General features: G+C 32.3%; 4 protein-coding genes and 1 long non-coding RNA gene across 5 annotated transcripts; 1 reads left to right on the top strand and 4 right to left on the bottom strand.

Annotated features, from left to right (window-relative positions):
- Nucleotides 1–11388: 11388 nt before the first annotated feature.
- On the bottom strand, nt 11389–18417 carry LOC123654027 (protein singles bar). Its single transcript, XM_045589989.1, has 4 exons — nt 18181–18417; nt 16654–16836; nt 14320–14460; nt 11389–11531 (listed from the first exon to the last, which is right to left on the bottom strand). The coding sequence occupies exons 1-4, from the start codon at nt 18328–18330 to the stop codon at nt 11454–11456; spliced, it is 552 nt and encodes a 183-aa protein (XP_045445945.1). The 5' UTR covers nt 18331–18417; the 3' UTR covers nt 11389–11453.
- An 8718-nt stretch (nt 18418–27135) lies between these two features.
- On the bottom strand, nt 27136–34974 carry LOC123653564. Its single transcript, XM_045589557.1, has 4 exons — nt 34742–34974; nt 28676–28864; nt 28148–28270; nt 27136–27395 (listed from the first exon to the last, which is right to left on the bottom strand). The coding sequence occupies exons 1-4, from the start codon at nt 34853–34855 to the stop codon at nt 27321–27323; spliced, it is 501 nt and encodes a 166-aa protein (XP_045445513.1). The 5' UTR covers nt 34856–34974; the 3' UTR covers nt 27136–27320.
- On the top strand, nt 30735–55278 carry LOC123653565. The gene is made up of 3 exons (XR_006743121.1): nt 30735–30847; nt 37973–37992; nt 55253–55278. It is a non-coding gene; the product is annotated as an uncharacterized LOC123653565 (long non-coding RNA).
- On the bottom strand, nt 39250–57989 carry LOC123653562 (CKLF-like MARVEL transmembrane domain-containing protein 4). Its single transcript, XM_045589556.1, has 4 exons — nt 57629–57989; nt 42202–42360; nt 40812–40913; nt 39250–40303 (listed from the first exon to the last, which is right to left on the bottom strand). The coding sequence occupies exons 1-4, from the start codon at nt 57785–57787 to the stop codon at nt 40211–40213; spliced, it is 513 nt and encodes a 170-aa protein (XP_045445512.1). The 5' UTR covers nt 57788–57989; the 3' UTR covers nt 39250–40210.
- Nucleotides 57990–62463: 4474 nt separating this feature from the next.
- Nucleotides 62464–65525, bottom strand: LOC123653561 (40S ribosomal protein S15Aa). Its single transcript, XM_045589555.1, has 3 exons — nt 65414–65525; nt 64905–65202; nt 62464–62583 (listed from the first exon to the last, which is right to left on the bottom strand). The coding sequence occupies exons 2-3, from the start codon at nt 65198–65200 to the stop codon at nt 62490–62492; spliced, it is 390 nt and encodes a 129-aa protein (XP_045445511.1). The 5' UTR covers nt 65201–65202; nt 65414–65525; the 3' UTR covers nt 62464–62489.
- Nucleotides 65526–69080: the final 3555 nt, after the last annotated feature.

Here is a 69080-nt window from a genome sequence, read left to right as displayed (position 1 = left end):
TTTATTATGAGAGGTACTTTATATATTATCGCAAACAGAAACAATTGCTTATGAACAGAACAAACACATTAAAATATGATAACATCGGTGTTTGCTAAAAGAATGTCAGCGTAGTGAATACTCCAGAACACAGAAACGAATAAACATATTTACTGTGAGAATTATTACAAATCAAAAACACTTCCAATAAACCAATGTAAAGAAAATATTTTTGCAAAATAAATGGTAACGAACCGTCAGTGTGAGAATGAAAGTAGTAATGAAATAATAAATTATGTTGATTAAGAATAATAAATAAAAATCCCCTATTCAAATAAAAATTAGAACTCATTATTTACTGACATAGGCCCCACCGCGTTGGTATGTCTGTCTGTTCGCGACACTAAAAACTAATGAACGGATTTTACAAATAGACACAGTGATTCCTGAGGAATGTGTAGGTATATCTAATATATAAAATTCTCGCGTCGCGGTGTTTGTAGTTAAACTTCTCCGTAACGGCTTGACCGATTCTCATGAAATTTTGTATGCATATTAGGTAGGTCTAAGAATCGAACAACATCTATTTTTCATCCCCTAAATGTTAAGGGTAGTCCACCCCTAAATTTTTTATTTAATTTTTAGGTAAATTATTTATTTTTTATTTTATTATGATTTAGCGTTGAAAAATACATACAACCCTAAATTTTCACACTTCTACCACCAACCCCTATTTTTAAATAACGTTTAGCGGCAAGACAACGTTTGCCGAGTCAGCTGGTATTTATTATATAATGTAGGATGTGTACAATTTGTTAGGGTTTGGTGTCAACTTAAAACGCTGTCTATACTCTTTGAGATGTAACTAAACAATTTATCGTCGAGTTATTCCTTTTTTATAGGTCTACAAAAAATCTGTACTGGAATATATCTATCTTTTAAGGCTAGATATTCCGTATACGGACTACAGTTACACTACTATAAACATTTCAACTTCTAAAAACATGATCACATACAATGCGGTTATTGGTATGCTATTTAAGCGAATACAGCATAAATCCTTACTATGGTAACCTTAAATGTTTCATGCTCGCTTCAGCCTTGTAAGATCCCACTACAGGGCATAGGCCTCTTTCCCCATGTAGGAGAAGGATCAGAGCGGAATCCACCACGCTGCTCTAATGCGGGTTGGCGGATATATTCCCTACTATGAGTAACGATTGCTATCAGGTGTACTTAATAACAAACGGGACCGACGGCTTAACGTGCTCTCCGAGACACGGTGGGCAGACTCACAAGAATTACACAAACACCCAGACCACGGCAAACACATGTATGACCAATACAAATGTTAATCATATGCGGGGATCGAACCCGCAGCCACCAGAAGAACAGGCACAATCCATAGCTGTGACCGTTGCGCCAACGCGGCGTCTCGTTGCGCCAATTTTCATGCACATTATGAAAAATCCTTTACGCTACGAGTATAAAATCTAAATAAATTTATTTAATGAAACAACTTTTTTCGGATTTTATCGCGGTTTATTATTAACTTTTGATTCCCGACGTTTCGGATACTTTACAGCAACCATGGTCAAGGGAGGACTAGAGGAGGAGGAGGAAATAAATGATGATTCGCTTGATGTGTTAATGTGACCATCCCGACATCATCATATATCATCGACGGGACTTTTACTGGCAGATAGATTACTTATTATTCAAAATAACTAGTATAATTTATGAATACAAATTGAAAAAGTCTCTATCGGTTATGGTAAAACCATTACTTTCACGTGGCACAGCAGATGTTGAGAGCTGTATCGAAAGATATCTCGTTGCAACTTGCTAGCCAAGTTTCTGGTACAAAGTAAGCTAGCCTCACTCCAATGGTTGATAATAAAAATAACTGTGTTAGCTCATAAACGAAAAAAAACCGACTTCAATTACATCGATAAGTAATACAACGTAAGTAGACGAAAAATATTCAAGTAAATACATAATATCAAAGATTATTCAAAAAGTAGTCATCAGATCTCGATCAAATTTAAATGGAACTTCAAGACAAGCATCAGCTTTCGACTAAAACAAGAATTATCATAATCAATATACCCAGTGAAAGTTATGCGGTATATAATACAACGTAGGTAAACGAAAAAATGTCAAGTAAATACGCATTATTAGATATATCTCGAAAATTACTTGTTAAATTTCAATTAAATTTAAATGGAACCACATGACACGCACCAACTTTCAATAAAAAAAACCATCAAAATCGGTCCACCCAAGTCAAAAGCTCTGAGGTAATAACATACATAAAAAATACAGCCGTATTAAGAACCTCCTCCATTTTGGAGTAAAACATACTTAGATACATACTTGTGTATGTACGATGATGATGTATGTATGTAAGACGAACACGCTCTAAATAGTCTAGATAAGATAGTAGCGTCTAAAAGAGAACTTTATCTATCAAGCAATATAATGCATGATTATGCTCTACGTGAGTGTATGATGCACTTGAAATGAAATTATATGAAAATATTGATTTAGAGAATATCAACAAAAAATGACATCATTCTCAAAAAAAAAATCCTAACAAAAAAAAAGTTAAAGTAGCAAAAGCATCTATCAATTATTTATTTATTTATTTACAGACACACCAACAGCATTACAAACATTACATTACAATAAGCTATATTCTACAATATTAAGATAGTATGCATGCCAATTACAAGTATGTACATCACTCTTAATTAATTAAATTTAATCTTTATACAATCAAAAATGGAAAAAATACAATACAATTAATGTGAGTTCACGTTACATACTCTCGCATAGTATGTGAAAAGCAAATAAAAAATTTCTACATTTAAACATAAGTTACATTGGATACATTACAAAACTAGGTAATGTGCCTAGTATTATCTAGCAACCTTAACATAGTCACAATATTTAAGGAGTATTAAAACAACTAGTATCTCGGTAGATGTTACTTTCCTATTATGTCCTCGGCTTTATTAAATATTACAATAAATAAATTAAAATAATGTTAGGGACATTATTTTAATACCTGCTAATAAAGAAAAATTTTATTTCATAGAAAAAAATAACACGGTAAGTGCACGTAATTTTTATAGGAGAGTGCGAGGTGACTATGTGCAAAACATGAGTTCACCCCATTTTTGGCGCGTGCTTGTGGAGGCCTATGTCCAGCAGTGGACTGTAATAGGCTAAAATGATGATGATGATACAATTTTTAGCTCATTTATGATTTGTTTACTATATGAAAAATTTAATGGTGTGTGTATTAATTGTATAAGTTTTTTAATTTGTTGTACAGTTTGTTTCCTAAATAAATTGAATAATTGTGTTTGCTCGCAAACGAAAAAAAACCGACTTCAATTACATCGACAAGTAATACAACGTAGATCGACGAAAAAATAGTCAAGCAACTACGCGTTATCATCGCGTTATCGCGATACACCCAGTAAAAAGTTATTGCGGATTTTCGAGAGTTTCCCTCGATTTCTCTGGGATCCCATCATCAGATCCTGGTTTCCTTATCATGGTACCAAACTAGGGATATCCCCTTTCCAACAAAAAAAGAATTATCAAAATCGGTACATCCAGTAGAAAGTTATGCAGTATAATACAACGTAGGTCGACGAAAAAAGCGTCAAGTAAAAACGCATTATTAGATATAACTCGAAAAGTAGTTGTTAGATCTCAAATAAATTTAAATGGGACCAATTGGCATACACCACCTTTCGATTCAAACAAAATTTGTCGAAATTGGTCTACCCGGTCAAAAGTTCTGATGTAACATACATAAAAAAAAAGAAAAAAAATACAGTCGAATTGAGAACCTCCTCCTTTTTTGGAAGTCGGTTAAAAAATAAATAAAATAAAACGTGTATTTCCTAGAAGAAATTTGTTGATTTTAAAGAAAGTTGTGTAAAACACACACATTTGAAAGTAATTAATGTTCTATTAAAGAATAATAAACCGCAGCGTAATGATTGTGCTGTTTCAACTTACTTCCGTTCCAATTCTCCTCATAATTTCAGCCTATCGCAGTCCACTGCTGGCCTCCACAAGTTCGCGCCAAAAATGGCGTGAACTCATGTGTTTTGACCATAGTCACCACGCTGGGCAGGCGGGTTAGTGACAGCAGAGCTGGCTTTGTCGCACCGAAAACGCAACAATTCAAGCACTAGTAAAATCAACAATTAGGTAAAGAAATATAAATAAAAAAAATTCATCCAATTATCAATTGGAAATATTGGGAAATAAGAATTATGTTGTGTAGGACACCAGGTAGGAACGAAGTTCCTTCGGATAGTATAGAAACAACACAATTTGAAGAAGAAAAAAAATGGTGAATTTTATAATATATATTCTAGTTCTTGATTGAGATAAAAACTAACCTGCCTCCCAAGTTGGACCAAATTATAGATGCTTACAAAACTTTATAAAAATAGTTATTTCGGAGTTTCATACCGATAATTCCTGAATTATGTAAATAATTGTTAATAATTTATAAATTTATAGCATTTCGTAATTCCCGCCATAAAGATTGCACTGTACAAGTAACAAATAAATTCAATCATATTTGATCTTAGTTTTAGGTATATAATATAGAGACTGACTAAGTGTCTTTATTTTTGGACACCTAAATAATAATTGCTTAGAAGATAGAGAAATCGACAAAATTACCAAGTAACATAAATAAAAATATTTGATATCTTTCTAATCGACGATATTCTAAAGAAGGAACATACGGAATATATTGAAGATGCCGCATAGATTTGTAAATTAATAATTTTAAAATTTATGTTAAATTTTTTCCAATTGAGCAATATGACATTTGAAGACGCCAATCAATTCCAGACACGACTTCATTGACTTCATTATAATTTGCTAATTACTAGCTGACCCAGCAAACGTTGTTTTGCCATATATATTATAAAAATTCAGGGTTTTATGTATTTTTTGATGCTTAATCATAATAAAATAAAAATAAAATAAATTATTAAAATATTTAAAAAAAATTAGAGGTGGACTACCCTTAACATTAAGGGGGATGAAAAATAGATGTTGTTTGATTCTCAGACCTATCCAATATGTACACAAAATTTCATGAGAATCGGTCGAGCCGTTTCGGAGGAGTTTACAAACACAAGTATTTTATAAATTAGATTATTCCAAATAACCATACTTTACGAGGAATGGAATAATTAGATCTATCATAAGCAATACATCATTTCACATTAGATAAGTGTAGGATGATGGACATATTCCTTTGTTAGAGGAGAATCATTACGACTCACAACACAGAGAAAGTTGCTAGTTACTAAATCTAAGTAACGCCTATTTTCATTTGGGACAGTATGACAGTATTACATTGCTTTAGGTCTGTAATGTTTAAGAAACTAAACCAAGTTTCAACGCTCCTAGACCACTGTTTCTGATTCTGTTTCTGATTTCTGTTCTGTTGTTGGCACTGCGTTGGTGCAACAGTCACAGCTATGGATTGTGCCTGTTGCGCTGGCAGTTGCGGGTTCGATCCCCGCACATGACAAACATTTGTATTGGCTATACAGGTGTTTGCCGTGGTCTGGGTGTTTGTGCAGTCCTTGTGGGTCTCCCCACCGTGCCTCGGAGAGCACGTTAAGCTGTCGGTCCCGGTTGTTATCATGTACACCTGATAGCCATCGTTACTCATAATAGGGAATATATCCACCAACCCACATTGGAGCAGCGTGGTGGATTAAGTTCTGATCCTTCTCCTACAAAGGGAAAGAGGCCTATGCCCAGTAGTGGGATATTACAGGCTGAAGCGAGACCACTGCTTCAACTTACCGTGTTAGTAGGAGAGTTGAAATAATGTCACCAGTTGCCTTACTCAACTCAGACTTTGCCGTGTACAAAAGAAAAAGTAGCACTGTTTGTCGTACCTATATGTTAGTTAATTAAACATGCTTTCCTTTAGTATACAAAACGTTACATACTATCAGTTATTTTTAAAGTTATAGGTCTTAACGTCAAAACTGTTTCAACTCTCCTCGATCTCGCTACAAAGTGCGAAAGCAAAATAAAGAAAACAAACTCAAAAATAAAAAAAGTAATTTATTTAGCCGATAGATATACATTTTAATTTTGTAGTGTGAAAGTATATTTAAAATTAAATAAATTTCCCATTATCTGCCTTAGAATGCACTAATGTAAAGCATATTAATGTACGAGTATGTACTGCTACGTACTTCGCTTTAAATAACATTACAACACACCACAACAGAACATATTACAAAGAAATCTTAATTATTGGATACTATCTTAATTACTAGACGTTACAAATATTTTTAATTGCCGGAAAAGTTACTTGACTTCTTATCTTGTCTTATGTGAGTTATTATAATAACTTCTACATAATAGTAAATAAATCTTGTACAAGTAAGTCGGTATTTGAAATATACATAAACAATTTATCGCAAACTTTTATCATCTAAAAACAAAGAAAAAAAGAGTAGATAACGCATTCTTACGTAACGTTAAATACATGATCTTGATACGTCAGCTTCAGCTTTCTAATTTTATATTATACATATCTGTAATACTAACCAGTAAGATAAACGTGGTTATTCTAGTTTATTTTATAAGCTGACATACACTCTCAACCAATGGAGTAAATCCGTACCAGGTACGACACAGGTACATACGCCGCACGCAAGAACAATAGAGTGCTGAAATCACTTGTAACTATTGTTGTACATTAAATTTATAAAATATAAACATTTTAATGTAATTTAAATTTATCATGTACAATAATTAATATGTTGAAATACGATATACAAGTTATTTACATTTAAAGAAAAACTTAATAAAATTCGCCCATATCTGAATGAGAATGATACGTTAATGGTCTTATTATCTTCCAAAGGTATTTTGGTGATAGGACTATTGCACAGATCACATGTTTGCGATAGTAAAATAATTTTTAATTATTAACAAATAACATTAATACATGTCTCTATTAATTAGGCAAATTACCTTTTAGTCTGATGTGCAGGTATAGTTATCGGCACCGATCTTGGTCGCTGATCTTCAATCCGCACAGAAACAAACTTTTGATCTCTTTACTGTAAGTGATCACGTCGGTCGGAATCACCTGGTCCAAGCGAGATGCTAGAGTCCCTGCTTGGAGAAGGAAACGGTAGCGGAGGAGCGGTAGAGCATAAGCACCAGATGCGTAGCCCTCTTCATGGACAACGAAGCGGAGAGATTGGTAGTAAGTTTCTGTCGCTTCGAGGGGCGGAATCGACTGGTGGTTTCACACAGCAAAAACGAACGTAAAAAAATCAAAGGTCGATACGGTTGCGCAAAAATACGGGGACGACTCGACCTACCGTCTGGTGCAACTGCACAACAAAGCGATACTGCTGTTCGAGTGGGGAGAGAAGTCAAACTTTGCGCAAGCAAGCTCGTGGCTGCAACAGCTGGGTGAAGCCTCCACGGGTACCCCTGGAAGAGTCAGCGTGGACTCTATGAGAGTCGGTTACGATAAGGGTGGCGTATCGGACAGATACGGCTGCTTATTAGCATCAAGACACCACCATATCATTGCCTATGAGGATAAGGGGAGGATCTAGGGTACTTAAAGCCCAGATCACAGCCACTTTCACCCCCTGTATGGCCGAATCTTGAAGAGACTGCTCTCAGTGGCTCGGAGCGACTGCAACAAAAGGCCGAGGCAAAAAGGAACATGCAAGGGCGGCGCGACCCCGAAGACAATACTCAAAAGACGAAACCCAGTCAGGGTTGGGCGATAGCAAAGTTCTTCCAGGTTACCATCTCCCCCAAAAGTGGTAAACGATTGTTCCACCTTTTCCCAAAATTGGCGGAACCGAGTGAGCTGCAAATGAAAGCAATAAGCAGATTTACTAAGGATAAAAGTCCGAGGTACTCTCAAGCACCATCAGTCACTCGGACGAGGGCCGACATGGGGCAAGTAACACCACCCAGATTTCGACCGTCGATTTCGAGCGTCCACACCACCACAGCATGCAGAAAACGCGCAGTTCGAGTTCCTGGCCATAACAAAGGCTAAACGCAAGGTAAGCCTGGCCATATGCAAGAAAATCATGCAGACCTACTAGTACAACCATAAAAAGTTGCTGGAGGTGGAATTCGAAGAAGCCGAAGCAGCCATTTATAATAAAGACACCCGGCAAGTCCTCAAGGGCAACATGTCAGGAAGGTATATGGCTGAATACAACATCACGTCTGGCTTCGTGGACTCAGTCGAGGATGAGGGCCAGAACGACGAGACTCAGACCTTTCACACACAAAGTAGTAATGGCCAACTGCACAAGAATAATGAGAGTGGGTGGTGGGGTACTCGGGATGATTAAAACTATCATGAGTGCCCCGGACGCCGAAGGTGCTTTCGGGGCTTGGAGGCTACCGACACTGAGATGGACAAACGGGGTATCAAGATGCGGCAAGACAACTCACATAGTCAGGAATTTCGATGAGGACGGTGAAGTCATAGCCACAACCACGATCGAGGCAGCGAAAGACCTTAAGGAGAAACTGGCGCACCGCTATGGCAATAAGGCCAAAACGAAGGTGCGCACTATGGCGTCCATACTGGCAAATAGTTTTCGTGAGGGCGTTAAGATAAGCCAACTAACGGTGGACGAAGCCCTCGTGAACCATTTCGGACCCATAGTTATGGCTGCCCGTCTTTCGGCAGCGGAGGAGGTGGGTAATCTGAGACGTAAACCAGCTGCCGTACATCGACAGAGAAAACCTGTTCGAAATGCGGTACAGCAGACCTTACCTGTCAGTAGGTATCTCGTGTGAGCTGTCTTACACGCATCGAAACCCAAATTCATTGCTTTCGCCATCAGTGACCTCACTGATATATACTGATACGAAAGGATCTACAGCTCGAGTCCGATCATCCACTCCCTGCGCATGGAAGGATTCACTGGCTCACGAATACCAGCAGAACAGGACCGGACCCTGTACCTGACTTTCACGCAAGAGAAGAAGAAGGCATTAATAAGTCAGGGATACGGAGCCGGGGAGGGGTCGAAAATCATGACCGTTCATGAGGCACAGGGACAGATGAGTGAAAAAGTCATTGTTCTCCAGACGAGGGCGGAGAGGCTCCGAATCCATGATAGTGTCTCGCATGTGGTCGCGGTGATTAGACACACTAACACCTATGTCTATTACACCGACGACAAGGACAACGGGATCGGTAACTTCGTCAGAAGAAAGAAGGTGGAGGCAAACCGTAGGCAAATTCTCGAGCACAGCCTCAAAATGGCGATCCATAATAGGAATGCTGACGTTATTGAGGATGTGCTCGCGAAGCTGGCAGTGGGCTCTGATTTAGAAAAATGAGTGTGGCTTTCGACAATGCGATGAATTAACACTATAGAGCATATGTGATTAATATTAATGTAATATATAAAACATGTAGTGTGTTATAAATAGTAATGTATAGAGCATGTAGCATTAAAAAAGACCATAGTCGTACTATATCTATAGGTATATATATCTCTCACGGTCAGTTTGGACTCACCATCGAATTAGAGACAATAAGCTTTAATTCGTAATTTGAAGCATGCAGTGTTGAAAATAATACGCCTCAACGTTTTGACAATAAAAATGCAAATAAAAAAGGCATGGGCACTTAGAGCCCATGGATGTTTACAAAAAAAAAAGTACATAAATCTAGTCAAAAACTTTTATATATCATAAATTGTTGATATTAAAAATTTTAAAAGAAAAGGATATTTTACTATTTTTTAACGCATTCAAATAAAAGCTTGTTCTATTAATTATTTTTTACTTTTCATTTATTTTATGGATATAAGATATTGGCATTAAATAAACTAGTAGGTACACATTAATATGTTCATACGTATTTTTTTAGATTTTATTTTGCTTTTTTTACATATAAAAACACAATATTTTTGGTATTTTGTTAAACCTTGACCTGAACATCACCTGAGTACTTTCAGGATTTAAGTCATAATAAAATTGTATCAGATCATTAAAATTAATAAAAACTTTTAAATGGACCTTGGCATGATTTGTTTATATTTCAAGGTAGGTTACTAAGTACTTTTGTAAATTAATACATAATGGTAAAGGTATGAATGCAAACCAGGCAACGGTGAAGGGTGAGAGGTAGAAACGTGACGTTGGTACCATATCAAAGATTTCTTTAGAATACTTGCCATATTATACAGACGTAAAAGACATACAAAGAGCTAACGTCTGACCTTATACTTAAAGGTTCCAACGTAGGGACCCTGCACGTAACGTTCAGGCCTAAAGAAATTTGCTTAAACCCAAACCAATACTTTTATTGATGTTCGAGTAAGCGTTCTAAAATACCGCGTCATGTTAACACTAAACGCGTAACTTGTGTCTTCGAGGGAAACTCGATTAAAAATTCGACGAGGCTACGTTAGGTCTATGGCATAATTATGTCGACGTAGCAGATTTGGGAACCTGCTCCAAGGAGGAACCCAGGGGCTAGTATTAGCTCTACTAAATTAAAAAGCGTCACCTTTAAAAAAATCCACTTACCAACATGTTATCTGACATTTTTGCTGTTAATTCTATTAATAGATAATTTCTGATTATCTAATAAGTACAGTTTCGGCGAAGAAAATAATAATATTGTTGCAAACAAATTAAAATTATTTATTGTTATTTTATTCATTACACGAATTTCAATATCTTGGCTTTTATTGTAACAATAATTGTGTTTGCTCGCAAACGAAAAAAAAACCGACTTCAATTACAACGACAAGTAATACAACGTAGATCGACGAAAAAATAGCCAAGCAACTACGCGTTATCAAAGATTACTCAAAAAGTAGTTATCAGATCTCGATAAAATTTATATGTGACCACATGATAAACATCAGCTTTCGATTAAATTAAAAATTATCAAAATCGGTACACCCAGTAAAAAGTTATTACAGATTTTCGAGAGTTTCCGTCGATTTCTCTGGGATCACATCATCAGATCCTGGTTTCCTTATCACGGTACCAAACTAGGGATATCCCCTTTCCAACAAAAAAAGAATTATCAAAATCGGTACATCCAGTAAAAAGTTATGCGGTATAATACAACGTAGATCGACGAAAAAAGCGTCAAGTAAAAACGCATTATTAGATATAACTCGAAAAGTAGTTGTTAGATCTCAAATAAATTTAAATGGGACCAATTGGCACACTCCACTTTTCGATTAAAACAAAATTTGTCGAAATCGGTCTACCCGGTCAAAAGTTCTGATGTAACATACATAAAAAAAAAAAAAAAAAAAAAAATACAGTCGAATTGAGAACCTCCTCCTTTTTTGGAAGTCGGTTAAAAATAAAACTTAGAATAATACATAAAAATATTACTTGTTGTTGCAGGTATAGTAGGTAGAAGTGTTATTTTATCGTAGTCCTTTATAATATCTGTATGATACATAAGCATCCACTCCATGGAGTATTCCAACGACAACGCCGATGTACTGAAAAGAAACAAACGTGTTATTAATACAAATCTTTAATTAAATAAAAGATGACACATGGAGGAGCCCTACACTCTAGAAACAGGGAGGAAAAGGGCTGAAAAGAAAGAGAAACCAGAAGAAATGATGCAAATCCATTATAAGAATGGAAGTGACATACATGTGACATATCATTAATTATATATCCTACGTTTCCATATTTGTATATCCTACGGTAATATATGTGCCTATCAATAATACAATCTTAATCAAAATATGTTATTCTCAATTTATCAATAATCATTGTAACATATATTGATTTTATTGATAATTTGTGTGTCGTAGAAAATATTATTTTAGACAGACATTTTATAATATTATTACCTAAAATTTAGTTGTTTTTTTTTTAACTTAAATTTTTACATGTATTTCCATGCTGGAGAAAAGAGAACATGCCAAATTTGTTTAAGCCTAAGTTTTATTCCGTGGTCGGTACTAAATAACCTCCCAACTAACGTCCTAGGGTAGGTACTGGCGAATGCTAGCGCGACCCCATCTCGCCCCACCCAAGCGGACGACTGCTCACACATGGTGGTTTTGTGACGTGGTGGTCAGTAGAAGTCTGACATAACCCTTTGCGTACCCCGCGCCGGAGGGTATCCATGATGGATTTTCCCCACGTAAAAAAAAGATATGAATGAATAGGTAGCGTATTTGAGTTCAAAACTAGATCATCATTCTATTGCAGTCCACTGCTGGCCATAGGTCTCCACATGTTCGCACCAAAAATGGCGTGAACTCATGTGTGTTATACCCATAGTCACTACGCTGGGCAGGCGGGTTGGTGACGAAGACGGGCTGGCTTTGTCGCACCGAAGACGCTGCTGCTCGTCTTCGGCCTTTTGTATTTCAAAGCCAGCAAGTTGGATGGTTATCCCGCCATCAGTCGGCTTTTTAAGTTCCTAGGTAATAGTGGAACTGTGTTATTCCTTAGTGGCCTCTTACGACTCCTACGGCAAGCCTTTTTTAACCGACTTCCAAAAAAGGAGGAGGTTCTCAATTCGACTGTATTTTTTTTTTTTTTTTTTTTTTTTTTTTTTTTATGTATGTTACATCAGAACTTTTGACCGCGTAGACCGATTTCGACAAATTTTGTTTTAATCGAAAGGTGGTGTGTGCCAATTGGTCCCATTTAAATTTATTTGAGATCTTACCACTACTTTTCGAGTTATATCTAATAATGCGTTTTTACTTGACGCTTTTTTCGTCGACCTACGTTGTATTATACCGCATAACTTTCTACTGGATATACCGATTTAGATAATTCTTTTTTTGTTAGAAAGAGGATATCTCTAGTTTAGTACCATGATAAGGAAACCAGGATCTGATGATGAGATCCCAGATAAATCGAGGGAAACTCTCGAAAATCCGCAATAACTTTTTACTGGGTGAACCGATTTTAATAATTTTTAATTTAATCGAAAGCTGGTATTTGTCATGTGGTCATATATAAATTTTATCGAGATCTGATAACTACTTTTTGAGTAATCTTTGATGACGCGTAGTTACGTGAATATTTTTTCGTCGATCTACGTTGTATTACTCGTCGATGTAATTGAAGTCGGTTTTTTTTTTCGTTTGCGAGCAAACACAATTATTAGTTCAAGCGTTTTACGTGGTTACATGGTTACATAGTTCAAATTCTCCGCAGCTTATTGTCGTTTTAGTAAAGCTGACCGGTACTTCGTCTCGAATAATTCAATACTCATTTAAATTTTTTCCCCTTTCCGGCCTGATTTTTTATTATCCGAAATAGAGATTTTTGACAACGGATAAGTAAATAAACTACTACAAAAAAATAATTTGACAAATTGCCTTTCTACCCTCCAACGCAGGGACCTTGCACAAACCTAACGTTCAGGTCTAAATAATTTTTGTGCACAATCATGACAGTGTCAGACCTTCAAGGTAAAATAATGCAATATATTCACATATATTTCTTATAACACTATGTTTTAGTTTAGTATTAGGTATTATAGTAGAAGTTCCAGTGTAGTATTGTATGGGCTCATCAAGAATTTCTACACCTCTCATATTCTTGTTGTAATTTGCAATTACGTTGGTATATAAAAATTACAAAATGACAAGTATCTTAATAGATTGTCCTGATATTTTAGCCATAGTCTCCTTAGAGTACCTAAGAACTTTTTAGCAATAACCTGTTAATACACACACCATTAGTTTCCACAAACTATATGCAAATCATTTTTTGTCTGGCGCTGTTATTTAACACTAGCTGTGCGGCTGCATGGAACCTAATCAGTAATGATTTCTTTATTAAATGATTGTATAGTTTTATAACTATATCTATAGTTTGACTGCGCCTAACTCTGTTTACTTACATCATTTCATTAAACGCATTTTGTAAACTATACGTATTCTGGTTTCTACGACTAATATGTAGCGTATGTTTTTTTTTATACTTCCTAACTTAGAGACTACCTGTGGACTACTAGTGGGGAACTGAACTGGTCGCTTTTTATTTCTATATCACTATATATTACTATACATATACATTATATTATATTATTATACATATACATTATATTATATTATTATACATATACATTGTATTTTTCAGCTGTTTTTCCTACCAAAATAAATAAATAAAATAAAATAAATATGTTTGTAATTACCGATAAATTTTTGTCTCATTTCTTAATGAGACAAAAATTATATCAAACTTCTTTTTGAACCTGTAATAGCTTATATTTGTATTAAAAGTAATACTAGCTTAAAAGTAACTCACATAAACAGCTGTCATAGCGGGATATGCTGCGTACATGTTGACAAGCGCGTACCGAGGGTACAAGTATATATTGACAGCTACGCCCATGTAAGATGATGCCGATAAGTACATAAAACAAGCCACAGCGTTGAATGCAAATTCCTGTTGATAATAAAATAAAATCAAAGGTATGTTCAAGGTTGTATATTCAAGTATGCTTCAAACAAACATTTGAATCGTAATTTACCCATAATAATTAATTATGTTAGTGTTTGGTAAATTAATTAATGACGGACCATATGAAACTATCAACGATTCGAAATGTAAACTCTGCAGAGTAGACTACAGGAAACTGCAGTTGTCTTTTAAAAAAAACTGTCAATTATTATAAATTTATTCATGTCTTGAATGAAATAAATAAATAACTGTGTTTGCTCGCAAACGAAAAAAAACCGACTTCAATTACATCGAAGGGTAATACAACGTAGATCGACGAAAAAAATAGTCAAGTAACTACGCGTTATCAAAGACTACTCAAAAAGTAGTTATCAGATCTCAATAAAATTTATATGTGACCACATGACAAACATCAGCTTTCGATTAAATTAAAAATTATTAAAATCGGTACACCCAGTAAAAAGTTATTGCTGATTTTCAAGAGTTTCCCTCGATTTCTCTGAGATCCCATGACCAGATCCTGGTTTCCTTATCATGGTACTAAACTAGGGATATCTTCTTTCCAACAAAAAAAAAAGAATTATCAAAATCGGTATACCCAGTAAAAAGTTATTGCGGATTTTCAAGAGTTTCCCTCGATTTCTCTGGGATCCCATCATCAGATCCTGGTTTCCTTATCACCGAACTAAACTAGGGATATCACCTTTCCAACGCAAAAAGAATTATCAAAATCGGTACATCTAGTAGAAAGTTATGTGGTATAATACAACGTAGGTCGACGAAAAAAGCGTCAAGTAAAAACGCATTATTAGATATAACTCGAAAAGTAGTTGTTAGACCTCAAATAAATTTAAATGGAACCAATTGACACACACCACCTTTCGATTAAAAAAAAAATTGTCGAAATCGGTCCACACGGTCAAAAGTTCTGATGTAACATACATAAAAAAAAATTAAAAAAAAATACAGTCGAATTGAGAACCTCCTCCTTTTTTGGAAGTTGGTTAAAAAGTTAAATCGACTAAAAAGGCAGTTGCACGTGATTTTATGATTATTGTACAATTGATGTGGTCATCGTGATGTTATATTGCTGACGTCACTTTATTAAGAAGCCTACTCAGAGAATCTTCTTCATTATATATAAAGATATTACCTAGCTTTTACCCGCGGCTTCATCCGCATTGATTTTTTTTTTAATAAAATGTAAGCTATCTTACTTCTAATACCACTAAGAATAGGTGTACAAAGTTTCATGATATCGATTAAGTAGTTTTCGCGTGAAAGCGTAACAAACTTACATTCACATTTATAATATTAGTAGGGATATATTGCATGAAATACAGAGTCCGAATACCTAAATAAAACTGTAGTACCACTGACATTAAGAGTCTTGTTATTTATTTTCAAATTATAATTCGGATGCCTAACATTGGACGCCGCAAACAGAACGCATGCATTTTCTTGGCGTTCAAAACCAAGTTGTTTGTTTTAAACCAATCTTGAATTCGCGATAAAGAACGGTTCACGTCATCATAGTTTACTTCTTTCCTATCAACTTTGAAAATTAGCGATGTATCATCAGCAAATAACACTATATCATAAATATTCTCAAAATAATCGTATATCAAGGTTATAATTAAGTATGTAGGTACATATCAAGATAATTTATAAAGCTACATAGGTATCTATTTATTTTGTAAATAATATAAAATTAAGAAAATATATATTGTTATTTAATGGATTTAACGAAGTTTGATTACATTTAAATTTAAAATTTCCTTGTTCCTTGTTTCATTGTACCTAATACTAACCTAAACCTACTTACCTATAAGTAGAAAACTTCATTAAACGAATACTGGAATTTACTATCTATCAAACTTCGTAACGCGGAAACAACGTATTTTGTTTTTGTTTTGAAATAGAAAAATTTATTGCAAAAAATAAAACGCATATCATAATTTAATTTGAACTTGTTACATTTTTCACACTTTAAGTAACTAAAATACTATTTTACAAAATACAACCTCATATTACATTAATCATCGTCTCTTTATAGATATTCCTAACGGCAATATTGAAGTTTAAAAAGTATTAAAATATTGTCTATTCCAACGATCTCTATATAAAAATATCTATCTATTTAAAAATATCTATGGTTTTATAACAAAAACTTCTTACAAATATAGATTGTCGTATCAATTGTTGTGAATTAGACGACAATACGTAGCAGGTGATAAGCAACGTTGTGGTTAAGAGGCAAGCTGATGCAGTCGTGAGGAAGCCGTGGAACGCTGAGCCCATACTGCTAGCTTCGGATAACCCATACTTTACTAACAAGCTTTGACATAAACTTCCCAGCATCTGTAAATAATTAGTTTGTAACATTTAATCCGATTGTGCATGTCTATTAATTTTTTAAGCAAATAAATTGTGCCGTAAGGATACGGGTACAGTCTACTTAGAAATGAACATCTAAAATACTTTTCATTAGTCATCCATGCATATGGCTACCGATATTTATTCACGCATACCTAGTCAATAGCGTTTATTAATTTTCGTAGAAATCTTGATAAACTAAATGTTTTTGTAGATTAAAAAATGTTTGTCGTTGCACAAGAAAGTAGAAAAGGTGTTACTCGCTTATTATATATATATTATATATCTACACTAAAAATTATATTATTACAATCACTTAAAAAAAATGATGACCTAAAAAATAAATAGGTCGCGGGCTCAAACCGTAAATAAAAAAATAACGAGTGCAATTAGAAAAAAGAAAGAAAAAATAATAACCGATATGGAAAATTCGAGGATTTGAACCATGGTTTTTTCTGTCGGTCGCGATTGGCCGATTTCCCACCTGAGCTATTACAACTCTATTAACAAGTGCAAAATTTACCTTCATATTTTAACGATATTATAGCCATTATTTCATTGTCTAAAAACCGGGATAAAACGACATTTTCTAAAAATGAATCCTAGCTAGATTTATTTGTCTCCACCGAAATCCCCTGCATACTAAATTTCATGAAAATTGTTGGAGCCGTTTCCGAGATTCAGATTCTATATAATTGCTCGTTTAATAGTATTAGATAATTTAATAAATTAGCAGTTATAAATTATTGTGAACACAGGATATACGGACGCCGCGTTGGCGCAACGGTTACAGCCATAGATTGTACCTGTTGCGCTGGCGGTTGCGGGTTCGATCCCCGCACATGACAAACATTTGTATTGGCTATACAGGTGTTTGCCGTGGTCTGGGTGTTTGTGCAGTCCTTGTGGGTCTCCCCACCGTACCTCGGAGAGCACGTTAAGCCGTCAGTCCCGGTTGTTTTCATGTACACCTGATAGCGATCGTTACTCATAGTAGGGAATATATCCGGCAACCCGCATTAGAGCAGCGTGGTGGATTACGCTCTGATTCTTCTCCTACATGGAGAAAGAAGCCTATGCCCGGTAGGGGGATATTACAGGCTGAAGCGTATGAAGAGTACAAGATATACATACATACGTTGAACATACACACAATTACATTCAGTGAATTCATTTCTTACAAAGAATTTAAGAATTCTATGAAAATTAGTTAATATCAAGATTCCACTATTAAAAATAATGCAATAAAACTCATATGTAAAAAAATAAGGCGTCCTAGTTATGATTAAAATCACATATCAATATAAGCAGAGAATAAACAAGACTTACAGCTTCAGCTATCTTCAAAGCACCAGGTTGTGAAGTCAAGTACCCCAAGTTGAGACATTCACAACAACGACAACAACAACACTTTATACCCCCACCACTATGACCACCACTTGGATTCACCCGAACGATGGTAGGACCTCGAGTCATCATTAAAAAGCAAGATACACAAACTAACTCGTCGCTCAATGTTTTCGTTTAAATGTGCAGCGTTCTCGTCCAGACAAAGCTACACCAACACGAACTAATGAACCGACAGGAAGTTTAGGAGAGTCGAAATATTTCACCATTTACACAAGTATTACTCACGCACAATATTTTTAGATATTTTGCGTACGCTTAACACGGTTAAAAGTTCACTGAACTACCCCTTAGCCAAAACAATTTTTTCGAAATATTCAATAATTTCATCACAAATTTGACAGAGAATTTTCGAATTTATAATATTTTTTATATTTAGTTTTAATTGTTGTTCTGGTTTAAATATTTCAAAGATCCTGAAGGAATTATACGTCTGAACAATATGTGAGCGTGATTTAAATAAAGCGCGCGTACGCCGAAATAAAAATAGTTCCCGCACGAGCACTACGCGGAGGGTTATTTCTATTTTGGGGTTAATGTTTATCGTCTTGTGACCCTTATTCCTTACATTAATTCAATTAGTCTGTTTCAGATTTATCTATTAACTAGCTGGTACCTACGACTTCGTCTGCGCAGGATTATTAAGTACTTCTTATTATCTTCTCTATATCTATCTTAATACCAAAATTCATCAAAATTGGTTCTGTGACATAAAAATCAATTTGTTACTACCAAATGTGCATTATAAATATATTTTCAACTTTTATTGTGTTTATGATTCACTAATTTTCCGATAATGGCTTACTCATAAAAGATATAGAGATATATGCTGTCGCGGACTTTTTTGTAGGACTAATTAAGATAAACATTTCTCTTATACTTTACATACGTGTAAACTCTACAGTTTATGCAGCATACGCAAGAATAGCTCACAGAGGACAGATTTTTTCCGATTTACTTGACAAGTATTATTATATTTTGAAAAATTCACACACTATCTTTAAAAATTATAGCCTATGTTGCATTCTAATGTACAAGCTATATTATTGTAAACTTTCATTAAAATCCATTCGGTAGTTTTTACGTGAAAGAGGAACAAATATCCATACATCCATAAATACAAACTTTCGCGTTTATAATATTAGTAGGATAATCATTATTTGCATTTATTTATATTTAATACAAGTTGTATCCTACGCGCGTTGCTAAGCTTTTTTTTTGGTCGTACCATTTCAGAAACCTTTGTGGACTCATGCATAAGACTGTGCTGAAGATCATGACATGGTCAAATGCATACTTTACGATTCTATTAAGGACATACAGACAAACGTTCATTTATATATATAGGATTATAGGATATTCGTTTTAAATTTCATTGGTTTTGAATACCGCAATCCGTGTTCAAAAAAAATAGAAAAAAATGTTTAACCATTCTCGTTACAATATTTGTCATCAAAACTAACCAACTGAGTAAAATATAACAATCCCTAGAGAAGATATTTGTGCTTAAAAAGTTAAACGTGGAAACAGGTGGAAAAGGGAAACACTTCAGTTTGATACGTTTCTAAAAACTAGATAAACGTACATATTTCTTTATCTTATCGTTTTATCAATGGTTGCAATTAATTGATGATGAAGATGAAGTTTAAGGTGAAGTTTAAGGTGTATCACTTCAGCCTGTAATATCCCACGGCGGGGCATAGGCTTCATATCAATGTCCTCAAAATCTAAAACATCGGCCCAAGTTTGCCTGTCTGTCTGTATTTTACAGAATATGTTTCGGATTTGTGTGACCAATACAAAGGTTTGTCATGTGTCAATCAAACCCGCTACCGCCAGCGCAGCAGCCACAAACTAGTGCTGTGGCCGTTGCACCAACGCGACGTTAAGTATATAAGAGAAGTAAATTATTAAAGTATTTGATACCAGTACACAATATTTCAAGAACTTATATTCACACGGTACAGATAATAAGGTAACATTTTAAAAATTACTGTTAACATTGTTAGGTTCTATTAGGGAATTGTTAAATTGTTGTCTGGTACAAAACTGGAAATTTTCTTTATTATAAACATGCGGGAACTGGTTTTTGACGCGAACTTGTGGAAGCCTATGTTCAGCAGTGAACTGCGATAGGCTGAAATCATGAAACAGTGCGCTCACTTATGACTTGGACTAAGACATAATGTACCTACATACATATAATATTTCTACAAACTTTGTGTTATCACAAACAAGATTATATATATACCTAACGCTCTTTAGGAAAAACAGTCGTGATTAGTTTTTGTCCCGCAGTCCTTAGCGAGGTTAAAAAATTCACACACATGCAACATATTGTTCATTGTTCTTATAATAAATAATAGTCTATATAGGCTCTAGTAATATAAAAATATTATGTCGGGTGTGAGAATGGTGACGCAACAAAAATGCCTAGACCATGACAAACAATAATATGTATATCAAGTTCATTCATTCATTAAATATAAGTCATATTAGAATTATATTATTTTTTAATACTTAAAATTTTGTCCATCTATCAGTGCTTTTACTTTGGGACTGTAGGTAACTTTGTGTTAACTTGAATTGTCTAGTATTACTTGTAAGTGTAATATTTTGTTTAGGATCATCTAAAAATTATGAAATTATGAATATTTATTGTTAAATGGCACAGTCTATTGGAAACCCAGTCACGTGGGAGCCAAACTGACAATTAGTTGGTTTTTCAATGTCAAACCGATAATAATAAAAATATACCGGATCGGGGAATACCTTTCATCATCATTACAGCCTATCACAGACCACTGCTGGACATAGGCCTCCATAAGTTTACGCCAAAAATAGCGTGAACTCATGTGTTTTGCCCATAGTCACCACGCTGGGCAGGCGGGTTGGTGACCGCAGTGCTGGCTTTGTCGCACCGAAGACGCTGCTGCCCGTCTTCGGCCTGTGTATTTCAAAGCTAGCAGTTGGATGGTTATCCCGCCACCGGTCGGCTTTTTAAGTTCCAATGTGGTAGTGGAACTGTGTTATCCCTTAGTCGCCTCTTACGACACCCACGGGAAGAGAGGAGGTGGCTAAATTCTTTAGTACCGTAAACCACACAGTACGGAATACCTTTATCTTATAGCAATATTTTATCTAAAGCTGAAAATGTTTTTTTTTTTTAATTATTATTAGGTAAGGACTTAACGAATATGTCTTTATATTTAAAACATTGTGTCATAATTGAAGAAAAAAATGATTGATTCCCTATACTAAAACTTTGGGCACAAACAGTTATTTATTACAAATAAATTACCCGAACCTAAAGATTGTCTTTCATCGATTGAAAAAGCTTAACAAAAATATATTTTAGTACGTGCCAACAATTTTATATACTTACACAAAAGCACAACATTAAATTCTAAATCTTTAATTAACATCTATTAGATGGTACAATTAGTGAAGTATTTTTAACATCCCGCATTAAAGATACATTAAACTTCATATCAATATTTTTTTTACTTGAGAAAAATAACCAAAGATAACGCGATGATCGCGGGATATTTTACCAATCAGTTCAGTTTACATTTTTTCATAGTTTGTACTTAATCTGGCGATACGTGTATATCTATAGGTACTAAAAAAAATTAAAGAAAAAAGATATGTATTTTATTAATTTTTAATAGATAAACTCAAAAACTACAGGACAATTTTAAAAAAATCTTTCACGATCAAAATTCTATGCCAAGGCTGTCCAAACACCGGCCCGCGGACCCGCGGCTTGTTTTCATGCGGCCCGTGACCCATTTTTTTAAGTGTAAATTAATTATAAAATAGTTTTGGACATAAATAGTTTCATCATCTTCCTGCCCTTATCCCACTTATGTAGGGTCGGCACAACATGTTTTTCTCTTCCATTCCTCTCTATTATTCGTCACTTCAGCGCTTACTCCTTTCTTTCTCATATCCTCACTCACACAATCCATCCATCGCTTTTTCGGTCTACCGATCGCTCTTCGTCCTTCGACATTCATCCCTAACATTATTTTACCAACATAGCGTTCATCCCTCCTCATTACATACCACGCTAACCTATAATAAATTAAGCTATAATTAGTAAATAGTTTATATAGTTATAATTCTTTGTCAAAACGTATAATCAGTATTTGGTATAACTATATATATATTTGTAACTTTCTATTCGCATAACATCATTTAAAAGTGAATTTTACAGATTAATGAGAAGTGGGAACTCGACTATTTTATTTGCAAGAATAATGATTAAATTCAGTGTATGCTTTGTATGCAAGTTTTGTCTGTGACTAAATAATAATATAATGTTAAACTTTATACTACTTTACACGGAGAAAATTATATAAAAGACATGTTGGTGAAGCAAGAAATTTTTTGTGGCTAAGTATAAGAAAAAATTAACACAACAGATAAGTTTTTTTTTTTTTTTGAAAAGAAATCAGACAATGAACAAAATTTGACTGCTCATTCTGAAGTTTGTTTTCAATTAGCCTTTTTTTTATTATATTATGGGCTTACTCTTGTCCCCAGTCTAGCTCTAGAGCAGAGACGAGGTCGAAGATGGAGCAAACCCGTCCAGAAGAAGCCTGTTCACTCGCGCTTTAAGCATGTCCGGGTTGTATAAACTCGGAAATACAGACGCTGGCAGGGAATTCCACTCCTTGGCCGTGCGCATTAAAAAAGATGATTCGAAACGCTTTGTACGTATGAAGGTTATATCAATCATGTAAGGGTGAAACCCTGCTGTACGTCTGTAAGTCCGGTGGAAGAAAGGAGATGGGGATATGAGCTTGTGCAACTCCAGGGCACACTCCCCAAAGTACAATCTGTAAAAGACGGTTAGACTGGCAACTTTTCTTCGGTGAGCTAGAGTGTGAAGAGACTCCACCAATCCGGCGTTACCGATTAGCCGCTAAGCTCTGCGTTCCACTGAGTCCAGTGTAGCGAGTTGATTTTAGCTGAACCATCTCACAAGTGACTGCAATATTCCCAAGCACGATCGGACTTGTGCTTTATACAGCGTTAGAAGCTGTTCAGGCGTGAAATATCGCTTGACCTTGTATAAGATGCCAAGCTTTCTGGTCGCAGTTTGCGATTTGGACTCAACAGACCAAGGAGGTCGAGGGTATCGTACATCGATCATTCGACAGGTGTACCACGGAAAGTAGGAATCAAGTTGAAAGGACTCCGTTTGGTGGAGAACAAACAGGCCTGCGTTTTGGTGGCGTTGAACATGACCAGGTTGCAATCACCCCATTGGGATACATGCCCTAGTATTGAGTTCGTTCGCTCTACCATGGCCTCTCTCTGAGAATGTATTACGTCCCTGTTGTCTTTTGCGCTCGACAAATATCTCTCAACATGCCTAAAAGCCAAAGTTAAAAAACCATTCAGCGGCTTTTATAAAACAATGCGTAGTTGCCATCGCTTATTGCTATATTATACAGCCGAAATTGCAAATATGTTTCGAAAAAATATTTGATTACATTGTAAAATGTGAATATTATTCGGTATGTTTGAATGATAGTACCGGTCAGATAGATATCGGTAAATTAATAATTTTTACTCACTACATTTCAAAAGATTTTTCGGTCGAATTAACGAAGGACCAATAAAGGTATAAAGAAATTATTACCCTGTATTTTTTTTACTAGAAAAGTGAAAAAAAATCTGTGGCCCTCCAGCTTTTGTAGTCCGCGGAGGTATAAAGTTTGGACAACCCTGCTCTACGTTATTACCAAGTAATTGATATAGGCTATGTTTTATGGGAGAAAAAGGAACCGCAAAAAAAATGTGTAACCCCTGTGAGAGAAGCTCCGAACATAAACCAGTAGAGTATAAACTAACAATTTTCGCAGTCATATCAGACACTCAGTTGCTATATTGACTTACTTATATATACAATAGATTTATCCATAGAGTTAATTATATCATTTATAATTGACTTTTTATTATTTAACTTGCTCAGGCACTCAAATGTCGCTTAACCCAGATGTATATCTAACAATAAAACATTCTTCTACTAGAAAATTAAGTTATCTGTTAATATTGTGCTGTAAATAATTATTCAATTTTATATTTATGATAAACAATTACCTACTTAATAAATAATGTAATATGTATATGTTTATTTGTGTATTTATTATTACGATAAAACATAATGTAATGTGTATGTATTTATTTGTGTATTTATTTATTTATTTATTTATAATTATGTTTATTATTGGTTTATATTATTATTATATTATTAGATTGTAGGATTCACTTCGTTTTGCCTTTTTGATGATCCTACTCTGTTTTGTTTTAAAATCTCCTCTACCCCAAGGTTGTCTGGAAGGAATCGCTTACCTAGCGATAAGACCGCCTTGTGCATATTATTATTTTGTAAGTTTTTATTTTTTAAGATACCTATGTATTTTTACTTTTATGCACAATAAATTATATTTCTTCTTCTTCTTCTTCTTCTTCTAATTATATAATATCTATATGTTATTTTTTATCAGAAATGTCTGTTGTCAAACCGTTAGGTTTCACAAACTAAAAATAGCAGTCATCAGTAAGAGATAAAAAATGAAAATAGTTTGTTTTTTAATCGTTTTATTGTAAAATTTATAAAAAGAATAATAAGATCTATCAAAAAGTAGATAACAGTTAGCTGACTACAATTTTGTAGTTGACGAAAGTTATAAAAACATTTATTTTATCAAAATGTAACATTCACATCATATCGTAGTATTAAATATCTGTACTATATCTGTGTGTAAAAATAAACCTCCGTCTCTAAAGAATCTTCTTCTAAATTATGTATGTAAAGTTTAATTCGTATCATAGTAGACACAATAAATTACATTCAAAGCGTATCCTGCTTATAAATAAGATTAAGGCAGTACAATATTCTAAATTACTTAAGGACAGCTTATATTATAACTTTTATTAGAAGTTTTTGCAAAAACAATTACTATTTAATTAATAATATCGTTCCATACAGTAAGTACTTATAACGATACAAAGCAGGCTTATATATTAGAAATGTACGAATAATACCAGTACGCGTGCGTACCTACGCTAAAATAACAATCTTTTATATCACAAATTATCATTTTTCTACATTTACGGCATATTATATGTAATAAAAAATAGTTCGGCATATCAATACATATAATAAAAATGTAACGGGTCGCTGTCTGTACATTTAAGACATGTGAGAAAAAAATATTATTGGGACCTTTATCAACGCAAATAGCACCCAAAATAACGATTGTCAAAATTTTTGTCTGTTTGTCTGTTTTTCTGTGCGTTTGTGCACGCTAATCTCAGAAACGGCTTATCCAATTTAGATGTAGTTTTTACTAATATATTTTGGGAAGCTTAGCTTAACATTTAGTGTTTGTTTCATATCAATCGGTTTATAATTAAAAAAGTTATGCCAATTTAAAGAATGACGTTGGACATGTAAAGTCACTATTCCACATGGACGAAATCGCAAGCACAGCTAGTTAAAATATTTAAATAATAGTAACAAACTTATTTCAAATTACATAAATCAAAAACAAGGTAGGCGAGTTACAAAATATTTTATCCTTGAGATAAGAATATATATTAGGATTTGTAACAAAAGGAACAATTAAAAATAAATGCACGGCGTAGCGTTCATTTAAAATTTTAATTAACATTGCATGTTATTCAAGTTATATTAATTACGATAACTATATTCGAAAGAAGTAATAACAAATTATATTATAAGCAACAAACAAAAAAAAGAGAATCTACTTTCACCATCATTCATATGAAATAAAAAATTATAATTGTTTAAAATATTAATTTCTTCTATAGTCATATGCATGTAACTGTGTATTAATACTTACTCATCATATTATATATTAATACGGTAAGGTTAAGATGTTTGCCTCCCTTTTTAGAAAAAAATCTCACAATTATTCCACATAAATTATATATCATTTTATAGGTAATAGCTTGCTCTACCGGTATCCATAACTAAAAAAATGTTATTTCTTTTGTGTTTGTAAATAAATTAATTATTAAAATTAAATATGACGGCTTAATTTTGAGACAACGTCAACATAATTGACGGTCGGTAATTTTTTTACTTATTTAGTGCGAATTATTCGCACGGGTATTGCTAGTTATACCTAAATTATATTAACATAAAATAAATAGTTTATCTTATAATATTTTGTTTCACAAATTTCAACTTAATAAGTGCATTTAATGACATTAAACAACGGACATAAGTTTATGGCATAAGAACTATTATGGCAACAGTGTACTAATAGTTTTTCATTTTATTATGTATATTAAAAAGGAGTAGATACCTAAATATTTGCTTTTCTTACAACATAAACACGTAAAAACCTATAACGTATCAGAGGAGACTTTTACAAATAGTTTAAAAAACACCGATTTACTGTACATGACACTATTTAAATCAAGAACTAATGCAAGTTAGACGTATCATGAAATAAGAAAATAAAAACTAGATAATATGCATTTAAAAATCTTTAAACTATTCAAACACAATTATGTTTTTTTTTTGGTTTTTATTGTCTTGCAGCACGATAACATTCAGTAGCAAACTTCTTATTTTATTTATGATGTGGATAGATTAACTAAAACATACTTTATAAATGGATAGCTTCAGTTAAGTTGTTGGAACGTTACCTTTTAATTTCATTAAGAGAATTCTCTTGATTAATTCTGTCAAACACACGTTTGTTTCAATAAAATTAGGAGTTATGATGTTGACTTATATGATGATATTTTTTTTTATAAATCACATATAATCTTAACATGAACATTTAACGCAATGTATTTGACCTTTGTAGAAATATTAACACTATATTAATCGTTAAGTGTAAAAAATATTTATTATATAGAATATAAAATCACCGTAGAAACATACAACACGACACACGAATAGCCATAGGTATCATTACCTATAGAATATCAATACTTTTAAAAATATACATAATAGATTCAAAAGTCCCTAAGTATCCTAAACTTTATCTATAATAATTGTTTGCTAATTAAATACCGCGGTAAGAACGATTTGCCAAAACCGTGCTAAACAAGTAGAGAGCTGCCATGACCAATCCCATTACCTAGAACAAAATTGTTAATTAGTTATAGTTGAGACATCTTAACTGGCATAAAAATGAAAATAAAAACAAATGACACACAAATACTTGTTATGTATTTTATACATTTGTATTGTATGTTATACTCAAAATATTGTAATAGTTCATAAATGAATACTGCATTACTGCAAAACAGACTTCTATTTCAGTCATAAGAGCATCATTTGAGCCCCGCTGTATTGAGGATTAACGGATTTAATAGTACTTATATATCTTATATTATTATCATAGCTCGTTATATTTCTTAAAAATACAAATTCATCACGATGTGTTTTGAAGTGAAACTTCTTTAGGCGCATTAGGGGTAGGTAAAATTTTTACGGATCAAACGCGTCACTGCGTCACAAATTTTAAACGTCGATAGCGCGTTGAATACACCGGTTCTCGTCCGACAACCGAAGCAACGTCAGGCGCGGTCAGTACTTGGATGGATGACCGTATGGGAACACTGCGTGACGTTGACTTTTTTTTTCAATTTTTTTTTAAATTAGTTTGCCGAAGAAATTTCACTTCTGACATGTATACTCTGTACGCTCGCAATTTTTTTATCACCGATCACGTATTAAATTTAAAAATAAAGCTGTATGATGTCAGCTCAAACTTAGATCCTCAATAATTTAGTTCCACTTTTAATTACGATTCACGATAAACATCCACTGATTAATTACTATCACAATAAAGTTACGATAAGTAATTCTAAAATTAAATATACACACCGCTGCAGCTAAATAGGGCTCAAAATCTCTTCTGTAACTGCTTTTTTGGTGATTTACTTCGATCAAAAGTGTGAGACCCGCTGCAAGATATAATATAAATGCCACGCCGTGATATATCACCTCCTGGAGTTGTAAAAAAAATATTACATTAATATTAAACAAAAAATATTCTACTCAAATATTCTATATGTTATTGACAAGATTATAAAAAAAATATACATATAATAGTAATAATATATCAATAACTATATTAATATAACAATATAACTTGTTTTTCTGAAGATAAATATATTATAACAATAATAATAATCTTTATTTAAGAATGTATTATTTAGCATCTAATCTTCACAGATCAATAGGTCCCCACGAAGCTGGCTTGATTGTAAATCCTTATTTTAGCTTTAGGACCTCCACTTACCATAAAGTATAAATCGAATTATACTTTCTGACTGCATACATTTCTTATGTAATAAAATATAAATGCTTATAAGTCAGAAGAGAAAATATATTAAAAATATTTCAACTTACATATAAAGTTTTAGATATAATGGAGGCCGTAGATAATGACATTATACATGACAGAAGTAAACAAAACGTTCCTATTAGGAATGTCACCGAAACCAGTAAGTAGAATAATTCCGGCTTCTGTCCATTGTAGCGTAGGTATCCTGGCTCTAAATAGTATCCAACAACGCCGACACACGCCGCGCCCAACAACTGAAATAAGTAACAAGGTAAAATAATACAATCCACTTCAATTTTGTTGAGGTACTGTTGTGTTTATTTTAGTAAAATAAAATTATACATATGATACAATAAATATTACCAAACTATTACCTATTTTATTGTCATTAGTTGTAACAATGAAAACCGACAAAATTAAAACTCAAATCTCAAGTCAATGTATACTTAGTTGTATACAAAAGAAGTATATTATTGTTCCACTAAAAGATTTATTTCTCTTAGGTTTTGGCATACCATCTCAAGTTTGGTTCATCAGCATCAATATAACATTTGCAAGCTACACTTAAACTAATGATTCAATGAAATCAATAGATCTTTTGCATAGAACATTAACTTAATAATAAAAATACTTTTTTAGAAATTCATCACGTCAGCCTATAGCCAGCAGTGATGCTGGCTATAGGTCTCCCCAAGTTCGCGCCAGACATCCCGACAATTTCCGCAATCCTAATCCAGCCTACACCGGCAATATTACGTAGATAGCTGGGAATAGTGGGGCTGCCGGGATCTGAGGGCCGAAACTTCTGCTGCGAAATCATGAGGGTTATTGCCCATAGTCACCACGCTGGGCAGACGGGTTGGTGACCGCAGAGCTGGGTTTGTCACACCGAAGACGCTGCTGCCCGCTTCGGCCTGTGTATTTTAAAGCCAGCATTTTGATGGTTATCCCGCCATCAGTCGGCTTTTTAAGTTCCACGGTGGTAGTGGAACTGTGTCATCCATTAGTCGCCTCTTACGATACCCACGGGAAGAGAGGGGGTGGCTATATTCTTTAGTGCCGTAACCACACAGCAATTTTAGAAATTACAGAATAAGTATGCATCTGGAGTGTCTATTTTGGATAAAATATACAAACCAGTGGAAGCAAAAATAGGAATTTTCATTCTAGTTTACTTCGTGTACATATAATTTTATCGTATGGATAGCAGATTAATAATTTTTATTATTGTTTTATTAAAGAGCTTATCATCACTAATTAACAAGATATAATAATTATATCTGGCAGTTGACTTATTTTCATAGAAAATTGTATATAATAATCTTTTATAATACTTTTTCAGGAAATTTTTAATCTTTTCAAACTTAATGCATAAATAAAATATACCATTCCGACATATAATCAATCCGAATAAAATCCGTGTGGCTGCTATAAGTAATTTTTGTTCAAAGTGTCGCACAACTACCCTTTAACTAAAAAGTAATTCAAGGAAGTTATGTCTTTTAAATAAAATTCTCGTGTCACAATGTTAGTTAAAATACCTACTCCTCCGAAACGGCTGGACCGATTTTTATAAAATTTCGTGTGCATTCCGGGTAGGTCTGAGAATCGGCCATCATCTATTTTTCATACCCTTAAGTTATAAGGAGGCGGGGGATTAAGAGATTATATATATACATATATATACCCTCTTAATCATCCTTAATAATTAAATTAATAAATCTTATATATATAGGGTTCGTTCAAGAGGTGCAGCGCACCCGGGCGCGGAGTCAAACACAAAACTCGAACAAAAAAAATAGGGAAATAAGAGTATTATATTTGAAGGAACTAAATTATACAATAATTTACCAAAAAACATTAAAGAGGCAAACAGTATAAATCAGTTTAAGAGGCTATTAAAAATACACATATGTGAAAAATAACACAAAACAACAAAAAGTAATAAGAATTGTAATAATTAGAATAGTATAATGACATGGAATGGTTTTCGACTAATCTTAATTTAAATAAAAAACAAACAAATATATGCAATTTCTACTAACTCATACCACTTCCAATTCTAATTAATCTATGCTTTTCTATAAAACTAGGTACAAAGTATTCACAGACAAATCTTTAAAAAAATATATTATTTTCTGTATGCTTTGCGATTGTTGCTTTGTTTCGCCACACATTGCTATACGATTTTAGTTGTAAACTTAATTTAATGTTCTCATATAACTGAATATTGTATTGTTTTTGATAATGAAGTTTCTTTTACCCCAAATAACAATATATTATATAAATACGAGTATAACTTAAAATGTTGATTTTTGTTTATGCATTTTTTTTTTTCTGGTAGTACAGAACTTTCTTAAAATTAATAAATGAAAGATTAAAATTATATTGCCTAAGTTGGTATGGTACTTACCTGTTAAATAATAATATAAAAATATATAATATTAATACGAGTATAATATATTAAAATGTTGATTTTTGTTTGTGCTTTTTTTTTAATTACAGAAAATTTAAGAAATTAATAGATAAAAGATTAAATTTATATTGCGTTTTTTACAATAGCAGGGGCGCGGGCTAATTACCCGCACCCAGCAGCAACTAAAAATAATAACTCTGTACAAAATAAAACAACACACAATACAAAGTACGTGAAGGTAAGAAATTTAAAACCGTATTTAAAATTGAGATTGAGCATTTTCAGAACACGGCTCTTCAACTTCTCCAAATATAAACAGTGCTTGCTCAATATTGCAATACGATTTCCTAAAATAGCCGAAGGACGTAGTCTTGATTACTAACGAAGCTTGTAATGGTCTTCACGAGAGGAAAGTGTATTGTGCTTTAGTTTTAGCACAGGGATATATTCAGTTGTTTCCTATAATACATATTTTATAATTGATTTTATCATGTTGAATGGATTCGTCAAATATGTTCAATATCCATACTAATATTATAAAGTTGAAGAGTTTGTGTGTGTGCTTGTTTGTTTGTTTGAACGCGCTAATCTCAGGAACTACTGGTCCGATTTAAAAATTTCTTTTAATATTAGATAGCCCATTTATCGAGGAAGGCTATAGGCATATATATATATATATCACGCTTAGATCAATAGGAGCGGAGCACCAATGAAGAATGTTTCAAAATCGGTTAAGTATATAGGTAAGTATAATACTAGCTGACCGCGCAAACTTTGTTTTGCCATATTTGTTATGAACCCCTTTAATCCCCTCCCCCCTTATAACTTGGGGGTATGAAAAATAGATGTTGTTCGATTCTCAGACCTACCCGATATGCTCACAAAATTTCATAAAAATCGGTCAAGCCGTTTCGGAGGATTTTGGCAACAAATACAGCGACACGAGAATTTTATATATTACATATAATTAATTTATATACACAATTTCACAATTTGTAGATTAGAGAGAAACAAAAGAATCTTAATATATTATTTGTAACATATATTATAATTATTTTGTTATATTCCTCAACTTCAATGTTGTACTACAGTACTCTGTCTGTAGCAATCACAGTACATAAGGAAGTACTCGTAGTATTCGTTTTGAAGCTAACCATGAAGGTTACTAATAAGTAGGTACTATTATTTATTTGTAAATAATGATATTTACCGTGTTCGCTGTTAGTCATTGTGAGTTTTCGATATTTCGGCACTATTGCAAGCGTCGAGGTCTCGAGTAGGTATATACTGATCATGTAATTTTTTCAGAAGATTATAGTATTTTTTATATAAATTAATTTAGTTTACATATCTTCCTAAATGAATTGCTTAAACTTTTTATATGTATATTTAAAGGAAGATGTATTTGTATATCATTACATACTTAGTCGCTTCCCGCTGTCTAGACAGTCATGTCTATATGCTTAGATCTATAAAACTACGCAACGGATTTTGATGCGGTTTTCTTTAGTAAATAGAATGAAACCAGAGGAAGGTTTATATGTATAATATATGCACAATATAGTAGAGGAACACTAATAGTTTTTGCAACCGTGCGAAGCCGGGGCGGGTCGCTAATTTACTATGAAAGATGAATTAAAACTTATAATGAACACACAAATATATAACTAAATTCATTATAATTCCCTTACCGCCGTGTAACGTACAAAATAACAAACAGTTATATCTACTTCTTATTTATTATAAGTATTATTTAACACTTTAGTACACATTTGAAATTAAATTTGTAAAATAACAATATTACCTACAACTTAAAAAAAGTGCATAGCCGGCCTTATCAGGGATCATGCAAGTATTACGTAAGCAGAATATTTTGTAATTTTTAACCCCCTCCCCCTTGTCGGCGAAAGTCAGTAAACTACCCACCCCCCCGTGCTTGCTTAAACATTGGTATATATAGTTTTAAATCTTGCACATTGCACAATTAATATTCGAATATTTGTTCAAGAAAATGTTAACATTTGTAAACATATTTAACATATTAAACACATTCTTAACATTTCAAACATATATATTTTGTCTCTTTAAAATTTGATAAATTCAAACTGATTGTTCTCATTCCATTACACTTGAATCCGTGAATCCAAGTTTTCGATGACATTGGATGTTTGCTATTCGATGATATGTGTGTGCTCACTTTCATGTTCTTTCGGGATATCGAAATCGTTTCTTCGAACAATTCAACTCGTATTCGGCTGAAGATTGTATTATGCAAATAATCGTGCGAAAATTCCTCTATTTCGGTTCATTCTTAACACTGCGTGACAGATAGTAAGCAATGTTTAAGATAGACAAGTTAGCCATATTTGCTTGAATTAACTAAACCTACTTCATTTTACAAAAAGAAAACAATAAATAAAAATAAATATTGCTGACGTAACCACCACCTAAATCCCCCCGCGACCCCGTGTCATCAAAAATAAGTAAAACAAAGAGCCAACACTAGAAATAATTTCAGTTTGTTGTTTTTATTATTATTATTTTTTTTCTTACTAACGACTCAAATCTGTTTCGTTTAATTTAATAAAGGAGACTACAATTAAATAAATTACTAAAAAAATTCTGTTGTTACTCAGTTTATGGCTATGAGTACGAATAAATGTAGGTGACGCGTGCGGTGACATCATAGCGATTCGAAGAAAAACAAGGATTTAAACTGTGTATCAATGTCATATTTCCGACACTTATTGAGGTCATTTAAAATAATTCAAATATTACACTTTCAATCAATACAGATACAGTAAAATAATAATTTTGATAACATATAATGTATAGGTATTTAGAAATACATGGAGTGATGGAGGTCTGCTGTTGCGCGCGCATCATACAAAATACTCTGAATAAGAAAGAAAAAAGAAGATATTATCTTCCACGTTTGATTATTTTGATATCTTTATACAACATAAAGTTATATAAAAGTTAAGCCGATATAACGATTTTAATAAGCCCTGTATGCTTAAAAAATTGTAAGCATAGTATCTTTTCCATTTCTATCTTTTAGGTTTAGTTTTCCTTTGCATAAAATATATTGTTAAGATAATAAACAAGCGAATGAAATCACAAGTTTCAGATATTATAAAACATAACACGTTTACTCAGTTTTTTAGAATTGTTTTTGATAATTAAACAGCCTAGCCTAATTATATAGCTATAGGCCGTAATTGGTATTCAAAAGCCGAAGAATTTAGCTTTTAAATTAAAGCTTTGCATGTCTTCAAATATATAACAAAAACTTAATAACTGAAACTAAGAAGACAAAAGCTCGAACAGAGAACATTTGAAATTAATAAATATGTTGCACATACAGACACGGACGTCTGTTCCTAAGGTAGGCCACTTGTTCATTTGTTTTTAATAAATAGTATTTAGTAAGACGTGAACAAAAAGTTAATTATACAAAAAGCTTAACACAGCAACGATTACTTTATTCGAACTTAATATAAATAAACTGAACTGATCATCGTTGTAGAAGATAAGAAACGGTTATTGAACCCAGGACATATAAGATATCGACTAATCATACGATAAATATGTTATTATATTATGACCATGCTTGAATTAGTAATTACCAACTTGAATAGCGTTTATTTCTACCTTAGCTAATTAGTAAATCCTTTTTATTAATTATCAAATGTTAAGTTTAATAACAACATACCAGCTGTGCAAGTTTCAGTAGTCCTGGTGTGCTGCCGAGGTAGCCGGTATTAATGAACAGGGCACTTCCAGATGTGGTAGTAGTTGTCCTCGAGATCGTGACTGTGTGTGACATGTTGAACTACAACTGAAATAAGTAGTACAATACAAGAATTATATTTCATAATAAATGTGATTTATAGTTATAAAAGAACTGCAGAATTGGGGCACACCATGTAATAACTGAGGTCATTTATATCGAATACTTTAATGAAGTAAACATCGAATGTCGTCGGAATAATTAATAAGCGATAACTTAATATTTAAAAATAAAAATTTATGAACCAGTTACATGTATATTTTTCCCTTGCCTTCTTTAATTTTCACTGGGTGATAATAAATTAATAAGTCAGTCAGCCACTCAGGATTTTTAATTGAAAAAATATAAAAAATGGAAATACTTATAAACTTTCGAGTGTCGAAATCTATTTGAGACTAACTATTAACATTTCTTCTATGAAATAAAGCGGTCTAGTTTCTCCATTAAATTTCCTCCATAGCTATTTCGTAATAAGATGTCTCATCTCTGAAAACGGACGTCTAGGTCGCCGTGTTGGCGGCCGTAAAGTTTGTATGCCGAGGCCGCCTGCTGTGGCGAATATATAAATTCTTTGCTCAGTTTTATAAATCCCCACATAAAGCATTAAGAACAACTAAAAGTAATATATTACTTAAGTATTTTTTATAAAATAATGAATTATATATTTTCATATTTAGCAAACAGTAGATAGCTACTGTTGCTAGCGTGACAGCTTGACAGCATCTTAAAAATCTAACTTTTCTATAGAAAAGTTATAAAATAATAGAAAATAATAATATAGAATTATCTATTTCTGAATGGAGAAGATTAAATTACACACGTCTATGCATTAACATATCTCAAATACGTGTGTGTATTTCATGTTTAAATCGAATTGAATTACTGAAGTAAGTTTTTATCAGTACCAGCACTTGGCTAATTATAAACATGACCACAGTTTAATCCAATTTTTGTAGGTTAGTTTATTGGTAGGTTTATTGTAAGAAATAAATTTATTAGCAATTATTCAAGCGAAATAGATATAAACCATTTTATTAGTAAGCTGCCGGTCAAGGGTCCCGAATCCCAAACTGCAATCCTTTAATTTTTGTCTATCTCTAATCTCTATCTGTCTGATCGGGCCGCATCCTATCATAATAAATTACTATGAATCAATCTTGGCATGATTACAGTCCGCACCACAAGTTAAGACACTACTTTATATCGTAAAATTCAGTAGTCCTTTGGAAGAGGGGACAAAGTCAAAACTTGTAAACGCGAACGACATCGCTTGTAATTAATAAATAAGTAAAAAATATTCATTATTTAACAATACACAGAGTTACAACATTTGTAACAACATCCAAATGAAGAGACGTATGTCAATAGAGGTGTGTTATTTATATTAATAAATATTATTTTATCACTGGGATGTAGTAAAAGATCAAATTAAAGTAATAAATATATTATTTCAAATTACTTACGTCTTTTTTGCAAACGAAAAATATCACAAATGAAAACGAAAATGCAGATTACGAGCAGCAACAAAGTAGAGCGCTTGCGGCCGACTGTAATGACAGAGGGTCTGAGTTCTGACTCACTTGTTGTATCGCGCGTGCGTAACACTCGACTGACGTTGTATGCATATAAAAAATAATAACACCTTGATAGTAAAAATAGCTTTATTTGAACCAAAAGTTAATAAAGTACATGTTATTTACATAAATAAAGTAAAGCTTAAATACAAATTATTCTTAAAACTACACATTCAACATCAGCTGATGACAATAAAATATGGCACTAAAGTTCACTAGACTTTAAATTTTCAAGAGTTCTTGACTTTTTCTTGAGATACCAAATATGATTTGAAAAAACAATATTTCAGCTTTTATTATATTTTCTTAAAATATATTTTGAATGTATACCTAATAGTTTTTTTTTTTTTTAAAAAACCCCGTTTTTATCATTATCTCATGAAAGAAAGAAAAACATCGTTTTTATTATACGGATTTAACTTTTTTAGTAGGTAATATCAACATGAGCGTCATTAGCTTATTAACCGACTTCAAAAAAGGAGGAAGACTGTATTAGATTTATGTGTAAGTTATGAGACATTTTTTCGTCGACCTACGTTGTATTATAAACACATAACTTTTTACTGAATGAACCGATTTTAATGACTATTTCTTTAATTAATTATTTTTGATTTTAAGCATAAAATTCCCTGCTGTGCCCTACCATCTCATCCGATTTTTACATCCATATTAAAAACAAAATTCAAGCAACCTAAAATTAAGTTAAAAATAGATTTTTTTAATTGTCTTTCCATGGCCCTTGGTCATCCTCTGCTCTTTCGTTAAGATCTATCACCGACTTTTTTTTGCATTGATACGTAGTTTCACGACTTAAGTCATCTATACTATAGATATACTATATTTTTTAACATTAGAAGGCGAAACTGGACACTTTAATAATAAAATGTATCATTTGACGATTCTAGTTAACATACTAAAATAGGTATTCAGTACTACAAATTTATATGATAAATTATAAATTATGTGTATATTAATAATTTTTAATTCATTTCTATCAAAAAAGATAACTTGAAAAAAATGTTTTTGTGCGTGCCATCAAAATTTTCAAACGTGCTACTTGTGACACGCGTGCCATTGGTTCGCCATCCCTGATCTTATAGCATCAATTTGCAAAAAAGTGACTATAAATAAAATAATACTTTTTAAGTAAAAAAAGTATCAATGTTGCAAATTGAAATAGATTCTGTCTGAATTTTTCATGCATGTTTCAATGCAAATAGGTATAGACCAGCGAAACACGAAGTAAGTACATACAAATATTATGTTGCATATTTCGTATGTTCATACGTTTAATGTTTTGTATGTTATAATAATACTACTAAATGTGTAATTTAAATACGTACCTGTTGTTTTCTCGACGTTCTGGCGAATTTGCATCCATCGTGGTCACGAGCTGTTTGGTTTTGTAAAACGAACTATTCGAAAAATATTTGCCTAGTATTTAGTAGGAGAGCACAGATGATTTTTCTGATGAGGTCAATATTTAAAATAGTTTAGACAAATAATATTTTTACCTATCAGGGTTATCACAAGAGAATTGTAACGTTTCGTTATAGTACGTGATGTTTCAATCCAAAAGCTTTTTTTTTAATTTTATTTGTATATAAAATTAATTAGAAATATATTTTAAATACACACACGGTCTTCTGTTCCTTAGGTAAAAAAATTAATGCCTGTTTTAGGTAACAGCCAGATGATACAGATACATATTTGTAATAAATGTACCTAATATACGTACATATATACGTACGTATACGTATATATATTTACTTATGTAAATATATAATATGTATTATACCTATATAGCTTAAGAACGGAATCGAATGAACAACCACCTGAGCAAAAAGTGTGAATTTATAGTAAGATCAGCAAGTACCAATTTTATTTTCCAATTTATGTCAATTGTACCTACATTCATTAGGTTTTCTATTGAATAAGTAATTATTAACTCTCTAATCCCGTGGGCTTCGTAAGAGGCGACTAAGGGATAACACAGTTCCACTACCACCCATGGAACTTAAAAAGCCGACCGATGGCGGGATAACAATCCAAATGCTGGCTTTGAAATACACAGGCCGAAAATGGGCAACAGCGTCTTCGGTACGACAAAGTCAGCCCTGCGGTCACCAAAACCCGTCTGCCCAGCGTGGCGACTATGGGCAAAACGCATGAGGTCGCGCCAATCTTGCTTATATTTTTAAGAGCGATATTATGAATAAACAGATAATAAATTAATTTAAATTTTTTCTCTGTAATTTTCTCCTTGTATAAAAAAAATCTGTTGCCTAGGCTTTCTTTTAATTGAATTTTCCCTCTGGAATCTCTATGATTTTTCCTAACTGAAACTTTTTGTGTAATTATTTATTCAAGCCATTTTTTATCCTTTCGAAAAAAAATAATAAATTAAATATCTGGGGACAGTTTCTCTGGGTTAGGGGGTTCGGTTGGGGGATGTAATTAAAGACCTAACTTGAAATGCAATAAAAATATAACTTATGCGTTTCATTTATAATCTACATTACGATAAAAACTGAGAATCACTGTCATTCCCATTGTTATGTTTCACTTCCTTAATTTGAAAAAACGTTAAAATAACGTGTTCTTTGAAGAATAGGAAGTGAACTCAACCATCAAACAATTTGGGCTCCGTAAGACCAAGGAAGTGCAAATTTGCTTCACCAATTTGAAATTAAATTTATTTTCTAGCTGTGCTTAAAACATGAGTAAAAATAAAATATTTTGTGTTTAAATTATGTATTTTACACCACAATTTTATAAGTAGTAACTACTAATTGTTTTATTTTATATTCTAAAATAAAAAAAAAAATATGTTTTAGAAATAAAATAATTCAAACGTTTATGTTAACACGTGTTTTATTAACTCTTTACATATTAGTTAAATTAAGCTAGTGTGTAAATAATAACCCTCACATTCTAATATTAGGTACTTAGGTATGAAATCTTATGTTTCATAACTTAACAACAATTGACACATCTGTTTGATGCTAGAAACAGTAGATGTATAAAAATAATATTAGATGTATAATACTACGATATAATGTCTAATTTGCACCATAAACAGAAAATAACGCTGTTTTAAATATTTGACATAACTTTCATTTCGAATTTATTTTTAGATTTTAAAAATGTCACAACCGTTAGTCACCGACTGATTTTAGATCTTAATATCAATCAATCATATTGAAAAGAATCTTGTAATTATTCGAGTTTATAATAATTACAACATAGATTCGACTAGTTATAATATAAATGAAATAATTATGGTCATATTGAACAATAGGTAAGATAAGAATACGTAGCTGTGCAAAGTGCCCGTAGATTGATTTTTAAAGAACAGTGTACACCGATTATAATTTATACGTAAAACCTACAATTGATATTTGAAAAATCTTAGTATATAATAATGTAAAAGATATATCCGCATACATAACCCATCTAATACTATGATTCAATATCCACCCACTCTTTATAAAATGAATATGATTTTTTTTTTAAACAAAATGAAATAAATTTAATTAGAATAATTATAGTTTTTATTAAAAGATCTCAAACTATCTATGGCCTTTCAATTTAGTTACAATTTAAATAATATCAAAATATCCTAGTTTTAAAGTTTAATAATATGTAAAAAATTTATTTTGTCAATAATTAGATACATACAATATTATGTTTATTAAAACTCGTCAAATAAACTTTGTCACAATCAAACGACTGTACAATAGACAATAAAGATTTCTGTAAAATAAAATTAATAACAAATATTGGTCTTCAGTTTCTACGACGCGGGGGTGAGTCCTCACGCTGCCGCTGCCAGTGTGTTGCTTCTATGCTCTTGGAACAGGAAGTACGAACTGGCTGCGTAAGCAAGGGTATTGAATATACCAAAAACCTGGAACATTAAATTTAAATATTTACGAACTTTAATTTCTATTAATCATTTGACTCAAAGAATATTTTTATTTGTTTTTTGATCGCCTAATCAAAGAAATTTCTAGACCGTTTTATTTTTACGTTACAAATCATTTTAGAATAATGTTTAAAGGCGAAGATTTGGAAGATACCTTAGAATAAGGATAGGACCTAAAGCTTCTTAAGCACATAAAAACCTGTTTGATTGTGAAGTATTAAACAAATTATTACATATATACCTACGTACGCTTACTATCCTATCACAATTATGATATTGACTTTATAAAAAAGTTTTTTTATCAACATCAAATCAATTTCAATTATTCAAAGACTCGACAAGTAAGAATCGTGGTGCGATTCGTCTTATGAATTCGAGGACAAACGACGAGAAAATAAACATTTTTATGTTTTTACGTATCCAGTTCAACATTTCATTCTAGTAAATACACAGAGAAAATATTATGTTAGTTAAAATAAATGAGACTTACAGCAGCCGCTACGTTACGTCCGTAGTTACCGTAGAGCGACGTAAACATGACTATGAATGCTATGAGGTAGAACAACGTCTCGAAGCTTGTGCTGATTAACTCCTAAAAATAAAATGTTTTATAAATTATAATTATTTTTACACTTTTTAATAAATAATAAGACCTTAAAAATATATAATATTAATTAAACGAAATGTAAGTGAAAAACTCAATATTTATGTACCGTCATATAAGACAGTCTGTCTCGTGTTGTCTGTATGAAAGAATCATGAACGTGTCCTTTCTAAAAAAACAAATATTGAGTTAAGAATGAACCAAGTAAGTAACCACTAAAAAATAAAAGGACCTAATATCAATAGGTGCAAATCACACACTTTCGTTGCCAATAAGTTACTATTCACGATGTCCACTAATCCATCACATATCAAAATCTAAAATATCAAAATCTAAAGAACTATTAACATAATTTCCGAAGTCCAAAAATGTCAATACAGTCTCCACACCAACCTTGTGATTGTCCATACTGAATATGAGACACAGAGCAAATTGCTAATTTATAATTTATGTTTGTAAGACGAATTGTTAATATTATTTCTACAAATACATGAAATCTGAAAAAGAAATAAAAAATCGCTGCACACTCAACGGTCCCCAGTAAGATTTTCACCTGTGTCGGGGGTCCGGAAACACACACAGATCCTATACAAGTGTTTGTCATGAGTGGGGATCGAACCCACGACCGCAAGCACAACAGTCGTCTTGAAACATAATGGCAAGTGTGAAAAGAAAATATAAATATTTACCAGATAACAATTTGATAGATTAATAGTCAGCATGACTGTACCTATAATTACCTATATTGAACTGATACGGTTATTGCCTTTTCGGTTGAGCGAAGATCTGTCATTACACGTTAAATTTAGGCGTTAATTTACCCATAACTGAAATGATTTTATATCAGATCTGGTTAAATGTGTATTCGTATAGATTTTTATTTTGGAGATTACTTCTGGCAGTCAAGTCTTCATATTATTCATAATCCTAACCAGTTATTAGTGACAAAAACTAGAGGAAAATGGAGAAAAGTGTTAAAACATTAAAAACTTTTGTCTTTGTTTATCGTATTTAAACGTTTTTACTTTACTCATAAGCAATTAAAAAACCAATTTATGGAATGGTATAATGGATCATTGTTAACTGTGTTACATTTAATTATTTTTCTTTATTTGTATATTAATCGAAAGTACGATCGTAAAGTATAACAAATAACTGTTAATTATTTTCTTAGTTACCATATTGTTGTGGAGTTTGTTTGCATTTTGTTAGCAAATTATGTATATTATGTATGTTTCTAGCAGCAAAAAATGGTATCGGGTTTTAAGATACTCACTGATAGTACCCAGTTAATGGGTATCTTAAGAGCCTCACGGATGCTGAGCAGATAGACGAAGCTCCACAAGAGCGTGGTTATGAAAGCGGTAACGGCCACGAACACGTACCACGCAGACGCCCACGGAGTTCCCAATGACATACACAATATGCCTAAAATCTGAAATATTATAAAATAAGTTTTAGGAAAAAATTTAGTTCTTTGCTCGATTGGCATATGGCACATATAATATTTTTATCAAATTCTTATATTTTATAAAAGAAAGAATAATTGTGTTTGCTCGCAAACGAAAAAAAAACCGACTTCAATTACATCGACAAGTAATACAACGTAGATCGACAAAAAAATAGTCAAGCAACTACGCGTTATCAAAGATTACTCAAAAAGTAGTTATCAGATCTCGATAAAATTTAAATGTGACCACATGATAAACATCAGCTTTCGATTAAATTAAAAATTATCAAAATCGGTACACCCAGTAAAAAGTTATTACGGATTTTCGAGAGTTTCCCTCGATTTCTCTGGGATCCCATCATCAGATCCTGGTTTCCTTATCGCGGTCCCAAACTAGGGATATCCCCTTTCCAACAAAAAAAGAATTATCAAAATCGGTACATCCAGTAGAAAGTTATGCGGTATAATACAACGTAGGTCGACGAAAGAAGCGTCAAGTAAAAACGCATTATTAGATATAACTCGAAAAGTAGTTGTTAGATCTCAAATAAATTTAAATGAGACCAATTGGCACACACCACCTTTCGATGAAAATAAAATTTGTCGAAATCGGTCTACCCGGTCAAAAGTTCTGATGTAACATACATTAAAAAAAAAATACAGTCGAATTGAGAACCTCCTCCTTTTTTGGAAGTCGGTTAAAAAAGAACAAAAATGCACTAATGACTAAAACGACTTGCATACATGTTTTCTTTAAAAATTCCTTAACCAAATTAAATGAGGTACCATATTTTATATTCGCCAGTACACAGTAATAGTTGTTTGATTTAAGTGGCTTTGTTCGCATCACATAAAACAACATCAGACATTAACTAAAAACTATAAATGGATACGCGAATTTCACTTATTATAATGAAACTACTTTTTCGGATTTTATCGCACTTTATTAAGTTTTTTTAATGCCCGACGTTTCAGATACTTTACATCAACCATGGTCATGGTCCTCCCGTGACCATGGTTGCTGTAAAGTAATAAGAGTAAAGTAAAGTAATAAAAGTTTCAATTTAAAGCATTTAGCACCTTAGAGGTGTCACTGTTGGTATCGCAATGACAAATCTTCGATCAGTGCCATCATGTCAAAAGTCAAAATATTTCTCATACATTTTAATCGAAATCGTGAAGAGCCAATGGCGAAATCGTTTTGGAACATACTTAATTAGTTGTTAATATTAGTAAGTGCTCGTTCATTAATCATTACATTATAGTTATTTATTCTTATGTCTAGACCAGAGTTATAACCCTTTATTCAATTATACTCTTTTTAATTTCTAATTTATTAGTCGTATTACTAGATTGTCATCGCGAAATATATTGTCACGCACTTGATTATATTTAGCTAAAGTACCTATAACCTACACTAAGGTTATATTTTAATTATTCACCATAGCAAGCTCAGGGAATTCGTTTATGTTTAATTCTATAAGTAAGTAAATAGGTACGTTTATTACTATTTACTTATTTAGTAATAAAAAAGCTATCGCTTAATGGTAGCTTGATGCTTCTAAATAATGGCGGTGTTAGAAAGAAAGCATTACAAGCGATAACAATTAATATGAATCAATTTTATTACCTCCTCTCTCTAGACATCAATAATTATTTTTCTTAACTTCATATTATATCGGATAAGTAAAATTTACAACTCTTGAGTTTCTGTTAAGAAAAACATTACTACATATTTTCATCAGACATTAAAACATAATACTAAGGTTTGTGAAGTTAGGGCTTGTAGAGTTATGGCGTGTAGAGTTAGAATCTTGGCTCTACATGAGATCTGATAACTTTTTGACAGTGCGAGCCATATGATCTCGTCTTGGCAACATTTTACATGAAAATGTTTTTGGTGGGATTTCACTTCTTTTTGTAAGTTGCTTATGACAATATTATAGCTGCATTTTACCTCCGACACATTTTATACCATAAATATCATCCAATCTTTATCAATCAATTTTATTTGGTTTAAGCACGCTGTTTTTGATTTTATGTTGAACTGATATGCAAACGGTGACCTCCGCCAAAACTTAAATACCAAAATTACAAAATGTAAATTTCCGACATAAACTAATAACCAATTTTTATTTTTTATGTATTTTATTATTATTATTTATAACAAGGAGTAACAAGGAGTCCCTATATCAATTTTCAGACCTCTAGCATCAAAATTTGCGGAAGTCTCATACAAACTTACATCCCCTAGTTTAAGGGGTTGGGGGGTAAAAGTTCCAAGTTTTAGAATTTTTTGTTGTTTGTGTACTAGATACTAGCTTACATACCAAATTTCAGCTTTCTGGGGCTTCAGAAAGTACTCTAAGAATTTTGATGATCATCAGTGAGTGACGAAATCGGGGTTTTTTAGATATCAATAAAATTTAAAGTAGGTATAAGAGCTATGCAACTGAAACTTTATATGTTTAATAAGTCCACTATTGACATCATATCCCGAGAATTTTGTTTATCTAGTACAATCCAAACCCAAGTTATGAGGGTTCAAAAAAACGACGAAGCGCTTCGAGAAAAGATAGGTAGTGCTTTTCGTTTTTTTTTTTTTGGCTCGTCTTGGTGGGGGCACTACCGTGCCCCCGATAACAGCTAATGTCACAACGATAGCCTAATCAATTATCAAATTCATTTTTTTTTTATTAGGAGAAAAATACTATGCTTTTCTTTTATAAAAACTGCAGGTAATACTATTTTATTACACTAAGATTTGTGATTAATAGTCTTGAAAGTATAACGAGAACTACTATTTATAAACATTACATAGTCGTTTTTCTACAATGAATTGACTGTAATCGAAGTTTAGTAGAAATATGTAGCGGTAATACGTTAGTACCACTAGGGCAACGGTGTCCGAAGCCTCCCGCCGCCTCACACTCAAACCGGTTTCATATTAACTGCGTCCGCGCCCGCTTCACCGCTCCCCTGCACGATTAGCTGTCGCAATACTCATAAACAGGTGTTGTTCGAAAAAAAAATCTTACAATCGTTTTTAAGCTATTATCAAAAATTAGCCCAGCTATCAATAAGCGATTAGTTAATAATTATATGAAACTTATATTATCAATACTATGATAAATAATATACATATATATCAATATCGATTTAATTTCATTTGATACTATAAAGTTGTGTTTCGTGTTTATATTTTGCTAACAACTATTTCGTATCTAGTAACACAAGGAAAAGTTTTAGAATTTAATTTGCGATTGAATTTAAAACATAAAACTCGAAATCTCGTTTGCGCCGTTTGTAGTGCCCTGTTTTCTGATCCGCGGGTGGCGGGGTCGATTCCCAACTGAGTCTGGGTGTAATATTTGTATTTATATATTTATATATGTAATATTTCTATGTATATTTATAAAAAAAGAGTATTTAGCTATATCAGCCGGCTGTTACCTATAACACAAGCATAAGTTGCTTAACGTAGGAATAGACAAGCGTTTGTGTATGTTAGAAGATAAAATAGGTATAAGATATCTATAACGATATATTTCTATTCAGACTATTCAGAGTCAAAAATTACTGATAAAAGATTTGAACACTTATTTACCACCATACTATAACGTTATAAATTTACACCATGTTTCCTACAATATCCAAATTTTACTTAACATAAAAATAAAATGTACGTGAGAGTCGAAACTTTCATGATGTTAAATGAAATGAGAACAAAAATCGATGTCACGTGTGACGTGCCGTCTGCTGGTGAAAGTGGCGTACCTACGCCGCCATGCATACGTATGGAACACGACCGCCATTCGACTTCTATCAATGGGACCACTGACCATCAACGCTTTTACACGTCAAAGTTTTGCTCTTAATAATAAATCGTGGCCGGATTTCCGAATGTAGTAGGTACACTAACATACAAATCGTGTCCTTAATTCTGCAGACTCAATTTTATTTGCTAAAAGATTTGTTCAATTGAATTGAAGTCTTGTAATATTCTATTTTCGTTTGTGTTTTATCGCTAATAGTTAATATTACGATAGGTATCTTATCAAAAAGTATATAAAATGACGAACGATCATATTTAATCTCTTATTCACGTCCGTTTTGTAATGGAGGATTTGTGATCATCAATTTATCTCTTTTATAAAGTATATTATTCTGTTTTAAACTTGCTTATTAATATTATATAAACGATATGTAAAACGGATTTAAATAATAAATATACATTAATATTTAGTATAATTCTAATCAAGACTACAAATATTACCTATCTAATTATATTATGAAATTATACAACTTCGATTTCTGTTTACATATGACATATAGCTCCAAAAAAACTTGGCACTTTGACTACCAAGATAGTGCGAAGTAATTGCTAAACAATATACACTGACTCAACCTTCATACAAACTATTTACGCACACATTGCAACGTTCAACAATATACCAGCTATCTACTTCAAACGTAAGTACTCTATGTATTAATATTCAAGTGTTATGCCATTAACTGACTAAATGACAAAAAAAAAACTATGTGCATAGTAAAATAGAAGAGTTTGTTCGTTTATTTACTCGAAACCGTTAATCATAAGAATTCATAGTACTTTGATTTACAAACACAAAATAACCCTATAGGTAGCTTTCGTTAAAGTGAGACTAAATATCTAAACATTACATCAATATCCTTAAACTCCATCCAATCTAATAAATATCAAAATATAACGCAACTAAATCCGTTAGGGTCATCTAGTGGTAAGTAAATTTATGTATTATATTATGTACAAAACTTTAATTCAATTACTTTCTAATGATAATGTCAATCACAACTTTTCTTAATGCAAGTATAGAAGTCACTGCTCTGGTGTCACAAAATGTCATTGTCATCACTTGTGATCTATATACACAAAGATAACTGTATAATAATGGAAGGTTTTACAGCGGTTTTTACCGGTGCAGCAGTCACAGGCATTAAAACTGAGCTTGCCTTAATGTCACGTGCAGAACATTGTAACTTTTAACAACAAAACATAGGTATTCAACTAACATAAGATAAACTGTTGAATTATTGAAACATTTTGTATTCTAGGTATAATGAATCTTTTATTTTCTGACTACACTAAAATCTTGTACCTAAGGAGGCGTTGTTACCAAATAAAATATTAGGTATAATCAGCAAAAACAAAGTATAGTATAAAAACACTTAGAATCATTACAAGCGCCGCGAATATTACAAGTAATGTACAAACGCATAAAGTGAAAATATTGTGAGGTAACATTTGGGTCAGTGAGTACCTACGTTTGCCGACGCACCCGAAAAACGTCGATTGTTCAACAACCATACTTCCGTGCACACTGATAAAAACGATAACATTTTAATGTATATGCATGTTGTACATTTTATAGTTTAATACATTACAAAAAAGGAATACAAATTTTTACTTTCACAGCTACATAATAAAAACATTTTCCATGGTTTTATATTAAACATAAATATTAAATTTATTTTAGTAGCATCTAGTGGTGATTTATCACATTATTCTCCTTATCAATCAAAAATTCAGAATGTTTCACATGATAATTAATAGTTAATTTAAATAAAGAAACAGCTTTTATTATAAGGCATAATTGCAAGACCCATTGCCATAAGCAAATAGATGCAGAAACGATTTCTCTAGCGTTAACAAATAGGGATTACATGTCAACGACCGCAGCGGGCCATCACTATGCACTTCCCGTTACCACACACCTTACTTCTTCCACACACCTTCCCATTCAGTGCACTAGCTCTAGGAAATTAGAACTAGTTTACCAAACGTTAACTGGATTGGCGTGAAGAAATAACACAATTATTAGCAATATAACTGAGAATTGGCATTAAAGTAGCAATTTATGACCGTTCGGGGTACACGCATGCCGGAATTGCGTAATGCAATCTTGAAACTGCAATTTTTTTTATATTAATAAAATTCTAGTTATACTTGCTCACGCCAAATCACCACATGCCGCCATGTATTTATAAATATGTTATCTGCCTACGTGTACTTCCTTTCTATTTGTTTTTTATTGCATGATATTTTTCTAAGAGATAGGTTCGACGCGATATGAAATCGCGTTATGAAAGATAAAAATTAAAAAATTTGTCAGTCGATAGCCGTTTCAAGTCTTTTCATTTTACCTATTAAAATTGTAATAAGAATTTGTTATTTTGCATACACATACAAGATGTACTCGTACAATGGTATAGTATAAGACCTACAAACTACTAGGTACATGCTGGTACAGAGTAGGTACTCGTAATATGATGTTCGGTTTATGAAAAACTGTAAATTATGTTATAACTAGAGCGACAATAAATGTAACAATATTCATGTATGTGATTGTTTGAAAGGTTATAAGGATGTAAGAATGTTTAACAAGCGTGATATTAATCGTATAAGAATACGATTTTCTAAGTAAGTATATAACTTTACTTATGCTAAGCCTTATAACCTTTCTTGCACAGTAATGGAGCATTTTTAACTTAAATGTTACCTAATACATGCAAGACGATTGCCACAGGATCGCGTGATATGAACATATAGTTACAATTTTTTTTTTTGTTAATTTAATGAAACATTCTAACGCACACATACACATTATATTAACATTTTTAAAGGTTTATTGAAAAAACTTCTTTACGCACGCTTGATTTGAGGAGTAAGCTGGTGAATGCGTGACGAGAGCGTTACGAAAAGTGTAATCAGGCGACGCGAACGGAAGTTGAGAGGGAAATATGTATAATTTATTGAAGATAGAGAGAGAGTTACGTTTAGTAAGTTTTACTCCAGTCGTATGGTCAAAAACCTTTTTAACCCTAGATCACTAACCTTATTTTACAACGCTTATTACTAACCTTCGTCGTTGCGAGTACGCCGTATAAAAGGGAGGCTTCTAAGGGTTTATGGAATAAAATATTCATATCTGTTTTACTTATTTATTACAATAATCATTTGTGATCATGTTTATAAGTTTTTTATTTACTAAAATTACATTATAATTACTTTGACACTATTTTAACTGAGACCGGATTTTTTACGCATTTGTAAATTTTTGTTTTTTTAAATGCTTAAATTTTATTAACTAAAAAAAACAAAGACTTAAAAATATCTTAAAATATCAAAATTAAGTAGTAAAATCAACAAAATAAAGAAACATTATAGAAAAAAACTAATAATTAATACATTTGTGACAAATGCTAAGTTTGTGTTCACCACACAAGGATTTATTGCACTTGGTGCAATAACTCTTCGTCATTCTTCGCCTTGTGGAGGGGCAAATTGCACAATTTTTTCTTTTTTCGGCGATATTAAGACTAACTGAATCTTTTTTTTGATCAGTCTCGTGTGTAGAAATAGAACTACTGGTTCCTGGCATGGGCTACATTTAAATCAATTATACTATCAGTTACAAAAAATAAAAAGCAAGAAAGCGGATCTAAATAGTTCGTTACGACCGTCGAACAATATTTTTTGATGCTGTTCGGCTTCATGAAATCTGTTTCACTGATGACCATTTGTGTTTACCTTTTCCACGAATAATATTACTTGTTGGTGTAATAATTAATTCGTGTGACTGATTTGAAGTACTAGCTCACGAGTCTTCAATTGATCAAGATGAACTTTGCCTGGATGTCTTCAGTTGAAGGTGGTTGTTTTGTTACAAAACAAATTTCTTCCTCACCATCTGTTTCGTAAGCTGAATCAGCGTCAAGGTGGTCTTCTTTCTCACTCTCAGAGCCGTTTTCTTCGTCACTATTATTATCTAATAACAGCTGACGAATCGTATCTAAAATAAAAATATATTCAAATAAAAATAATGTAGGTCCTTACTTCAATGTAGGCAAATTAAGTACAATGTTTACAAAACACCAAAATAATTATAGCACCAAAAAAGAATGAATAATAATACTGCAAGAATAACGTTAATACTAACCTTCGTCGATTCGACGACTCATGGTGGCTGGAATGGCGGACACAGGGCTCCTACACAAAAATACACCCGTGTGCCGCGCGAGCTGTAGGTCGACTGAGATTAGCCGGAATCTAGAATGCGTACGACGACGCACTCAAAATTTATAGCACTTTTTTCAAATCCGCGTCGTCGTTTCGACGAAGATTAGTGATCTAGGGTTAAAGCACACGATTTTTATTTTATCAATGTAGTTTAGATATGAACCTTAATAATTGTATACTCCAAGCTTTTGATAAATGTGTAATGTTCTTGGTATTTATTAATTATATAAATACTTAATATGGGAAAGGGTTTAATGAAAGACGTGTTCACTGTAGTTGAAGCCATAGATGGAAGGAAGGAAATCTTTATTTCTTTTTTTATTATTAACCATAAATTAAACCATAGACATGACTACCTAACAAATGATAATAATACAATTATAGAGAAACTGTGAATTATAAAGAAAAATGGAACCAGAAAACTTCAAAACAATTCAACGCTGAATTATGTTGTTTAATGTGTATATTTGTGAATTACCAACTTTGTTTTTTTTATTATTGTGCTAGTTGGTCGGCATACAGCGTACGGCTCACCTGATAGTAAGACATTACCGTAGCTTATAGACACACACCTGCAACACCAGAAGCAACGCAAACGCGTTACTCTTCCCAGGAGCTCTGGCCAGAGTATAAGTTCCAAATCTACTTAACGATACTTTCAAGATTGTTTTTTTCTGTACGTGCACTTTGTCCCTTCTCACTTAAGAATAAATACTGAATTACGCTTACGCTTCAGCCTGTAATATCCCACTGCCATTATAAGCCTCTTTCCCCATGTATGAGAAGGATCAGAGCTTAATCCACCACGCTGTTACAATGCCGATATTTCCTACTATGAACCTAATAACATCGGTAAACATCTGTATGGCCAATAAAAATGCTTATCATGTGTGGGGATCGAACCCGCAACCGCCAGCGCAACAGCCACAAACCAGTGCTGTGACCGTTGCGCCAACGCGTCTATATTGAAATAAAATATTTTATTTTGTTGAATCTACAACAGACCAAGGTATGTATTTTAAAACGAATTAAACTTATAAAATCCTTTGCCTGTCCTCTAATTGGACAAGTATGCGAAGGAAGTAGCTTAATAAAGCAAATGAGATGGGAGTTAAGAGGTCAAAGGCGACGTTGTGAGTTGTTGCTGTTACGGTGTCTATAGCATAATTCCTTTTAGTAGGTATCTACAACAATCACGACATCAGTTTAATGTTATGTGAAATTCAAATTCGTCATCATATGCAAAATAGAATAGGATGATTTTTATTTCATACGTGTAGTCTACTATCGATTTTTCTTCGTTTTTAATTTATTTTGCACAATTTTCATAAAGATAAATAACCCGAATCCCATGACCCGATTTCTTGTGTGTTTCGTTAAACTAATATAAGAAGAGAATAATAAGAGTGCGTCCTCCAAAAATAACACACTGTTACTGTAGCAGCGAATAAATATAACCGGCAGTAAACGCTAATAAAAAGGCATGACATAATGTTGGCAATAGGCATACACCGATGATTTTCGACCACGAATCATTGTTATATAGTTTTGTTTTTAGAATCCGCGATCTGTTTAATTTGCTCGAACTATTTACAATTTAGATATTCGCGTAATAAGTACGTAACATCGTGTAGAAACGAGATAAAATTATAAAGAACGTAATACTTTGTACTATATTTTCATTACATGTACATCATTATATTCGCAAAATTGTTTTTTATTGCTCATAACAATCGATTAGTCAGCATTAAGATTAATCAATAATAAGTTAGTTCATCGATGTCCTTCCCTGAAGAGATAGTAATATCAAATTCTAATGAAATTAAACAAGTAGGTAATAATGAATCAGCGGCAGGTAATCCGTGTGAATACTAAGATAAAAATAGTCATGTATTTTATTACTGAATTCGTTTGAAACAAATATACGACTCGAGACTTAGTATCGATTGTTAGACATATGACAAGGTCATCCGTGTTATGGACACGATACTGACCGCAATGAAATTAAATATTAAGATCACTCAATAGATATCAAAAAGTTACGATCATGAGCGATATTTAAATAATTATTTTAAGTAAATACGCCACAACTGATCTTATGCTAAAATATCTCATAGGTATAAGGAATTCAAAATTTCAAAAGTACACTACACAGTACAGTCAGTATATAAAATCCCACAGCTTAGACCTTTTTTCTTTAAACTGTTTTTAAATAATAATGTTTGCTCGCAAACAAAAAAACTACTTTAATTACATCGACAAGTAATACAACCTAAGTAGACGAAAAAATTAACAAACGCACTATTCGTCACTACGATTTTCGAGGGTTTCCCTCGATTTCTCTGGGATTCCATCATCAGATCCTGGTTTCCTTATCATAGTACCACACTTGGAATATGTCCTTTCAAACAAAAAAAGAATTATCAAAATCGGTTCATTAACGACGATGTTATCCCCGAACATAAATAATATATATATATATATATACGGTCGAATTGAGTAACCTCCTCCTTTTTTGAAGTCGGTTAAAAATAAACAGTTTCTCTTTTCATTCTAAATTAAAATAATATGCCCTCTTTGTTTAACCGTTACGTATATTCTCGTCTTTAACAGTTTCGCAAATACGCTACACAATAGGTGTACCTTAAGTTACAACACAAGCTAAGTTTTGTAATTCGTGAAAACAATACTATCTCACATCCAACTTCAGTCTGGATACGTTTAACCCATATCGAAATACCTTTTTAATCGCAGTTGTGGGACTTGATAAAAAAACGTAGGTATCAATATTAATTTAGATGTTTTGATCTCTCTGTCTCGATTACTTTTTGATACGGTTTTAATCTGTAAACTGGTTAGTGTACATTTGTGTACTGATCAATCAAATAAATGAAATGATGAGAAAACAACAGGTTGTCTCGCCGCCACAGACATGGGCGAAGCAACATCGCTCGTCGACAGAACTATGCGATAACGCCAGAACTACTTTCATTTCTACATCAGCTTTCACCCAATGCTTCTCTCATATAAATGCTACAAGTGCAAATTTCGATATTACGGTAACTTTTAAATTCGTAATGCACAAAAAAACATTGCACAGTAAAAACAAACTTTAATTATTTAGGAACACAATTTTTTTAGAATACCAATTTAAGACGAATTTTAATGGCACAATTAAAACATGTATTCAAGGATTCGTGTTGATGTTATCATCAAAGTATTTTTGATAAGCTTGAACTGACACAATCGTAGCCTTTTGCAAGGCATGAGAACGTATTTGAGACTAATAATAAGAGAATTAACGTACCTACCTACTAATCTCTAATTGAGGTAAAATATCAATATTACCACAGCGAGCTGTGTTACCGGTTTACTTTTAGATATAAAGTATTAATATCTGCGGTCTTATACCAAAACATGTAACAAAATACGTAAATGTTAATTTAATTAATCTGTGTAGACTCACGACAAAACTATTTTAAGGAAATGACGCTAATAACATTTTGATATTCTTGATTTTATAAACTATACTACGAGTATATATCGAAATATTTCAACTGTGTGCTCCAATCAAACGGGACAAATATATATTTCTTTTTAATTTGCCGAATTAATTATAATAAATCTTTAGTGAAAATACCCAAAATTTATTGATGAAGATTGACATAAAGACAATAAATGTTAAGGATTAGCGTTCTCGAAAATCATTTTACGGCCTGAAAAAAATTCGTAGAAACAGATTGATGATGTTAAACTTACCGAATTCAATATTAGTAACTTTAAATATCCAAGGACCCCTTTAACCATAAATAAAAAGTTTAGAAGTTCAGTGAGTTGTACACGCATTGATGCCAAAAAATAAATAATTATAATAAGTCCGTCTGTTGCAAAAACCTTGGATAAACCATCACTGATTGAAAAACATAAAACGTAAAACATGTAAGCCTTAAGAATACTCTGAAATCTTAAGCCTTACACAAAACAAACACAAGATTAAAATTTTAATGCTGCATAGCTAATAACAATGCTGAATGAACAGTAATCCTCATTGCTCAAGGTAAATCATTATACCATAGCAACTTATTTTTGGGTATCGTTCGCTTTCCCTACTCGTAGCATCGACCGATAATGTTACTTGAACGTACGTACATGCGACAGCTCAAGGACTTTACTTTTATAGCTCCGATGTAATCAGAATCCTTGAACCTCAATGTTAGTCATCATTCTAAGGTGCCCTTTGAAATATCTACGACTTCAGTGTAGCATTAAATCGATAGAACTAAAATCGCTATGTAACAAAAGATTTAGTAACTTACTATGACTTTGTAGTATTTAATTGTACTATTTCATTTTGAATTTTATATTATTTACTTTATTTTATGAGCTTCATTGTTTGTTTACTTCTTCTAATGCGCTAATCTCGAACATTACGCTGCCGCTGGTGAAAATTGAAATACAAATTTTACATCAAAATACATATATTTATCACAAAAGGTTATAAACACAAACTATATGAAACTTTACGCTATGATGTATAAATAAATGTGTTCATAATATAAATACAATAAATTTTCAGCTTATCTTAAGAATAGTCAATCTAAGTAAAGTAAGGACGTTTAAATCATCGAAATTCCGTTACACATCCCCATGTATCTACTACCTATATCAAGTTGCAGGATCTATGTATGCGACCACGTCACATGAATAAGGTAATGTCAACAGGGGTCAATGATTTCCGACATAGTGATGGTATGAGGCTAATTAACCAATCTTGTTGACCAAATGGGAGGTGACTACTATATTTCGTAACGTACATAGAATACTTATAATGTAACATCAATTGTACTAAGTACAATTTAACTTATGCTTCAATCCAAACCACAAATATTTTTCCTCGTTCTCATCAATAAAATGACAAACTGGTTAGTATAGGTGTAACAGGTAATTTCTAACTTTCTGAATGTTGTGGCTTTTATGTTTTATTTCAACTTACTTTTTGTTATTTGTCACACTCAAATTTTACTAACTGTAAATACAAAACAAAGTTTAAATATTCAAATCAAAGTTAGGGAAGCTTCGGTTGGGCTGGGCGGCATTTGACAGTCTTCACCGAGTCTTTCCTTCGAAGATTCCGCTATGCTTGAAGCTAAGCTTTCAAGCAATAAATTCTGCCTGTTTTGACATACGGTGCCGAGATATTGACATGACAAAGAGACTAGTCTACAAGTAGTCAGTCACTCAACAGGCTATGCTTGGCGTATCTCTCCAAAATAGTATCAGGAATGATACTATCCGCGAAAGAATGAAAGTGACCGACATCGCTTGAAGAACAAACAAGTTGAAGTGGTAGTGGGCTAGTGACCTGTGTAGGCCCTAGATGACAAAGGCCGGGAAGTTTGGCATGAACTTGGGGAGGCCTATGTCCAGCAGCGGACTGTGATAGGCTGAAGCGAAAAAATCGAAGTTACACACAATAAATTTCACTAACCTTTCAAAAGTTGTAAAAATAGCCCTGAGATTACTGCGTTCAAATATACAATATCTTAAACAGAATAATATTAGCATAAATAAAAGTATAATTTCATAAAAGCGATGCAATTACATAACATTCATTATTTAATATATAATTATACAACATTTAAAGTGACGTAATAAAGATAATTACCTACCAAATAGTCATTTAACGGTTTCTACTTATTTTTATGCCAACACAACGCTCCGCTCTACCCCAGTAATCATTGTGGTGATTAACCGAAATACTAATGAATTAGATAAATTCCTTTTAATGTGTTATTGCTCACCAATATTATTCAAGAACATTCGTATACACATATAAACGTTTAAACAAAATTCAAATATATGTCATTTTAATGCTAAATAAAATAAGTGATGTTTCTGTTTATTAAATCCGTTCAAGGTCAACTTAAAGTATTTTATCACGTATATGATTCATAACTTGAAGTGCCGCCCTGTATGTAAAATTCATTTACCCAAACTAAATGTAGAGATGATTTAATATATAGGATACGTTGAATGAGCGCAAATGCCTACGTAATAGTTGCAAGGATATAAGTAGAGTCAGCGAATGATATCAGCGAATATTTTGTTGCGTAGGCTCAGACGTTCCTAATTTGAGAAATGAAAACAAGTTTTTAATACTTTTTGTTTTGAATAATTAGAAAATACGTCTGTAGATATATTACAAATATATACAATACATACATGTCTGTATTACCTTGCTGTATTACCTTGCAGTATTACGTTACAAAAACGATATTAAGACGTGACATGTCTGAAAACAAACGATGAGCGATGGAGTTGTAAATTGTTATACACTTACAAAGCATTAAATGAAAGGTTGCTATGGTATAAAACTACCATAGACTTAAATAACTCTAGCTACTGCCCGCGACTTCGTCCGCGTTGAATAGTTACTCGTAAAAAAATCCCTGATTTTGAAACATTCTTCATTAGTGCTTAGCTCCTATTGTAAATGGGCTATCTAACACTGAAAGAATTTTTCTCAATGATTTAACTCAATGTTACAGATAAAAAACTGTGTAAGTGATGATCATAATATCTAAAGGCTGTAAAACGAAAATGGGGCAAAAGGTTTCTTTGGAATAATAAACTTGCCTAAAATTGACAGTTAACTGAACTTCTACCCTAATAGCTGAACAATATGACAACGATTTATAAGGACCACGTATCTAAAGATACACATAGATAGGTACATGTACAATCACTAATACAAAATAACCGAGATGTCGCCATCGTTAACATAGATTACCCTATAAGGTATGTTATGCGTAGTAGGTAGTAGGTACAGATGAAGTGGGTTCTAGCACCTCCGCAAACTTTTCAACATTTTAAGGTAGCCAAACAAAACTATAACATTTTCGGACATGTTACAATATAAAGCGAATATAAAAACATAAGCAAAACCATAACTGACCTCAATAACAACAAGAAGACTTCTGGGTAGCGTTAATCTCATTAAATCTACCTTAATTTTAACACCGACGAAATTGCACACGTCATCATGGAAAAATTAATAAACACAAGCCTTCATAGAAATACCAAACGGCTAAGAAGGTGGTGACATGTTCACACATTTACCGACTTGATAATTCGATATAATTAGTCGTCGCGGGTAAGTAAAATTAGCGGTTTGTATCTTTTAAAATTACTTACCAACTGAACAACTTTCAAAATTCCGGGTGGTGATTTGAAATAATCTATATTGATTTTAATCCAGTCAAGCGCACCACCTTGCTGCTGCTGTGGTGGTGGTGCCTGCTGTTGTGTTTGTTTGTTGAGATCAACAGTCACCACTGTCTCGGGTGCCATCATAATTCTTGTCGTTTATTGTAGTTAGAGTAACAAGTATGGGTATAAAATCACTAGCACTTCACTTGAAACCTCAGCACACTAAGAAGCGTAAAACATTTTTGTCCGGTGGCAGCGAGCGTAGTACTAGTCGTACGGTGCGCAACTAAAGAATGACGGGGAACGAGAATGGGTGGCGACTGTCCTCGAGTCGCTCGTCGCGCTACAATGTGCGGCATCGTCAGCAGCTGCTGCCCGGTTCCATTCGCCCGGTAACGGAATGTCAAACACAAACATATTGGCGGTTCAACGCTTAAACAACTTTTGTAGGCCAAAGTGTATGAAAAATATACCATTAATTTGTTTGTTTTAAAGTAAAATAACTTACTGAATATACAATAGTAGATAATTATTTATTATGTATAATGTTTTCTGAATTTCAAAATAGCCACGGTACTTTAACCGACTTCTAAAAAGGAGGAGGATCTCAATTCGAGTGTATTTTTATGTATGTTACCACAGAACCTTTTACTGGGGGACCGATATCTAATAATACGTATTTGCTTGACTATTTATATTATTTTCAGAATTTTTTAAAGAAAATAATTTAAAATACCTATGTTGTTTAATACCGCATAACTCTTTATTGGCTATACCGATTTTGATGATTCTTGTTTTAGTCGAAAGCTGATGCTTGTAAATGAGACTACCATTTAAATTTGATCCGATGACTACTTTTTGAATAATATTTGATAACCTGTATTTACTTGAATAATTTTTCGTCTACTTAAACAAAAACAATTATACGTATATTAATACCGTCAGTGCTAAGTCACTCTCAAAAGATTCCGATGAAATTGTCTTAATCTATATAGGTATCAAGGGTGAATGAAAATTGTGCAACTAATTTTCTGAAAAGCAATTACAAAATAATGTCCTATAGTTATAGCATAGGCAAAGCATAACTGACAAAGCGTGAATCAATAGAGTGAAGATACTTGATAGTGGTATATTTTAATTAATATAGAAATAGAACCTGGGCAAACAAGTTTAATAGTAGATACCTATAAAATTCCTCGAATATTGTTTCTAATTATTTAATTTTCCACTTTGTTTATATAGGTACTTATAAAATAAGCTAGCTGTCTCTACGCTATAGTAGAATGTTATTTGAAAAATTTACTAACTATAAAATTTGACTTAAAAATACTAAGGAATACTAAATATTAAAGAATAGCTTTTATACATGTCGAAGTAAATGCATGTAGCAATACACGTTTATTATTACAAATTAAATTTGAAGTTCATAGCTATAAAACATTAGTGTTTCTTACCAGTATCGTAGCGTAAGGAGTGCCGGGAGGGGGGGGGGGGGGGGCATACCCCCGGGCGGCAAACGAAAGGCGGCGACAAAATAACCACGATTTTTTTCAATTTTAATAGATTGAATTGCTTTATTGAAATCGGTTAATGAACATACCTAATAAAATTGTGCTTGCAATATGTAAGTTGAATTAATTTGCTAAAAAATTAAATGAATTGGTAGGGGCGGCAAAAACCACATTACACAACTGAGTATTACCCATTCAATATGACATAGCCATACCCATGCTGTAATGCCGGGTTCAGAGTAAACCCATTTGCCATTGACAAAAACCACCTCATGCGCCAAATGCTTTCAAATTAATCAAAGTTGGTGATAGAAATTCCAAGATCAGATAGCTTGTTGAAACGCAATACGTTGATAAACAGCATAGACATTATATTAAGTGTACGCAGTAAAAGTAATATAACTATTCTTATAGCCATTACATGATTATTAAATGTACGGTGGGTCTTGAAGTAACTCATCAAATGTTACATAAAACAACTTAAACAACAGATATTTTACAAACTTTAAAATATGACAGCCTACTTTAAGTTGCACCATGACGTAGCAGGTACCTACGTCTCAGAGTACGTATTCAAAGTTGGAGCTAGTCAAGAGACTAAGAATAGGTTCTGTTCAACTGTAAGCGGCAATAGGAACTTAACATCTGCACCGTGTAGGATCGACCCCGTTCGGATAAGACTAACAATAAAATTCCTAAGCAGTAATGACGTGCATATTGTATGACATTATTTACTTCTTAAAATTAACGTAACTTTTACACAACGCTACATCAATTTTCAAAATAAACAAGGACTAGGTACTATTTTCTGGCATTGGTACCAGAAAGGGTTATTGAACCGAGAACAAAAATAAATACGTGAAAGTAGTGCGGATGTTGACGGGGAAGTTATTTTTAATTAGTTAACGTCGTCTTTGTTTTCTTACATGATGACGCTGATGATCTTTGAATAAAAGACAATATTCTTCGATTTTTACACCGTTCCGCCATACGAATTCATCTAAAGATAAATAATTATAGGCTAAAATAAATTTTGCGCAAATGTCAAAATTAAAAACAATAAGACAAGAATTCCACCTTACATCACACCCATCCTGTTTAAACCCCGTACCTAGATTACCTACTACACTAAAGAATTTTATTATAAATCGCTTAGTAAATAAAAATTAGTATGATTTGTCTAAACTGCAAATTTTATACTGCCAATCCCTATTTAGCTAATCACAACGTAAGTTAAGAAATGTATAGTATAAATTAATAAGCGTCTCTATTTATTTGAGATGGTAATTTAAACTTAACCTACTTGCAGTAATTGAATAGTACTGAGTGTACAGACTTGAATATAACTTAAGACCACGTTTTTAATTTTTCGTAATAAACCACATGTAGAAAAAATAATTAACATCGCTTCTTTTTAGCAAATAATTTTGGTTAAATTGTATTTGGTGCTTGTTTGTAATCAGTAACTAAATTCTCCAATAAATTAACGGAAGTAGGTAATCAAGTTTCTGTTAGCTTCTAGCGGTCTAGTCTCTAAAACTAAAGCGTAAAAATATTTTGAGCGTAACTTAGAAAATAGCTAAGTACTAATATAAGCTTACGTTAACTTTACTATTAAAACATAAGGAAGCAATAAATTTCTTCAAATTAGACTAAGGATAGTAACTTATTAACTCTAGACCAATTTGTACTAGTACGAATTATATGTTGCCATCGGACCACCTTATCTTATTTTAATCACTACGCTTCAGCCTGTAATATCCCACTACTGGGCATAGGCCTCTTTCCCCATGTAGGAGAAGGATCAGAGCTTAATCCACCACGCTGCTCCTATACGGGTTGGCGGATATATTCCCTACTGTAACTATCGCTATCAGGTGTACATGGTAACAACCGCGACCCGTCGGTCGCCGTCGTAAGCCGTCGCTTAACGTGCTCTCCGAGGCACGGTGGGTAGACCCACAAGGACTACTCAACACCCAGACCACGGCAGTCACTACAAGAGTTGTTAATAATAAATATTTAAAAATATTTTGAGTTGATAAAACAATAACATTTTCGGTAGGAAAAATGAACTTTTTCAATGTTCTTTTGAACGAAAATAATTGTAATTTTATTTGTTTACTGGCTGTGCCCGCGGGAACTTCGTCCGCGCGGAATTTAATAAAAGTTATTTTTCAATTCGCAGAGTTAAATAAATTTCTAAAATAAAAGTAGCCTATGTTACTCCTTATTACATCAGCTATCTGCCAGTGAAAGTCCCTTCCAAATCGGTCCAGCCGTTTCAGACATTAGGCGAGACAGATAGACAAAAATTGTAAAACATGTTATTTTGGTATATGTACCGTGTATACATCTATATTCATTTAGTAAACAGCGGTTATTTTATTATTACAAACAAACACTCCAATTTCATTTATTTGTATAGATTACTATTTATATAGTATATTTTTTTATAATTTTCCTTTTGGGTTTTTAGTTGTGTTTGCTCGCGAATTTTGTCGTATTTATCCATATTCACAACATATTATACAAATCTTGGAATGTTTGTAGTCACTATTATTGTCATCGCAAATATTTTGGTAATTGATATTGTCTTTAAACGGGATTTTTTAGCTTTTTCACTTGCTTTGTTCGTAGGTCTTTTCTTTGCTTCTTTAACGTTTTCACTCTTTCTTTGGTTTTTTATTTTTTTCATGAGCTGTTTCCTTTTTTAGTTTCTAGTACAGTTTTATTAGGAGTAGCAGTGATTATTTGTGAATGATACATGCGTTTTTCGTTTTAGGACCTCACGAGAAATTTATGGTTCAAAAGATATTAGTTTAAATTTTCGTTGAATTCAATGGAGCATAAACTTTAATTTGGGCCTACAATTTTTTTTAAGTCACATTAGCACGAATTCTTTTTTCACGTGTCCTAATTGAATAAGAAATGAAATATCAGAAACCCAACAATATAGTATATATAGTCTACAAATATATGCTAAATATTAAGAGGAAAGTTTTTTCCCGATGATTTGATGCTATCTCGTTTTTAAAATCATTTTGATTTTGTTTTTTTCTTTTTTTTGTAAAACAAAGCTAAAAGGTGGTTACTGCATATTTTTTTAAACTTGAGATACCAAAAAGAAACTAATGTAGTAAAGTAACTAAGTAAACAGAATATTCTAAAAAACTATTATATATAAAAATGAGGCATTTCTAGTCATATTACAAGCATTGAATAAAAAGTATCTCTATTAAATAAAAAATTTATGACAGAAAAATTAGTAAAGGTCTGATAAATATTGAGAAATAAAACAAGAAAACATACATTTTCATATGTATTCAGTAAACTTAGAAAAAGAAACCTAATATCTTCCCTCCAAGATGTTTCCTTCTGGCTTCTTCGTGATCCATGATACCTCCACTTGTGGTCAGAACAAGGTAGCTGAAAATAAGAATTTAAAAATTAGTACATTTCAAAATATTCAAATGTAGTTTGAGTTTCTCGTTTTTTTTTTTTTTTTTTTTTATGTTGTCGATGGAATGAACAATGTTTGCTATAAAGCAACATCAAGATGTGCCATTGACATTTACTGTAGCACAACGTATCAAATGACGACCAACAAGAACTATTGGCGATCCGCGGTAGTTGTGCTTAAATTAGAAATGTTTTTATATGTGTAGACAGATCCACAAATTATTATATAAAAGATATTTAAGAAATATGAATTGCGAGCAATAAAAGTCAAAACAATTATTTTAAGAATTTGTGTGAGAAATTGTGTTTTGCGTGTGATTTGTTGTGGAGTGTTGTTATTTTAACATCAGGCGAAATCTGTTGCCTAAAAATTTATATAAATTTCAGCTGTGATCCTTCAAGTTTATCTAAAAATTTGGATTTAGGTTTTGTTTTGGTACAAGTGAAATATACTACAAGTAATTGTATGTTTGTCAGTCAGTATGTGCATACATCATATAAAACTGCTTTTAATATGGAGTTTCATAAAACTTAGTATATTTTATAGGGGCACTATAATATTAATAACATTTTACATCTGAATTGAATTAGTCTGTAAATGTACCAATGCTGGTCAGAGGCTTCTTTTCTGTATACACTAAGCTACTCCACTTCTAATTTGCGGATATGTTCCTACAACAAGTAATGATCACCAACATGTATTTATGATAACCCACAAAAAAAGGTTTAACATGCTCTCGGAAGCAAGGTGAGGAGATTCAGAAAAACACACAGGTCAGAATCAAATATTTACACAAATATCTGATCCAACAACCGCTTTCGTGAAGTGGTGCAAGTACTCGCAAAAAACTGACAGTTTACGGGTTCAATTCCCGCTCAGGATACATATATGTAATTGTACAAATATTTCTTTCTGGTTTGAATGTCTGTCCTTGTGAATCTCCCCACCGTGCCTCTGAGATCATGTTAAGCCGTCAACCTGATTGTATCATAATTACCTGATTGCGATTGTTACTCATAGTAGGGAACAATATGCAGCACGCTGCAGTGGAGTAGTGTAGTGGATTAAGCTTCGATCCTTCTCCTACATGGAGAAAGAGGACTATGGTCAGCAGTAGGATATTACAGGCTAAATGTGAATACTGATCCAAGTCACAACCACTTATGGCAACTACTTAAAATTTCTAATACTAGCATCCAAGCATATAGAGTTGCTAAGAAAATAAAAATTCAATACATTGGTAACATTATTCTATTAAATCAATTAAGTGTTTCATACACTTACAGTTTTTTGCATTAAAAATGTGATGACAACAGAAACTGTAACATGTGATGACAACACAAAATATGTCTCTTTAGAAAACCAAGCATATCCCATATTTTTCCAAGCATATAAAGTTGCTGGTACAAGCGAACATTAAAAAATCAGAAAATTTGTTACATTCTATCAATTCAATTAAAGTATTTAATACACTTAGTATTTTTTTTTTTTATTATATATATATCTATATTAAATCAACAATGTATTTAAGGTATTTAATTAGATAAGGATTAATGCTGTATTGGTTAAAATCGTTTTGAAAATTAGCCATTATTTGTGGTAAAAATTAAATGACAAAAAAATGTTATTGTGGAATATCCATAAGAGATAGACATACACCATAGCGGAGTTTTCTGTAGACCTTTTTAATGTGTACAACACTTAGTACATTATTTTGATAAATCTCGTATGGTTCAGCCTGCATTTGCAATTTAAGCGAAAAAAATAAAAAAAAAAATTACGACATGACATTAGAAAACTCAAAAATAACAGTATTTCTCCATTATTTAATGGATGTTATTATACATATAAACCTTCCTCTTGAATCAATCTATCTATTAAAAAGAACCGCATCAAAATCCGTTGCTTAGTTTTAAAGATTTAAGCGTACATACGTGTGCAGGGACAGAGAAAGCGACTTTGTTTTATACTATGTAGTGATTATTATTTTTTATAATTATTTTAAGCAATGTAATTTTTACTGTTTTATTTATAATGTATCCTTGCTAAATGAATTATTGTTTTAACCAGACAAATTGTATTTAATGTTGTGTATACCGGTAATGATAACTGTACTCAGACTAACCAATTTAAACTAAAGCTAAATTATCAGCAAACTAAGGCCTAAAAGTATGTACGCAATGCAACTTAATAAAATTGAAATAATCATATCGAAAATTTTTGATTTTAAATTAGTAACTACTTAAATGATGACGAAAATTTCATAAAATACAGAAAAAAAGCTTACCCAAACTGCCGGGATGGGAGCAGGTTAGTCCACCTCTCAATATCGTTAATAGGTACATCGAATCTGGGCGAGATAACTCCACATTTATTCAACCTTCCCGTGAGGTTTACTACGATTTTACCGGCTCTGTGGTCATCAACGATTTCGAATTCACCGATGTAACCGTGCTTCATCATCACTGTTAAAAACTTGACGATAACTTTAGAGCAAGGCCGGATAAGCACTTGTCTTTTTCCCCTTTTCTCAGCATTGTGAATTGATTTTAGAGCATCACTCAATACATTCATGCGCACCATGGCTGAAATAACACAAGTTTAATATAAGTTATAAAATATTGAGGTTGTAAGAAACTGTACATGAGTAAATGTCAAAACACTGGATAACATTGAATATAATTACTTAATACCCGCAACTATTGACAAAATATTATTTTATAAAACGAACACAGTGAACACTTTCACTCAAAAATCTATCAATTTTAATTTAAAACAAGGAATTGTTATGATTACCTAGGATTTAAAACCCGCCTCGACAATCCGTAATGACAGGTTAACCCAAAAAGAAAGATACAATATGGGCCTTCTAGGGTTGTCAGCAATCAACGCACAGATTATATCACGAATCGAATGTATTGCAGCGTAAAAAATATTCATAATTTCATAGTGTAAAACATAGAGTAAAAATATTCCGTTCTAAAATTTGAATGCAAATTTGTTAGTATAACTTTGTTTTTAAAATAGAATATTTTATGGTATTCTACTTCTTTATAAATTATAGATCGTATTATTTAGTATATTTATTATTGTAAATTGTAAATATTATTAATGTTATGGAGAACTAAAGTTACAAAAAAATAAATAAACATTATGTACTCATTGCTATTTAAAGTTAGTAACTTACCTTAATACAAAGCTTATGTATACAAAGCTTCAATTGACATTATCAATCTCAAAATTAAAATATTTTTATAAGACTGAGTAAAATCATTTTTTTCTGAAAATAAAAGATTGATTAAGACCGAATGAAATGTTTGGATTGAATGACATTGCAAGCGATTCTTTTGTTTGTATCGTACCCGTCAGCTCCACACGCACGCGTCTCGCTCGCGTCCTTCGAATGAATAAAGTGATTGTGAAATAAGTTTTTGAAACTTTCAAAGTTTAATATTATATTAAAAGAAGATCTGTGAGATTTTAATTGTCATGTAAAACTAAAAACTTTTTAAGTGTTTATTTAAGAAAGCGAAGAATAGCAATATGTTATAATATTTTATAGGGCACAAAAGTTGAGTGAACTTTCGTACTTCGTCTGTTAGGAATCCAGTGAATCCCACAGGTGTTTTTGTAAAAAGTTTTGTTGTGACAGAAAAATCCTAGCAACAACTAGGATAATGAATTTAATCAAATTATATTATTTCCGTGGTACAAAAAAACGAATACGAAGTTAATTATTTAGAAACAGCAATAGAAACTGTGCGACCATTCTAAAATGGTGTTTTATGTACTTTTTAACGTGTAATGGAAGAACAAGAGTGGTTTGTCAAGATGTATTTACATAAAATATATGCAGCCTTAGTAGTCATTTTATGCCTTTTTTCAACTTCAACTCCAGCTGAACCAGGAAGTAAGTAAATCAAAAGTTTTTTTTTTTCTATTGTAACTAATAAAATATATGTTTAATATGGAAATTCTTGAATATTTTTTTTATTTAAAGTTATAACTACTATAAATAAATGGATATCTACTCACCGATTTTATAATATTCTGTGTAACAAAACTTTATTAAACTTTTTTTTCTTTTGTGATGTATTTATTTTAATCAATAAAAGCAACAGAATAGATGATATGATTACATATAAGTTGTCATATTTAAATAATGAATATTGTTTGACTGTTTTCAAATACAAATAGCTGTAATATAGAAACTTTTAAAAATGTTTGTAAAGGTTCCAATCTTACAACTTTTAAAAACAATAAATAATTTGGTGACAATGCTTTATATATTGTTGATTTACTGTTATTAGAATTATTTTATTATATAATATAATATTTTAACATGGGATAAACATAACTGTTGGAGGTGTTTTTGAATGTGTGTATTTTTGTTATATTTGACAAAACCTATAACAGAGCAACAACTTAATATTTCGCTATTTATTTTAAGAATATAATATTTTCAGTTTAGGTAGTGATCAATTATAATGCATAAAAGTTAATTTTCTTCACATCTTTGATTTTAATATTTTTTTCCGATTTTAATCACTACATAGTATAAAACAAAGTCACTTTCTCTGTCCTTATGTATGCTTAAATCTTTAAAACTACGCAACGGATTTTGATGCAATTTTTTTTTAATAGATAGAGTGATTGAAGAGGAAGGTTTATATGTATAATACATGCATACGTAGTAGAGGAATACTGGTAGTTTTAGCGACCATGCGAAGCCGGGGCGGGTCGCTAGTTTTATTTATAAAGGAGAGTGTTTTGTTTTATAGGTTTTTCATAAAACTTTCTTTAAGTTTCAATTAGCTTAGCTTTGCTATTTAAATTGTTACATCACCGTCAAATGTTACAGATTATAGTAATTTTTGGCAGATCATTTATATAGACCAGGTATATAGGGTGCGTAATATGATTCCCTGAGGTAATCCTAGTATAACTAAATAATAATTAAAGTCATATAATAATAGTTGTAGAGACTTGATATTAAAGAGTTTTGTTGTAATAATATGTTAGTTGTTTTTTTTTTTTGTATTAAATTAATAAATTTCAGTATAACTAACTTCTTTGTATTTTGCAATATAACTTTGAATTCAAGTTTTAAAGAATATTTACTTTTATTTACCTTAAGCCTACACAGTCAAATGCTTCTGACATATCAAGAATAGTTAAATATAGAAAAGAATAAGAATAATTGTTATTTGTATTTTCCCAGATTTCGTAATACCTAATAGTTTTGTCTTTTTGGAAACTAAAAGTGATCTATACCACTATGAAGGTGTAAATAGTTATATATTTTGAGGTAAATGAATCAAAAATTTCTGGAATTGCTGGTAACAAAGCAATTATCCTGTAGTTGCTGAGATCTGCAATATTAATAAATAAAATCTTATAATTATTCTATAAACACCTAATTGTGAGAAATAGAAGTTATTTCTCTAAGTAAATTTTAGTTGTAGACTTATCCTAGATTATTTTAAACTATCCGAATTAAATCCTCTGCAAAATGTGAATTCTAACGATTACTCCCAATGTAACCTTATGTCTAACCATATTATTACCACACAATTTAATGAAATATAAATTTAAAAAATAGGGTAGGGTTCGGCAACACGATTGTGATGCTTTTGCTGTTGCAATTTTCTATAAGCAAGGGTAATCTAGCTATGCCCTACCTCAGTTAATTGTAAGTGTAGTTAATTAGATTGCTTTTTTGAAGGGCTTGCTTCAACTGGTCAATTTGAACTAAGCTACAGCGACTAGTCAATATTTTTGGTGACTTGCCATTTGGTTATATATACTCACTACCTGTACCCTGCGCGAGTTGCTACGCTTTTTTTATTCTTATTTTTTTGGTCGTACCAACTCAGAAACCTTTGGGGGCTCATGCACAACACTTTGCTGAAGATCTGAGATGAAGACATAATCAAATGCATAGTTTACGATTCTATAAAGGACATACAGACAAACATTCATATTTATATATATAGATTATATTTGAATTTTAATTGTTATGTAAATTATTGACTATAGTAGACAATGTTTCATTCATAATTAATTATAAAATATTGACATGCCTATAGTATTCGTACTTGATGTCTTGTTACATTATTATATTTAATTTTCTTTATCCATTAAAACTACTGAAATGGTAAAAATGATGATATGTAATGCTGGGCGACGCTTATTGTTTCCGTAACTACTCATCACAAAAGCTTATAAACGCCAGTTAAAACATCTCGATATCGACATCGAAATTTAATAAGGTAGGTATAGTTCTGAAAAAAAAAGATGAAAATTCGGCAGTAACTGATTTAGAAAGGGCTATAACCAATTAAAAGGAAAGATCGTGGCGTTTATTTTAAAATCGTAAATAAATGTTGATACGAGACTTTTTACTTACTATGCCGCGGCGATCACACTCGAACTTACAATAATGGCCAAAATGTCGATCTCG

This window comes from Melitaea cinxia, chromosome 5 (assembly GCF_905220565.1).
Source record: "Melitaea cinxia chromosome 5, ilMelCinx1.1, whole genome shotgun sequence".
Classification (NCBI taxonomy): domain Eukaryota; kingdom Metazoa; phylum Arthropoda; class Insecta; order Lepidoptera; family Nymphalidae; genus Melitaea; species Melitaea cinxia.
Note: the sequence above shows the minus strand (reverse complement) of the source record. Positions and strands in the feature narration are given on the sequence as shown.

What these genes read in the sequence shown, in the direction of transcription:
- LOC123654027 (XM_045589989.1), bottom strand. Translation starts at nt 18,330, where the DNA reads ATGATGACTCGAGGTCCTACCATCGTTCGGGTGAATCCAAGTGGTGGT. An exon ending in CTTTGAAGATAGCTGAAGCT is followed by an intron (nt 16,837 to 18,180) that starts GTAAGTCTTGTT and finishes AATTATTTACAG; the next exon opens with ATGCTGGGAAGTTTATGTCA. An exon ending in TGATACGACAATCTATATTT is followed by an intron (nt 14,461 to 16,653) that starts GTAAGAAGTTTT and finishes TATTATCAACAG; the next exon opens with GAATTTGCATTCAACGCTGT.
- LOC123653564 (XM_045589557.1), bottom strand. Translation starts at nt 34,855, where the DNA reads ATGTCACACACAGTCACGATCTCGAGGACAACTACTACCACATCTGGA. An exon ending in TTATATCTAAAACTTTATAT is followed by an intron (nt 28,271 to 28,675) that starts GTAAGTTGAAAT and finishes TTACAACTCCAG; the next exon opens with GAGGTGATATATCACGGCGT. An exon ending in AGCCCTATTTAGCTGCAGCG is followed by an intron (nt 27,396 to 28,147) that starts GTGTGTATATTT and finishes ATTTTGTTCTAG; the next exon opens with GTAATGGGATTGGTCATGGC.
- LOC123653562 (XM_045589556.1), bottom strand. Translation starts at nt 57,787, where the DNA reads ATGATGGCACCCGAGACAGTGGTGACTGTTGATCTCAACAAACAAACA. An exon ending in TTTTGAAAGTTGTTCAGTTG is followed by an intron (nt 42,361 to 57,628) that starts GTAAGTAATTTT and finishes ATAATATTTCAG; the next exon opens with ATTTTAGGCATATTGTGTAT. An exon ending in CCATTAACTGGGTACTATCA is followed by an intron (nt 40,914 to 42,201) that starts GTGAGTATCTTA and finishes TTTTATTTTTAG; the next exon opens with GAGTTAATCAGCACAAGCTT.
- LOC123653561 (XM_045589555.1), bottom strand. Translation starts at nt 65,200, where the DNA reads ATGGTGCGCATGAATGTATTGAGTGATGCTCTAAAATCAATTCACAAT. An exon ending in CTCCCATCCCGGCAGTTTGG is followed by an intron (nt 62,584 to 64,904) that starts GTAAGCTTTTTT and finishes TCTTATTTTCAG; the next exon opens with CTACCTTGTTCTGACCACAA.